The 70798-nt window shown below is 45.9% G+C and overlaps 2 protein-coding genes across 13 annotated transcripts; both read left to right on the top strand.

Annotated features, from left to right (window-relative positions):
- Window positions 1-7426: 7426 nt before the first annotated feature.
- A4GNT (alpha-1,4-N-acetylglucosaminyltransferase) lies at window positions 7427-13866 on the top strand. Its single transcript, XM_036851568.1, has 3 exons — window positions 7427-7555; window positions 9305-9742; window positions 12919-13866. Exons 2-3 carry the CDS (start codon window positions 9332-9334, stop codon window positions 13531-13533), a joined length of 1026 nt encoding a protein of 341 aa, XP_036707463.1. The 5' UTR covers window positions 7427-7555; window positions 9305-9331; the 3' UTR covers window positions 13534-13866.
- A 7317-nt stretch (window positions 13867-21183) lies between these two features.
- On the top strand, window positions 21184-67325 carry DZIP1L (DAZ interacting zinc finger protein 1 like). 12 transcript variants are annotated; one of them, XM_036851304.1, is made up of 17 exons: window positions 21184-21506; window positions 24060-24138; window positions 33678-34259; window positions 36931-37015; window positions 39621-39754; window positions 40432-40593; window positions 43435-43563; window positions 49841-49903; window positions 51163-51303; window positions 53600-53630; window positions 54761-54814; window positions 57880-58013; window positions 59937-60132; window positions 62849-63065; window positions 63490-63662; window positions 64731-64870; window positions 66460-67325. In XM_036851304.1, the coding sequence occupies exons 2-17, from the start codon at window positions 24124-24126 to the stop codon at window positions 66619-66621; spliced, it is 2418 nt and encodes an 805-aa protein (XP_036707199.1). In that variant the 5' UTR covers window positions 21184-21506; window positions 24060-24123; the 3' UTR covers window positions 66622-67325. The 12 variants fall into 12 exon arrangements, with proteins under 12 accessions (XP_036707199.1, XP_036707202.1, XP_036707201.1 ...); XM_036851305.1 differs by lacking the exon at window positions 21184-21506 and adding an exon at window positions 21773-21791; XM_036851303.1 differs by lacking the exon at window positions 21184-21506 and adding an exon at window positions 22146-22208.
- The last annotated feature ends 3473 nt before the right edge of the window (window positions 67326-70798 follow it).

Here is a 70798-nt window from a genome sequence, read left to right as displayed (position 1 = left end):
TCTAGGAATAAACCTACCTAAGGAGACAAAAGACCTGTGTGCAGAAAATTATAGGACACTGATGAAAGAAATTAAAGATGATACAAATAGATGGAGAGATATACCATGTTCTTGGATTGGAAGAATCAACATTGTGAAAATGACTCTACTACCCAAAGCAATCTACAGATTCAATGCAATCCCTATCAAATTACCACTGGCATTTTTCACAGAACTAGAACAAAAAGTTCACAATTTGTATGGAGACACAAAAGACCCCGAATAGCCAAAGCAATCTTGAGAACGAAAAATGGAGCTGGAGGAATCAGGCTCCCTGACTTCAGACTATATTACAAAGCTACAGTAATCAAGACAGTTTGGTACTGGCACAAAAACAGAAATATAGATCAATGGAACAGGATAGAAAGCCCAGAGATAAACCCACGCACATATGGTCACCTTATCTTCAATAAAGGAGGCAAGCATATACAGTGGAGAAAAGACAGCCTCTTCAATAAGTGGTGCTGGGAAAATTGGACAGGTACATGTAAAAGTATGAAATTAGAACACTCCCTGACACCATACACAAAAATAAACTCAAAATGGATTCAAGACCTAAGTGTAAGGTCAGACATTATCAAACTCTTAGAGGAAAACATAGGCAGAACACTCTATGACATAAATCACAGCAAGATCCTTTTTGACCCAGCCCCTAGAGAAATGGAAATAAAAACACAAATAAACAAATGGGACCTAATGAAACTTAAAAGCTTTTGCACAGCAAAGGAAACCATAAACAAGACCAAAAGACAACCATCAGAATGGGAGAAAATATTTGCAAATGAAGCAACTGACAAAGGATTAATCTCCAAGATTTACAAGCAGCTCATGCAGCTCAATAACAAAAAAACAAACAACCCAATCCAAAAATGGGCAGAAGACCTAAATAGACATTTCTCCAAAGAAGATATACAGATGGCCAACAGACACATGAAAGAATGCTCAACATCATTAATCATTAGAGAAATGCAAATCAAAACTACAATGAGGTATCATCTCACACCAGTTAGAATGGCCATCATCAAAAAATCTAGAAACAATAAATGCTGGAGAGGGTGTGGAGAAAAGGGAACCCTCTTGCACTGTTGGTAGGAATGTAAATTGATACAGCCATTATGGAGAACAGTATGGAGGTTCCTTAAAAAACTAAAAATAGAACTACCATATGACTCAGCAATCCCACTACTGGGCATATACCCTGAGAAAACCATAATTCAAAAAGAGTCACGTACCAAAATGTTCATTGCAGCTCTATTTACAATAGCCAGGACATGGAAGCAACCTAAGTGTCCATCATCGGATGAATGGATAAAGAAGATGTGGCACATATATACAATGGAATATTACTCAGCCATAAAAAGAAACGAAATGGAGGTATTTGTAGTGAGGTGGATGGAGTTAGAGTCTGTCATACAGAGTGAAGTAAGTCAGAAAGAGAAAAACAAATACAGTATGCTAACACATATATATGGAATCTAACGAAAAAAAAAAAAAAGGTCATGAAGAACCTAGTGGCAAGATGGGAATAAAGACACAGGCCTACTAGAGAATGGACTTGAGGATATGGGGAAGGGGAGGGGTGAGATGTGACAGGGTGAGAGAGTGTCATGGACATATATACACTACCAAATGTAAAATAGATAGCTAGTGGGAAGCAGCCGCATAGCACAGGGAGATCAGCTCAGTGCTTTGTGACCACCTAGAGGGGTGGGATAGGGAGGGTGGGAGGGAGGGAGAGGCAAGAGGGAAGAGATATGGGAACATATGTATATGTATAGCTGATTCACTTTGTTATAAAGCAAAAACTAACACACCATTGTAAAGCAATTATACTCCAATAAAGATGTTAAAAAAAAAAAAAAACCACAATGGAACATCACCTCACACCTGTCAGAATGGCTAACATTAAAAAGTCTACAAATAACAAACGTTGGCGGGGATGTGGAAAAAAGGGAACCCCTGCACAGTGTTGGTGGGAATGTAAACTGGTGTAGCCACTGTGGAAAACAGTATGGAGGTTCCTCAAAAAAATAAAAATAGAACTACCATACGACCCAGAAATTTCACTCCTGGGTATATATATATGAAAAAAACTAAAACACTAACTCAAAAAGATACATGCATCCCAGTGCTCATAGCAGCATTATTTACAAGAGCTAACATATGGGAGTAACCCATGTCCATCAGCAGATTAACAGATAAAGAAGACGTGAGATACACACACACACACACACACACACACACACACAGACACAATGAAATATTACTCATCCATAAAAAGAATGAAATTCCACAGCATTTGCACCAGTGTGGATGGACCTACAGAATATTATGCCTAGTGAAATAAGTCAGAGAAAGACAAATACTGTATCATATTGTTTATATGTGGAATCTGAAAAATAAAACAAATGAATGTATATAACAAAACAGAAACAGACTCACAGATATAGAAAACAAAGAAGTGGTTACCAGTGAGGGTGAGAGAAGAGAGGAGGGGCAAGATAGGGGTAGGGGATTAAGAGGTACAAATTACTATGTATAACATTGATAAGGAGCAAGGATATATTGTACAGCAGAGGGAAATATAGCTATTATTTTATAATAACTTTAAATGGAATATAATCTATAAAAATATTGAATCGCTATGCTGTACACCTGAAACTAATGTAATATTGTAAATCAATTATACTTCAATTAAGAAGAGTATTAAAAAAAAAGAATGACTCCCTGATTTTTGACTTGGGTAGTGGGTGCATGGTGATTGTCAGGCACTGAGATAAGGGAGACCAAGGATCTCCATTTAAATAGAAAAGGTATGGGCTTCCCTAGTGGCGCAGTGGTTGAGAGTCTGCCTGCCAATGCAGGGGACACGGGTTCGAGCCCTGGTCTGGGAGGATCCCACATGCCGCGGAGCAACTAGGCCCATGAGCCACAACTACTGAGCCTGGGCGTCTGGAGCCTGTGCTCCGCAACAAGAGAGGCCACGATAGTGAGAGGCCCGCACACTGCGATGAAGAGTGGCCCCCACTTGCCGCAACTAGAGAAAGCCCTTGCACAGAAATGAAGACCCGACACAGCCATAAATAAATAAATAAATAAATAAATAAATAGAAAAGGTATAACAAGAGGACAGATTGTGGGGTGTGCGGAAGGACAAGAGGAAGGGAAGGCAGAGAGGTCTCAGGTAAGGAGGACACTTCCACCTGTTATGGGTTTCTGTTGCAGATGAATTTGCCTTTTCCCCACTGGAGGCCTGGTCTCAGTTCTCCAAACCTTAAAGAGCAGCTCCAACTGCAAAAACAGATTCTCAGGAAAGCATATGGATGGAGATCAGAGAGAAGAAGCTTACTGTGAGGTCTGTCTCAGTCAGCTTGGGCTGCTATACAAAATACTTCAGACTGGTGGCTTCATCAACAGACCCTTACTCCTCACAGTTCTGGAGGTTGGGAAGTCCAAGATAAAGGTACAGATTGGGTTCCTGGTGAGGACCCTCTTCCTGGATCGTAGACAGCTACCTTCTTGCTGTGTCTTCACATGGCCTTTCCTTGTGCGTGCTCATGGGGAGAGGGATCTCTGTCTTCCTCTTCTTATAAGGATCCCACCCTCATGATCTCATCTAAGGTTGATGGCTTCTGAAAGGCCCTACCTCCAAATACCATCACATTGGGGGTTAGGGCTTTAACATAGGAATTTTGGTGATGGTACGGGTTGGGGGGTAGGGCCACAAACATTCAGTCCATAACAGTTTCTTTCAGCCAGAATGGGAAGTGCTCATTCTCGTGGCCACTCAGTCTTTATAAAGGTACCCGTGTCATGTGGACACTTGGTGTAGGTGGCTCCAAGATGTTCCCAATTCCTTACAGGAAGAAGAAATTAAGCACTGACTTATAAAAGTTAATAGCAAAGCCCCTTTGAACAGCCCTCCATGATCAGACTGGTTGCACTGACTTCTGTGGGCTTCTTGCAGACCCTGTTCTTCAACCTGGAAGAGTGGCGTCTGAGGCACAACTGATTCATTGAGAACAATTATTTCCCCTCATCTCCCTGCCCTTCTCCCCCACCCCTTCTTTTATCTGCAAGTAAATTTAAAAAGGGGGAGAATTACATGTGTGAAGAGAGTAATATCCAGAATAAACCCAGAAGCACATTCTTGGTAGCTATATAAGGTTTTGTAAGCAGAAGCATGTTTGATTAGTATGGCTGTGTGGAGAACAAAAACCATTATCTCCAGAAACACAAGGCTAGAAGCATTTTTTTCTTGGAAATGAAGAATAGTTTAAAATATTGCCACGGGACAAGGAGATTTTACTCTGGCATGAACTCACTGATTTTTAGTAAAAAAATTTTTTTTTCTCCAGATTTGACGTTGATAATGTCACTCCTCAATGTGTCCCAAGGGTTAGGCTATGGATTCTTTCTCAGTCTGCAGTGAACTGCCTCTGTCCAGTGGTCTCCTCTCTTGTCATGGAAACCCAACACTCCAGTCTCTGTTTCAGCATCAGAAGAGTGGTGAAAGGAATTGGTAACGTTGATAAGCTATTACTCTCTGTGTATTTGTTTTGCCCTGCGAATGGCTGAATGCTTTAACAATCTTATCAGTCCCACTTGTTTAACAAATGTTAAAAACCGGAACTGTGGTTCCAACAGCTCCAAAGAAAACAGGATAAGGGTTGTTGGCTTGAACATTTCCTCTTGCAGTAAATTGTAGTTCAAAGAAGCTGCAGAATTGAGAGGTAGCATTTCACGTGTAATTGTAGGCAACAAACATTTATTGTTAAAAATTCCTTTAACGTTTCCTTCTTGACACAGTGGGTCCTTTATAGCAGAGGGAGTCTAGATCCAAACACTGAACTATTTCCAACCGAGGTTATCAGAGGTTATCTGCAGGGCCAGCGAGTGCCGAGATCTCTGTTGGTTCCTTGATTTTCTTCCCGGTACTGCCTTTTCTTTGTATTAGCTTCAAACATCCAAAGAAGAGCATTATAAAATACAATAGAAAGAACAACGGATTCAGAATTTTTTCCCATCCTGTTCATTTCTTTGGGGCTAAACCAATCCACGTTTCCTAAGGTCTCATCACTCAGCAACAATTACCAAGGCTCCATAATCCATTGGATTGACCAAGTCCGGCTTATGTTGCAATGTAGGAAGTAAGAGCTCTCTCACAGGAGACCTAAACTCTAGGAAAGTAGATAATACCTGGATGCATGTGTGACTGTCACCAGTGTATTCAGACCCATCCATTGCTTAAAGGTAAATAGCTCTGGGTACATCTCTACTCAGATATCTGTACTGAGGTTCCTAGGGGTTGCTTGGCTGGTTGAAGAAGGCCTGAGATTGTATGGTGAAGATATCTGTGGGAATTTTAAACAGAATTAATGTCACGGAGGGTCAAAGAGCAGGGACATTCCTCAGGTGATATGTAGGAGACGCTGTGGATAAATGGCATCCAGGGTAAAGGTACTAATGAAAGCTATGGCTTCAGGGTCCAGGGTCTCCTGAAACCTATCCTTGAGCCTCTAGGGATCTGTGGAGTCCAGGTTAGGAGCTGCTGCTGTGGCATCTGTCTGCACAGACAGAAAGCTAGTGTGGTACAGGCCAGAGAAGGCAGAAGAGGGAGCAGACCGAAGGGAAGGCAGTTCTGCTCTGAACACGAGAGGGAAGGCTGAAAGGATCCAGGGTCCCTGGGACGTTCCTGGTAGAGTGCCTCAGATGACAGGAGGCCTCCTTGGAAAGACTCAGCAAGGACATCAGGCTGTGATCCTAAAAAGATCCCAGGCACCAGAGGCTGACTGCTGACTTCTGCACACATCTCAACAATTCTCACACGGGGCTGAGGATTTCCTTCTCAGCTGTTCACTGGGAAGCAGATTTTATTCATCTGAAAACAACAACGACTTAATGTTTGTCATCAGGGAGTCCAGGCCATCTACAGTAATAGTATTCCATTTTTTCTCCTCTTATCCTTGGTGGAAAGTGGGAGTTGCTTCTTTGGCTTATAGAGCCCTTTCATCCTCACAATGAGCCTGAGGTCAGCACTGTGCAGAGGAGCCGAGGCTCTGGGCAGGTTCAGGACTTGCTCTGGTATTCTTGGCTACAGTGGGTAGAGGCATGACTCCAAGCTCATTGCTCTTTTCATCACACCCTCTACTTGGTTCTTGGTCAGACAGGTCCTACTTTTTGTGCTTAGTATTTCACTGCATCGCTAATGCTCACTTTCATCCCTGTGACAAAGATCACCAACCACTTCCCTGCTCTCTGCCTCGACCACTTGTTTGATGGTGTTGGCTATCTTGCAAGCAGCTAGAAGGCACCAGGATCTGTGACCCACCTGAAATGTGGGCACTAGGAACGTACCACTCCCACAAATGGAGTCCTTTGGTTACCCCAGAGTGCGGTCCAGGAGCTCTGCTTCCTCTGCCCCTCCATAAGGAAAGAACGACCAATCTATCCAGTGCCAGGGAACTTTTGCAAAGATGCCAAGGTACCCTGACCCTAGAATTGACAAGGTCCAGAGAAGAAATTCAGCTCCAAAAGGAAGAGGAGTGTGTGGAGACCCAAAGCGCTGTTCCTGGAGAACCTCGGGCACATAGAAAACGAGAAGCCACCGACAAGTGGGACAGCTTTACTTCCCTTGATGTAGGAGCTGCTATATCAGGATCCAAAGTCTGCTTAGGGGGGAACCTCCCTGTTCACACCAGAGCATTCTGTGGATACCTGTTCATGGCTGAGAGAAGGCTCTGGGTGAAGACAGAGCAGAGGATGGCTCGAAAGAGGATTACTAAGCGTGCCTGTCAGGGGTGATAGGGACCAGACCACAGGAGAGTCACACTATCTTGGGAGATGTGGGGATTACCACATCAGTGGAGGGTGGTGACGCTGACCTCATGAGATGGGGAGGAAGCTCACATCCCACAGCGGGGACTTCTGGGCAAAGGGAAGCCACCATAACTGAAATCGGGGAATCAATTCTCGTTCCAGATCACCAGGCCCTTGGACTGCTGGTGTTTCTACATTACTTACTTATTTGTGGAGATGGATTTTCTTTTCTTTCAACAAAATCTTTTGTTTGCAAAGCTTGGACCAAGTTACAGGGTTGTCTGGTGAAGGAACTTCCCCAAGTCTCTGACCATGATTTTGACTGAGGCCAAACTGCTTAGGTGCACACTTTGTTGGCGCCAGGATTGTGCTACTATACAGTTTTCTTCAGGTGAAATTGTTGCCTTGTAACCCTCCTGATAGGCCCACAAACCAGCAGGATTATTGTGTAGGTCACCTGAAAAATCATGTGAACCCCTTACGATCTGCAAGTCTCTGTGCTTAGGGCAACTTAGCAAAGGGAGGAGTTTCCTGGGAACTTCTTGTGTTTGGCATAATCTTCTGCCAATGATTTACTTCCTTCAGCACTGTTGAATTGAAGGTTAGGTAGTGATTCATCAGAAAGCGTAGCAGGAAAAATCTTGTCATCATTGCTAAGACGGCAGGTATTGGCTAACTACAAGTTTCTGGCTAGAAGGTAAGCTCTGATTTACTGGATTTGTATTTTCTGAAAGAGTTACATGTAAAGCAAAAAATAGACTACTGATGAATGGAGATCTCTGCTGTCCTGGAGTTGGCTGGAGTTAGAGATTATGGTGAAGGAGAGAGTGATACTGCAGGTAACTGCTCAGAGCCTGAGCTTTGGGGACAGGTAGACCCTAGTTTAAAGTCATGGCTCCGCTAACTGTGTAATCTTGGCAGGTTATTTAATCTTCAGTTTGCTTCTTCTTAGTTCTATTAGTTTTTTGGTAAGTCATCTTGGGTTTTCTAGGTAGGCAATCATATTTTCTACAACTAGTGATATTTTTGTCTCTTCCTAATATTCATAGTAGAAATTATGTTCTCGTGTTTCACTGCATTGGTTAGACTTAGCAGAATGGCAGTGAAAGTAACAGTGATAATGGACATCCATGTCATATTCCTGGTCTTAATGGGGATATTTCAAATGCTTCACATTAAGGATGATCATTGTTATATGTTCTGGTAGACATTGTCAGCTTAAGAAAGTTTCCTTGTGCTTTTTAAAAAGCGTGAATGGATGTCAAATCTTAGCATGCTGTTGTTAGCATCTACTGAGCCAAAATGATCATACAGCTTTTCTTCTTTAATCTGTGGAAATAATGCATTTCATTAATAGTTTTCCTATTAATTCATTATTTTCCTATTGCAAATCATCCTTACATTCCTCAAATAAAACCTAATCAATGCATCTTTCCTTTTAACATTGCTGGATTTGATTTGATCATATTTTATTTAGAATTTAAAAAATCAAAACTTATAATTATTAGAGAAATGCAAATCAAAACCACAATGACATATCACCTTTCATCTGTCAGAATGGCTAGCATCAAAAAGTCTACAAACAACAAATGTTGGCGAGGAGGTAGAGAATAGGGAACCCTCATACACTGTTGGTGGGAATGTAAATTGGGGCAGCCACTGTGGAAAACAGTATGCAGGTTCCTGAAAAAACTAAAAATATAACAGAAGTACCATATGATCCAGCAATTCCACTCCTTGGTATATAACCAAAGAAAACAAAAACACTAATTTGAAAAGATAAATGTACCCCAATGTACATAGCAGCACTATTTACAACAGGCAAGATATGGAAGCAACCCAAGTGTCCATCAAAAGATGAATGGATAAAGAAGATGTGATATATACATATGTATATACAATGGAATTATTACTCAGCCACAAAAATTATGAAATTCTGCCATTTGCAGCAACGTGGATGGACCTAGAGAATATTATACTTACTAAAATAAGTCAGACAGAGAAAGATAAACACTGTGTGATATCGCTTACATGGGGAATGTAAAAAATCATACAAATGAACACACATGCAACACCATAACAGACTCAAAGGTAGAGAAAACAAACTAGTGGTGACCAAAGGGGAGAGCGAAGGGGCCAGGGGGCAAACAGGGGTAGGGGATTAAGAAATATGAACTATACTAGGTATAAAATTGATAAGCAACAAGGATATATTGTTTAGCAAGGGAATTATAGCCATTATTTTGTAATAACTTTTAATGAAATATGATCTGTAAAAATACTGAATCACTATGCTATACACCTGAAAGTAATCTGATATTATAAATCAACTATACTTCAATTAAAAAAATCTAAGCTTGAAAGTGATATTCAGGTATCATCTTCTTGTGTGCTATCTTTATCAGGTTTTGTGACTATAATTTTTAATTAATAGTGTTGATTTTAGGGAGCAGGACGGGAGAGAGGGGTGGACATGCTGATGAAGCTTCAGCTCGCCCTGCTGGTCATCCTGCTGCTTGCCTGTGGCTTCCTCTACCAGTTCACCCTGAAGTCCAGCTGCCTCTTCCCCCACCTGCCTCCCTACAAGTCCCAGCAGGGGCTGGAAGCCCTCCTGGGCCACGGGCGCAGCATCGTGTTCCTAGAGACCTCAGAGAGAACGGAGCTATCCCCGCTGGTCTCCTGTGCTGTGGAGTCCGCGGCCAAGGTCTACACTGAGCAGCCTGTGCTGTTACTTATGAAAGGGCTCAACAGTTCCGTGCAGCTGCCCCCAAACTCCACTTCCCCAGCCCTTTCCCTCCTCTCAGCAATAGACAATGTTTTCCTCTTCCCTTTGGATATGAAAAGCCTGTTTGAAGACACACCGTTGTTTTCGTGGTACACTCAAGTAAGTGTTCAGAGAATCTCAGAATGTCGGTGTCGAGAAGGACCATAGAAAATGGGTCCAATCTAGCCATTTTACAGATGGGTACACTGAGGGTAAGGCTAGATTGTCAGAGATAGGCTAGAACCCAGATCTTTCGACTCTTGCCTGGTCTTCATTCTACGGTGTTGAGTCCTGATTCAAGGAAACAGAAGAGATTTGATTTAGGCTTATCTTTACCCTGCTGCCTTTTGCTTTCACCTTATTTCTTAGGATTTCTTGAGACTATTCTTAACTGAATGAGTTTCTACATCTTTTCTAGGTGTATAGACCATTCATTTTTCACTGACAGTTTTAAACCCATCTATGTTAAACTTTTTTGCACCTAAGGGGGGAAATTAGGCAATATTTAACTTGAAAATGATGTAAATAGAAAATTCATGAAAGATCAGGTGGGTGCTGCTGTATGAGATTGGGTTACATTGAGATATGATCAAGAAACTCCTGGGGCTCTTAGGAATTTTGTAATTTTGTGTGAAGCTCCCTCTACCTTTCCCTTTAAAGGACACTTGTGGTGGCATTTAGGGCCCATGATAATCCAGGATAATCTCCTCAGCTCAAGATCCTTAATTTTTTTTTTTTTGGCCGCACTGTGTGGCATGTGGGATCTTAGTTCCCCGACCAGGGATCGAACCCACGCCCCCTGCAGTGGAAGCGCGGACCTCCAGGGAAGTCCCAAGATCCTTAATTTAATCACATTGGCAAAGACCCTTTTCCTATAGGAGGTAATATTTACAGGTTTCAGGAATTAGGACCACTGAGTGGCTGTTATTCAGCCTACTACAATATTTGTATAAAAAGAGAGAAAACTCCTGTTCCACCCTCTCTCATTCACCTGGGGACTGAGTGGGCTGTCCTGGGTGGGGGACACACTTGCACCTTGGAGGAGTCGGGCTGTGGCATCTTCTGCCCCAGTTAGGCTACAATAGGATAGCTGGTGGCCAGCTGTTAGGATGACCTAGCGTGCCATCACCTGCTGGTGACCGCTGGATTTGCTGCACTGATTTGGGCAACTGTAGCCCTTGAAGATGCCCAGGGATGAGTACTGAGGGGGTGGGGAGGGAATGAGCAAACAGAATCCTAATCCCCTTTCTGGTGCTAACCTCCGGGCGAGCCTTGTGTTTTACGTTGATGTTAGTCCAATGCCCACGTCAAGGTAGGCTTCCTTCCTTCTCTGCGGCTTTTGATACCTGGGTCTGTTCACTAATAATCACCAATTTACCAAATAATCAACTTTACTTATTTTTACTGAAAGTAAGTGGGTCTCTGGAGTCAGACTGCCTGGGTTAAAATCTAACCTCTGCCTCTCTTACCTTGCATGAATGACTGAACTTCTTGGTCTTTCCTTTTAATTTTTCACTTGAAAAATAGGACTAATAATAGTACCTATTTTTGAGGATTTGTGTAGATTATAAGAGATCAGAACAGTTATTGATAAATTTTTTTTTGAATTTTTGAATTATATTTATTTTTTTACACAGCAGGTTCTTATCAGTTATCCATTTTAGTGTATACATGTCAATCCCAATCTCCCAATTCATCACACCACCACAGTTATTGATAAATTTTAGCTATTATTATTCATGAGGTTTTCAGCAATTGTATACAATATAATGATGTTAATAGCTCAGGTGAAGAGTTCTGCAAAGTCTTAGCAGACTTGCTTTCGTTTGGCTTTATAGTAGAATTTAAAAAAATGTTTCTTTTGTCAAAAGCCAAGGGTCATTGTTTGATCTTTTAATCAACATATTTAAATTCAGAAAAATCTACTGTGTTTTCTGTATTCAAAATTTTAGCATTCCATTTGGGAACACTGGCATTTATAATGGGTTATTTTTATTCGTTTCAAAGTCAATTTCTGTTTTGTTCACATTTCAGCGTTTTCAGTTATCCTTGACTCCTCTGTCTCCGGCTCCATATCCAATCCATCAGCACATCCTGACCGGCTTTATCTTTACCGTGTGCCCGGAATCTGACCACTTCTCTCATCTCCTTTATCGTCACCCTGGTCTAAACCACCATCATCTCCTGCCTGGATTATTTCAACAGCTTCCTAACTTGCCTCTTTGCTTCTGCCCTTGCCCCCTGCCCCCATCTATTTTCCACACTGCACCCAGTGTGACCCCTTTTAGACTAATTCAGATCACATCACTCCTTTCTTTCAAACCTTCCAAATCATTTCAGTCTTTACCCCAGCCTACGGGATCCTCCCTCACTCCCGCCCCTGCCCCCGCTCTGATCTGGTTTCCTACCCTTCTCCCTTCACTACTCTGCACTGCTGTTTTCCTGTTCCTGTACATAGCGAGCGTGCTCCTGCCCCAGGGCCCTTGCACTTGCTGTTTCCTCTACCTAGAACCCTCTTCTCGGAGATACCAGCATGGTTCATCCACCCACTTCATCCAACGTTCTGCTCGAACCCAAGATAAGATAATGCTCCATCCTGTGCCCTTCGTAGCCCCCTCGCCTGACTTTTTTTCCTTCATAGTCCTTATGAACACCCAACATATGATATATTTGTTTGTTTGTTGTCTATCTCCTGCCAGTAAAGATTTTTATCTGTTTGTTCACTGCTGTATCCTTAGCAGCTTAGAGCTTGGTGAATAGCAAGTAGGCCTTCAATGAATATTATTAAAGGAATTAATTAGTGAATGAAGGCGTGGATGCATTTTAAGATTCTTTTACCAATTTCTCAAAGAGCATAGATATTAATGTATCTTATATTTTCATATTTGTTTATTTTTCTTTATCAGTTCTCAGCACTTTTAGGACTTACAAAAAATTCTTTCTTCACAGTTTCATATTTGTGGTTAATTTCCATCCTGCTGAAAGTGCCTCATACAGTTCATTGTGAAATCCCTTCTGGGTTTCAGCTTTCTACTGCTTTTTTCAAAAAACAATTTCATGATATCTTTAAAAGCTGCTCAAACCTTCCCATTGATACTGATTGCTGTACACTTTTCACTTAAAGGCAACTTTTTTGGGTGGAGGTAATTTTGGTAAATTTGCAATATTGGGCTTTTGGCAAATAGATTTTTGGGAAGTTGGCTTGCTTCCTCGTCAGCTACCCTGTGCCTGGCTTCCTGCTGTGACACCCCTCCCTCTTCCCCTGCCTGGGGGCTAATTTGCACCTGCTCCTGCAGATCAACAGCAGCGCAGAGAGATACTGGCTCCATGTCAGTTCAGATGCATCCCGCCTGGCCTTCATCTGGAAGTACGGCGGTGTCTACATGGACACTGATGTCATCTCCATCAGACCCATCCCCGAGGACAACTTTCTGGCTGCACAGACATCTCAGTTCTCCAGTAATGGGGTGTTTGGATTCCTCCCCCACCACCCTCTCCTGTGGCAGTGCATGGAAAACTTTGTGGAAAATTACAATCCAAATATTTGGGGCCACCAGGGTCCCGAATTGATGACGAGGATTTTGAGAGTGTGGTGCAAACTCAGAGACTTCCAGGAGGTGAGCGACCTCAAGTGTTTAAACTTCTCCTTCTTACACCCCCAAAGATTTTACCCCATCTCCTTTCTAGAGTGGAGGCGCTACTATGAAGCCTGGGACACAGAGCCGAGCTTCAACGACTCCTACGCTCTGCATCTGTGGAACCATATGAACCAGGAAGGGAGGGCTGTGGTCAGAGGAAGCAACACACTGGTGGAAAATCTCTACCATAAGCACTGTCCCAAGACTTACAGGGACCTGCTTCAAGGTCCAGAGAGCTCGGTGACTGGGGAGCAGGGCCCAGGTAACAAATAGAGCCAATGCTGGGTCTTTGGTGCTACACTGTGGAACTGGCCACTTCCTGGAGTGCCAGGCTTTCACCTGATCTCCACTTCCCCTAGGTGTGTGGAGGCTCACCCACATATCAGTTACAGTTACAATTTTCCACATCATTCCACCAAAAAACTATTAGAACTAATAAAGGAATTCAGTAAAGTGACAGTCAATACACAAAAAACAGCTGCATTTCTAACCACTAATAATGAACCATCAGAAAGAAAAAGAAAACAATCCTATTGACATCTGCATCAAAAAGAACAAAACACCTAGGAATAAGTTTAACCAAGGATGTGAAAGGCCTGCACATTGAAAACTTTAGGACATTGATGAAGAAATTGAAGAAGATACAAGGAAATAGAAAGATATCACACACTCATGGGTTGGAAGGATGAATATTGTTAAAATGTCCATTCTACCCAGAGCAATGTACACACTGAAAGCAATCCCTATCAAAATTCCAATGGCATATTTCTCAGAAATACAGCAAAGGATCCTAATATTTGTGTGGAACAACAAAGGACCAGGAATAGCCAAAGTGATTCTCAGAAAGGAGAACAGGCTGGTGGCATCTCGCTCCCTGACCTCAAACAATATTACAAAGCTACAGTAACCAAAACAGTTGTGTGGTCCTGGCACAAAAACAGACACACGGACCAGAGGAACAGAACAGAGAGCCCAGAAATAAATCTACATGGGTGTGATCAGTTTATTTATGACAAAAGGGCCACGAACATACAACAGGGAAAGGGCAGTCCCCTCAATAAACAGCACCAGGAAAACTGGACACCACACACCAAAGAACCACACTGGACACAGTCTACACTGCACACAACAGGGACTAAAACCCCACAGTTTTCCACATCAAGACCTTTCTCTCCTGGGTCCTCTGAAGAGTGATCCCCCCAGCCCCCAGCAGTCAGTCGCACACAGGAAGTCTCTCCCCACTTTTCCTCACTTCTCTTCACTTTTTCCTCACCTTTTTCTCCCAGTGGGACCTCCCTGGGAGGGTCCTGATAAAACTGTGCTCCTGTCCGCATGGATGCAGCCTGGTGTTGTCCTCAAGCTGAAACCCCAGCGGGTTCTAAGGAGACTGAGCACTGACAGCAACGTTGCTGCCCCTGTCCGGAAGCCAAAGTCCTAGAGGTGCCCGAGGAGGTGGAGCTCCCGGTAGCTGAGCGAGGATGACACTCTCCCGGGTCATAGAGGCGGGCTCAGCGCCCCCTGCTGGCAGGGGGGAAAGTGCAGGTTGCGCATGTCAGTAAGAGTGGGCTTTCTGTGTCTATAATAGAAAAATCCCAAAGACCATTGACGTAGAAGTATAGAAGTTCATTTCTCTCTCACGTAAAAGTAGTCTGAAGGCAGGCAGATCAGGGTGGGTATGGTCACTGCAGTCATCAGGGACCTTAGGCTTCTTCCATCTTTCTGTTTGCCATCCTGCCCATAGTCCATATGGCAGCTTGATCTCCAGCCCATCATTTCTGCATTTCAGGCAGCAGGATGAAGGAAAGAGGAAAGGTGCACTTCCCTTATCTTATGAAGACTTCCTGCGAGTACCATATAACACTTCCCCTTACATCTCATTGATCAGAATGTAGCTGCAGGAGAGGCTGGGACATTCAAGGAGGAAGAGAAAATGGGTGTTAGGATAGGCAGCTAACGGTTTTGCTACATGTTATATTTACTTCTGTAAGATTAATTACAGGATCTGTTAGAGAATTGGCTGGGGAAAAAAGAGACTTGATTTCTAGTCCTGAATTTGATATTCATTAAAACATTCATTCAGTCAGTAATATTAATTGAGTCCTTTCTGTGTGCCAAGCACTGATTTAGATGCTGAAGATGCTGCTGGATCAAGCAGACAAGGTCCTGTCTAAATCAGCTTGGGCTGCAATAACAAAGTACTATAGACCGGGTGGCTTATAAACAACAACAATTTATTTGTCACAGCTCTGGAGGCTGGAAGTCCCAGATCAGGTTGCCAGCATGGTTGGGTTCTAGTGAGGATCCACTTCTGAGTGGCAGATGGCACACTTCTTGTTGAATCTTCATATGGTGGAAAGGGGCAAGGGAGCTCTCTGGGGTCCCTTTTATAGGGGAACTAATCCCATTCATGAGGATTCCACCCTCATGTCCTAAACCTCCCAAAGGCCCCACTTCCTAATATCATCACTTTGGGGGTAGGATTTCAACATATGAATTTGGGGGGACACAAACATTCAGTCCATTGCAGGTCCCTAGTACTTACATCTTAATGACTGCCCACATCCCCCCCGGGATAGTGTTCTCTGCTCCCCAGGGTGTCTGCTATTCCCTACTCTACCCCAGTTGGCTTATAAAAGCAAATTACAAATTCACATTTTAAAAACTGCTGGCCCTTCTACAGTCACATAAAAGTTTACCTCCTCTTTCTAGGAGGTATGAGAATTAATATTTCTTCTACAAATACTCAACAACCAAGATTTTCTAGAACTTTCTTTTTGGTAGTTGCTTTAACAGAAACATAAGTTTATATTTTTCTCCATGTATAAAATTAGGATGCTTTTTCAAATGACATCCACCCATCCCCTTTCATTCTGATATTTCCCCCTTTGAGAATCACTGTTCTGACTGTCTTATTAAAAAATACCCGCAAGTCATGTCTCCTGCCCCAGCTTTATTTATTCCCAGCTACTTGCTCTGGATTCTTAGGTCCAGACACCAGAGTGAGACTTTCAGGCCTGCTGCTACTCCCCATGGCTGCCCTCTGACCTGTGTCCCCAGAACCCCTGCTGGGTTTCAGCTCACCTGAGTGTCTCCACAGGTGAGGCTTCCTAGGGCTAGCCCTCTGAAGGAGGAGCAGGGTCACACACGCTGGATCTAATTTCCACATCTGGAGAATGCATGACAAATGGTCCTCCAACTAACATTCCCAGTCCCTAGGGTTTGGAAGGGTTTAATTAGAAATATTTTCAATATTTCAAAAATATATGAACTGTTTTATGATGGGACCAAATAGGTCAACCTGAATGTCACATTTCTTTATGCTGGGCTGTGATTGTATGAATTCACTGTGGCAATATTGATAATTTGACATTTGTAGGGAGTTTTACCTGGCAGCAAAATGTTTTTGTTTAATAAAATGTGGGGAATAAATTAATAATGTATTACTTAATAAATGCAGTTTGTTAAGTAGAAAAGAATATTTCAAAACTTGGTGGTGATGGGAAAAAATGCATAGGTTAAAACGTATATGATTAAAAAAAGTAAGCACTAGAGATGTAATGTACAACATGATGACTATAGCTAACACTACTGTGTGATATATAGGACAGTTGTTAAGAGAATAAATCCTAGGAGTTCTCATCACAAGGAGAAATATTTTTTCCTTTTTCTCTTTCTTTTTACTGTATCCGTATGAGAATATGGATGTTAGCTGAATCTACTCTGGTTGTCATTTCACAATATATGTAAATCATGCTGTATACCTTAAACTTATACAGTGATGTATGACAATCATTTCTCAATAAAGCTGGAAAGAAAACATGGTGGTGAGGGGGGTATTGGGCAAAGTAAAATGAGTAGTGAATGGTAAGAAGGTTGGGATTCCAGATGATCCTGGATTCCTTCTGGGCTTCGGTGAGTATAAGCCACACGTTTACATCATGATACATTTTGAAAATAGGCCATGCTGGTGTTTTCCCCTATGTTAATTTTCTTCCAAATCCGACACTTGTTCTTAGAATTTCAAACAGTAAGATTGTACGGAGGAAAAGGTGAAAGTCTCTCCTGTACCACTGTCAAGTTTGGTATGTCTCTCACTTTTCTCTGCATATATATCCATGCTATTTGTAAAAAGTCTTGGCCATAGGCTTCCAAGTAGCCCCCCACTATCGCCTCATCTGCCCTAGTTCTTCTCCGCCAGGACCCCCATAATGCAGCAACTAAAGGGTGAAGATGGGGACTTCCCTGGCAGTCCAGTGGTTACAACTCCACACTCCCAATGCAGGGGGCAAGGGTTTGATCCCTGGCTGGGGAAGATCCTGCATGCCGCACAGCCAAAAAAGAAGAATATGTTAAAGCGTGAAGACCGGCCCCAGTGTGCTAGTGCTTATGTCAGCTTAGTGGTTAAATATTTTGAATATCACCCCTGAATTTCTCATTTGTATAGTTTAAAAAAACATAAATGGATTAATATAATACATATTATTATGTCAGTTTGTAATTTAACAATACATTTGTCTTGGACACCTTTTTTTCATTAACATACCAAGATATATTCTTCGTAAGGGCTGCAGAGTGTTTCATTGTAGGATATATCATTATCTATTTACTTAAACCCCAGTTGGTGAACATTTAAATTGATTCTAATTTTAATCGTACAAGAAATACTGTAGTCCTGATTACCACATTTTGGGGACTTTAAATTGTGATATGTGCTGCAAAATTGTTTTTAAAAAGCCTGTTTGAAATCGCTCATTTTCCCATCCTTCACCAGTGCCAAAAGGCTACTTAATTTTAGCCAATATTATTGTTTAAAAATGTCTCTAATTGTTATGTTACTTTTGGTGAGGTTGAGTGTTTCACATGTTGAATTGGTATAATTTTGTGTTCTGTGACTTGCCTAATCTTTTGTTCAATTTTCTATGGGATTGTTTTTCTATTTCTTAGTGACTTAACTAGTCTTTGTATATCAAGGGCACAAACATTTTACTATTTTGTCGCAATTTGTGCAGTCTGTCTCAGCCCTCCCCACCTAGTTTTGTTTCAAGACTCAGAGCGTGGGTCCTGGTTAAAATGACCCTGCATTCTCATTTTGCAAAAGAGGAGGAAAGAGGTCTTTTTATAAGTGCACAGACGTCCTTCAAAGTGATCTTTTTCAGGGAATGGGTTAGAGTGTAAGCTCTGCCTAGGGAAGAGGTTCCCCCTCAGTTCCAGTTGATTCTTGACATGTGAGAATGTGGGCCTTTTGTTGCTAGATTCTCAGATTTTTCAAGAAGAAACCAGCAAACCAGGTTTTTATGTAAAATGCCCTTCTAACTATACGCCTGTCTGCCTATCTATACATCAATACTGTGAAAACTCAACAATACACCTTTGACCTAAAATCACCTCCAGGACCATTAGTGGCCAGCATCCCAGCACTGAGAGACCTGTTCCCTACACCTCATATGCCCTTTAGGAAAGTGGGATCTGGAACAGGAGCTGACTTCCAAGGTGTGATGCCAGCAGTTGAGAGCAGAGGGCACTACTACTACGGGCTCCCTAGAGTGTAAAGTAGACCCTCAATTAGCAGACACGTCCCACTGTTTCCTGACACATCCCTAAGTGTAAGAAGGAGATCAGTTGTGACGGTGTCTGTGCTGGTCAGAGAGCTGGTATCTGGCACTGGCCTGAGAAAGAGGTGAGGGGCTACAGGGCAAAATGGAAACCACAGATATGGAGAACCCACCATTCTGTCCATCCAATAGTTACGGCTCAGCTGCTCAGGGTGACAGGAATGTCCCTGGGAGTAGCCCACTAGGGCCAGCCTCCTTTGGCTTGTTCCTGTGTCTTGGATGATACACCTGTTCCCACTCGTGCCACCAAATCTTGTGTGTTGTGGCACAGGTGGCACAGCAGAAGGTGACAGCTTCCTAGTGCTAAGTGATCTAGTCCTCTATAAACTCTTGGTTTCCTCGGGTCTTAGAACAGAGCCTGGCACGTAGTAGGCACTCAGTAACTCTTGGCTGTATTAAATGTCAAACTGTGGCCCAGTAAAGGGAGGGTGTGCGGGGTCCACGCATGCGAGGTCTGGGTCAGCTGAAGAAGGAGTCTAAAGACTTTTGCTTTTGGCATTACCGAGAAGGTGGATCTGGGTGAATGTCAAGTTCACTTGCTCACAACAGCCCTGCAAAAGATGGCACCCATTTCCACATGGGGAAATTGAGGCTGGTGGGAATGACACATGCACGCACGCGCACACACACACACACACACACACGTTCACAGAGCTACTTTTTGTATACTTCAGGGAAGCGAGTTGAGAAGCAAATGCTCCCAACCCTGACACTTGACTGAACTTGGGAGGACACACCCATGACTGCCAGGCCCTGGGCTGAGATGTTTTTAACTAAGTTGGTTCTCATAATGACCTGCTAGGTAGAGTTTATTTTCCCCATTTTACAGAGAGGGTAAGTGACTTCCCAGGGTTACACCGCCTGGGAAGGTGGAATTTAAATGCGTCTTTGACTCCACAGCCTGGATTCTTCTCTGCCCTCTTGCAGGAAGTCCTGGAGGGAAAGGGGTGCCCCGACCAGGAGAGCAGAGGAGGAACAAGACTCCCCATCAGAGCTGTTGGCTGACAGTCATCCCTACTTGGGCCTGGCCCCTGTCCACCCACTTTTTTTTTTTTTTTTTACATTTAAAAAATTGTGGTAAAATATACATTCTATAAACTTTACAATTTTAACCATTTTCAAGTGTACCATTCAATGGCATTGAGTACATTCACATTGTTGTGCAACAAGCACCACCATCCACCTCTAGAACTTCTTCATTATCCCTGACTGAAAATCTGTACCCATTAGACAATAATTTCCATTCCCTCCTCCCCCCCAGCCTTGTCAACCACCATTCTACTTTCTGTCTCTATGAACCTGACTATACTAGGTACGCTGCATAAGTGGAATCATATATGTCCTTTTGTGTCTGGCTTATTTCATTTAGCATAACATTTTCAAGGTTGATTCATATTGTAGCATGTGTCAGAATTTCATTCCTTTTTAAGGGCTGAAATATATACGTATGTATATAATATATATATAATATTTTGTTTACCCATTCATCTGTCAATGGACACTTGGGTTGTTTCCAACTTTTGGCTATCGTGAATAATGCTGTTATGAACGTGTGTGTACAAATATCTGTCTGAGTCTCTGCTTTTAATTCTTTTGTGTATATACCCAGAAGTGGAATTGCTGGATCATATGGTAATTCCATGTTTAATTTTTTGAGGAGCCACTATTCTCTTTTCCACAGTGGCTGTACCGTTTTACATTCTCACAGCAGTGCATAAGGGTTCCAATTTCTTCACATTCTTGCCAACGCTTGTTCCCATGCAATTTTGTTTTGAATACCCCATGACACAGCTTGGCAGATTAAGGCTGCGGTGGGAGGAAGGCTTAAGGAAAAAAAGAATTCCCAGAAATCTGAGTCTCAGTGAAGCAATAGATGGTTATAGGAAGGGGTCAGAGACTGTTATCCAGAAAGAAAGAGTTCTTTGGCTCTGGGTTTCCCAGCTGGATCCACAAGGCTGGCCAGAAGGTTGGGAGTTCGGAGGGAAAGTGGTTGCCGTCTGAACAGACCTGGGATTTACTCAAAGGACCAGCATGGGTTCGGATCAGAAACCAAGACGGTCCCTTTAGTTTAGGACGGGTGGGGCAGGGCTGTCTGCCCAGGAGGCTACAACTGCCCCCAGCTTTCAGCAGGCCGGTCTGTGTAGACGGGAAGACGTACGGGAAGACGTCCCCGCCTCTCAGCAAGGCCTGGGAGCCACTCACTAGGATCCCGGATTTTCCTGACGGATTAAACATGGCATTCCCTCCTTCCCGCTTCAGTAACAGGCCTAAAAATAGCTCGTCCCAGAGGGGCTAGGGAGAGGCTCCGCCCCTCTTTGGGGTGGGGTGGGGCGGCTGTCGCGGGAGCGGGAGGCATCAGAGACCCCGGGCCTCCAGCTGCTGGCGCCAAAGGTTCTCTGTGTCCCCGGTCCCGCAGGTTGGCAGCACTGGGTGGCCGGGAGGCTCTGTCACGCGCCCTCGAGAGCCCGCGCTACTCGGGGCCGAGGAAGCAGCCCAGGCCGGCGCTGCGGCGAGGATTCCGGGAACGGCCTCTGTCCGGGGCGGTGGAGCGAGTCGGGAGGCTGGGCCGGGGCGGCGGAGCGGAGCCGCCAGCTCGCGACCTCTGCCCGCCCCCCAGGCTCCGGGGACCCCCAGGTGAGCCGCGCCGCGTGGGAGAGCTATGCCAGGAATGCAGCCCGGGAGGGGCGCGGCTGGGGAGCGTCGTGCAGTCCGAGTGACCGGAGCCACTGGCCGCAGGGGGTTCAACAGCAGCGGCTCGGGCGCCCTGCGGGGTCCAGGCGGGGAGCTGCGCCTCGGGACCCGCGGCCTCCCGCCTGGCCGGCTCCGGACCGAGGTACCCGGAGGGGAGCAAGAATGACTGAACCCGCAGGACTGGCCTTCGCTGGGAGGACGGCCTCGGATTTTCAGTTTTTGAAAAAAGTAAAATGATTGGGGGCGGGGGTGGGGTTGCTGCTTTGCGTTCTGTAGGAAAAGGGGGATCTTTTAGCAATGAGATGAGCTATTGAGAAAAACAAACAGATTAGCATCTCTGGTTCCTCCGCCTTGCGCTGCGAGGCTGGAGCGTAGCAGGAGGCAGCCACCGCATTTTCCTTTCGAGGTGGCTGCGGATAAAAGGCCGGGGGAACTTGCTGGGTACGGGACAAGGGTCCGGAAGGCGGGTCAGAGGACGGGTCTGGGGGGCCTGGGCAGGGATTACCCAGGCCTGTTCCTTAAGGCCCAGGGCCTGCCTGCCCCTGCACGGTCTCTTGAAATGTGGTATCTAACAGGACTTTGAAGAGAGGCCTGATGAGTGTGAGGTGCTGACTGTGGCCTCCTACACTTCTGTCCACAGACAAGGTGGGTGGTCTCTCTCCTTTGTCACAGCCCCTCACACCTGCCCCTAGAGCTGAGGACTGGCCAGTGAGAACAGCCCCACCTAGAGAAGGCCGGTTCTCCAGTCAAGCGGCTGATAAGCGGTCTTCTGTCTGTCTCTGTCAGCACCAACGCTCTGGAGACCTCTCCCTCACGTGGGAATCTTTTTGGATACCATCCAACTTGATAAAATGGTCGCATGAAGTTACATGCTTCAGGTTGGGCACAGAAACCTGAACTCACTTGTGCGGCATACCTGGGTTCTGCCAGGGAGCTGGAATTTGGTCCAAAGGCTTGTTGCTCAACTGACACTGACAGGAGGAGGGAAGGGGACAACTTGGTGGGCTGTTCTGAACATCCCTGTGGGCCCCTTGCAGGGAGGGCCAGTCCTGGTCAACAGGGTTAACCGCTTGCCGTGCCATCTGTCACTAGGCCTCCTACCTCTAGGGAGGATTTTGTGGGGTCTGATGTCCCAGGCTCCGAAGCTGGAGAAACTCTACCAAGAAGCAATGCCCTCTCCATGGGAAAGAAAACACCAGTATGTTCTAAACTGCTATTCTTTTAGGTGTGAAAACTAGTGTTGGTTTTTCACAATTTTGCACCTGGGAAGATAGGTCTTATCAGTATGTAGTCGTCTCTAAAATACTTTGAAGAGACGTCAGTCAAATCCCTACCTCTCATTTTTATTTTTAAGAAAATCCTTTTGTGGCAAAAACTTAAAATGGGCTTTTGACCAAACCAAGGACATCATCTCTTAAAAATATCTCCAAAGTTTCTAGGGAGGAAATGGGAGACCTGGTGTAAGGGAGAGCTGTGAGCCTGGTGGAGTGGATCTCTCTCTTGCTACTTTATGGGTAAGAAAGAGTGGAAAGGGGGACTCCTTTCTTTTGAAAACAGCTGAAACAGAACAAAGCAGAACAAGGTCTGTAACGGTAGTGCTTCAGGAGAACTCCTGGGTCACTCTTGTCTCTGTTGGGGTCTCTAGTGCTCCCTTGCCTACGGTGTGTGCACGGCCTGTTTGCAAACTGTGCGAGGGTTTCCTTGGCAGCCAGAACAATTAGCACTAATGACACGCCTGAGCTCCTGGGACGGCACCGCTGAAGTTAGCTGGGAGTCAGGGCAGGCTTGTAAATGATTGCCTGGCAGCTGCCTTGGAAGCTTGACTCCTCCAAGTGCTCCTCGTGGCTTGGCAGCATTCTTGAGGAAGCAGAACAGACAGCAAGGTGGCAGCGGTGGTGGTGCAGTGTATCTGTTAATTTATGTTAAAAAAATCAGCCAGAATTTTGTTTAAAAATATCAGCTCTTTGGTCATTTTTGTGGATGTTCTCTTTGACAGATTATAGGTGGGCAGGTTTCAGAAGAATTGTAACATTTCCAGGAGTTGTTTCACTGTGGAATGGCTGCCTGTGAGGTAGTGAGCATCCCATCACTGGGAGTGTGCAAAGCTAGGTGGTAGACAGGCTTGCTTTCTTGGCTGTGGGATTGCCCCAGGTAGAAACTGTCTCTTCAATAATGAAGTGAGTTTGGAATGCTAGCGTAAATATTCTTTTGGGTCCCACTAATTCGTGACAATGGTCTAGGATTGGGAAGTTCCTGGGACCCATCAAAACATCTAGAGATGGTTACTAGTTCTAGATTTCCTAATGACGGCGAGTCATTTTATTTATTTATTTTTAATTTTTTTTGTTTTAACTGCACCATGCGGCTTGTGGGATCTTAGTTCCCCAGTCAGGGATTGAACCCGCGCCCCCTGCAGTGGAAGCACAGAGTCTTAACCACTGGTCTGCCAGGGAAATCCCACAGTGAGTCATTTTTGCCTTGTGTTTCTATTCCCAGATGTGGGAAAAGAAGTCTGCTGATAATTCAGTCTGCAGAAAGTACGGCGTGCCTGCCCTCTGGGATGTGTGGTTTCCAGGTAACCAGCAGCATTCTCATTTGGCTTTGTCTTCTGCGCATCCCAACCAGGACCCAAGCTGTGGAGCTGAGTTGTGTTTGGCTAAGTTCTGCCAGGATACAGGGAGACTTTAGGGTCTCCAGCACAGACCCTGTTGTGATTTGCTGTAAACTCTTTCAGTCCTTGCAGTTTGGTCAAGAAATCTCAGGTATTGTAATTTACAAAATGGGAAAGGATTTTTGTATTATCATCATCATCATTGGGAGGTAGTTTGGCATAATTCAGAAGTTTTGGAGTCAGAACTTGATTTGGATCTTGGCTTCCTTACTTAGTAACTGAAGGACTTGGGGCAGGTCCCTTAGCTTCTCTGAGCCTCAGTTTCTACATCTATCAGATGAGGCAAATCATAGCTGCATACAAGGTTGTATGATGGCTAGAAATAGAAATATTAAAGGCTGGCACAGTACCTGGTGCACGGATACTTAATAAATGATAGCTGCTATCATCCTCATCATCTTCAGATTCCCACAGTTCAGGGTATATGCCCAGCAGTGGGATTGCTGGGTCATATGGTAGCTCTATTTTTAGTTTTTTAAGGAACCTCATACTGTTCTCCATAGTGGCTGTATCAATTTACATTCCCACGAACAGTGCAAAAGGGTTCCAAAAGGGAACCCTCCACACCCTTTCTAGCATTTATTGTTTGTAGATTTTTTGATGATGGCCATTCTGACTGGTGTGAGGTGATACCTCATTGTAGTTTTGATTTGCATTTCTCTAATAATTAGTGATGTTGAGCATCTTTTCATGTGCCTCTTGGCCATCTGTATGTCTTCTTTGGTGAAATGTCTATTTGGGTCTTCCACCTATTTTTTAATTGGGTTGTTTGTTTTTTTGATATTGAGCTCCATGAGCTGTTTGTATATTTTGGAGATTAATCCTTTGTCCCTTGCTTCATTTGCAAATATTTTCTACTATTCTGAGGGTTGTCTTTTCATCTTGTTTATGGTTTCCTTTGCTGTTTTAAGTTTAATTAGGTCCCATTATTTTTTAAGTTTTAAGTTTAATTAGGTCCCATTATTTTCATTACTCTAGGAGATGGGTCAAAAAAGATCTTACTGTGTTTTTTGTCAGAGAGTGTATCCCATTGTTCATTGCAGCACTATTTACAATAGCCAGGACATAGAAACAACCTAAATGTCCAACGATGGATGAATGGATAAAGAAGATGTGGTACATATGTACGATTACAATGGAATATTACTCAGCCATAAAAAGGAATGAAATTGGGTCATTTGTAGAGATGTGGATGGACCTAGAGTCTGTCATACAGAGTGAAGTGAGCCAGAAAGAGAAAAACAAATATCGTATATTAACGCATATATATATGGAATCTAGAAAGATGGTACAGATGAACCTATTTGTAGGGCAGGAATAGAGATGTAGACGTAGAGAATGGACACGTGGACATGGTGGGGGGGAAAGAGGAGGGTGGGACGAATTGGGAGATTAGGTTTGACATAAATGCACTAACATGTGTAAAATAGATAGCTAGTGGGAACTTGCTGTATAGCACAGGGAACTCAACTCGGTGCTCTGTGACGACCTAGATGAGTGGAATGGGGGGTGGGAGGGAGGGAGGTCCAAGAGGGAGGGGATATAGGTATACATATAGCTGATTCACTTCATTGTACAGCAGAAACTATCACAACATTGTAAAGCAATTTTACTCCAATTAAAAAAAAAATTCCCACAGTTCTGCTCACCATTTGATGTCAGAACCCTAGGACTTCTGAGAATTGAACTCTTGGGGTCCTAGTGACAAAAATGGGTGATACTTTTGGGATTTAGTAAAAACTCAGGAACTCAGATCCCTGAGTCAGAATTCTGTATAACTGGGAGTGGGGCTGCCACCTTGGGTATTTACAGACTGTGCTCAGAGTGTAAACATGAGGGTTTATGGGCTGCTCTGGAAGCCAGCTAGCACACTGCTGCCACCTCTTGACAGTCAGTGTGGGATACTCGCTGATGAACCTGCGCCCACCACAAGGGCTCCTGCCCTCTAAGCTTTCATTAGCGGCCTGGAGGATTCGACTGTGGACACAGATGGTCAACAAATCAAGCATTTTACTAAGTCTAAACGGCGTTTCTCTCCAAGGAGTACAACTTAAGTGCCCCTAAGTCCATTCTTACTCTTTATCCTAATTCTTGTTGGTCCATAGCCTCAGTTCCCCAAGACCCCGAGAATATAGAATCTTGAAGCAGATATTCTAAGATTTTGACAATTCCATTCAGGTCAATAGCAATCTGGGCTGCGGGTAATATGCTAAGGGCTGGAATCCAACAGATGTGAATAAGCCATGGTCTCAGCCCCTGTGGAGCTCACAGCTGGGGATGTGGTGGGACAGGGGTGGGGGCAGAAGGGAGACAGAAATGTCCTGTATGGCCCCTCCTTGGGGCTCCCTGTCCTAGCTCCTTCCCTGGCACTTAATGCTCTGGGGGGTAATTCGGTGTATTTTTCTGACTTTTTGGAGAACAAAATCTGGAGCCAGACCCCGACACTTAACTAGTCGTGTGATTGTGGGAAAGTCATTTGCCCTCTTTGTTCACCTTGAAATTTCTTCATCTGTCCGCTGGGTTGTTGTGGGAATCAAATGGGATAATTCATGCAAAGTCTTATAACTGTGTGTGAAGCACACAGTTCCAGAAGTGTTCACTATTTTTATTAACAATGGCAGGGGTAACGTCCCTGGTGGCGCAGTGCATAAACATCTGCCTGCCAATGCAGGGGACATGGGTTTGAGCCCTGGTCTGGGAGGATCCCACATGCCGCGGAGCATCTAAGCCCGTGTGCCACAACTACTGAGCCTGCGCTCTAGAGCCTGCAAGCCACAACTACTGAGCCCATGCGCCACAACTACTGAAGCCCACGCATCTAGAGCCCGTGCTCCACAACAAGAGAAGCCACCGCAAGGAGAAGCCTGTGCACCGCAACGAAGAGTAGCCCCCGCTTGCCACAGCTAGAGAAAGCCTGCATGCAGCAACGAAGACCCAACGCACCCAAAAACAAACAAACAAACAAAAACAATGGCAGGGATTGCTGCCTGGGTCACCATCCGTCCCAAGGGCCAGTCACGGTGCCTGGCACTTAGTAGGGGCTCAGGAGCCATTTGTTGGTGGGATGTGCACAGCCACCCAGCACAGACCAGAGTGTGGTGAGGGCGACCAAAGGAGTGTACGGTCTGTGCTCTGGGAGCCCAGGGGAGAGGCCAGGGATTCTGCCTATGGGCCTGGGAGGTATTTATGGTGGCATTCATGTCTGAGCAAGGCCTTGAGCATAAGTTCACCTGCAAGAGAAGCAGAAGGAAGTGGCGGAGGGCTGTCTATCCCAAGAGGCAGCATGGCATAGTGGCTCAGAGCGCAACTCTGTAACCAGGCTGTGTAGGTTGGATCCTGCTTCCTGCACCTGGGGCAAGCTTCTTCACTTCTTTGTGGCTTAGATAATAATAGTACCTCCTTGAAGGGTTGTTGTGAGGATTACATGAGTTATTCTTTATAAAGCATTACAGTGCCTATGAATAAATAGCCCATAGATATGAAAGTATGGACAGCAAGTAAATGGTAGGTGGGAGATGCAGCTAGAAAGGTAGTTTGGAAACAGTTCATAGAGGTCTTTGACTATCTTATTTTTTATTGAATTATATTTGACTTACAATATTATATTAGTTTCAGGTATATAACATAGTGCTTCAATATTTTTATGCATTACAGAATGATCACCACAATAAGTCTAGTTACTGTCTGTCACCATACAAAGTTATTACAATATTATTGACTATATTCCTTATGCTGTACATGACATCCCAGTGACTTATTTGATAACTAAAAGTCTGTACCTCTTAATCTCCCTCACCTATTGCACTCATCCCTCTGCCCTCTCCCCTTTGGCACTCACCAGTTTGTTCTCTGTATCTATGAGTCTGTTTCTGTTTTGTTATGTTTGTTCATTTGTTTTGTCTCTTAAATTCCACATGTAAGTGAAATCATACTGTATTTGTCTTTCTCTGATTTATTTCACCTAGCATAATACCCTCCATGTCCATCGATGTTGTCACAAATGGCAAGATTTCATTCTTTTTTATGGCTGAGTAATTATCTATCTATCTATCTATCTATATCTTCTTTATCCATTCATCTGTTGATGGACACTTAGGTTGCTTCCATATGTTGGCTATTGTAAGTAATGCTGCAACGAACATAGGGCTGCATTTATGTTTTTGAATTAGTGCTTTTGTTTTCTTCAGAAAAATACCCAGAAGTGGAATTTCTGGATTGTATGGTAGTTCTATGTTTAATTTTTTGAGGACCCTCCATACTGTTTTCCATAAAGCTGTACTAATTTACAATCCCACCAACAGTGCATGAGGGCTCACTTTTCTCCACATCCTCCAACACTTGTTATTTCTTGTCTTTTTGATAATAGCCATTCTGACAGGCGTGAGGTGATATCTCCCTGTGGTTTTGATTTGCATTTCCCTGATGATGAGTGATGTTGAGCATCTTTTCATGTTGTGCCACTCTCTTCTGGCCTGCAAAGTTCTGCTGAAAAGTCAGGCCATAGTTTTAGGGGAGTTCCCTGTACACAACTAGTTGCTTTTCTCTTGCTGCACTTAAGATTCTCTCGTTATCTTGAGTTTTTGCCGTTTTTAATTATAATGTGTCTTGGTATGGAACTCTTTGGGTTCATCTTGTTTGGGACTCTCTGTGCTTCCTGGACCTGGATGTCTGTTTTCTTTTCCAGGTTAGGGAAATTTTCAGCTATTATTTCTCCAGTTAAGTTCTCTTCCCCTTTGTCTCTCTTCTCCTTCTGGGACTCCTATATTGTGAATGTTAGTACACTTGATCTTGTCCAAGAGGTCTCTTAAACGGTCCTCGTTTTTTAAAATTATTTTTTAGTTTTCACCTTGGGTGATTTCCACTACTCTGTCTTCCAGTTCATGGATCCATTCCTCTGTATCATCTAATCTACTGTTGATTCCCTTCTAGTGTGTTTTTTATTTCAGTTATTGTATTCTTCAGATCTGTTTGGTTCTTCTCTATATTTTCTAACTCTTTGTTAAACCTCTTACTGGGTTCATCCATTCTTCTCCTGAGTTTGTGGAGCATCTTTATGATCATGACCTTGAACTCTTTATTGGGTAGATTGCTTATCTCCACTCGTTTCTTTTGGAGTTTCATCTTGTTCCTTCATTTGAAACATAGTTCTCTGTCTCCTCATTTTGTCTAATTCCCTGTGTTTATTTCTATGTATTAGGTAGGTCAGTTTTGTTTCTAGATCTTGGAGAAGTGGCCTTAGGTAGGAAACGTCCTATGGAGCCGAGTACCACACTCCCCTCTGGTCCCCAGAGCTATATGCTCCATGGGTGCCAGCCATGTGGGCTGAGTGGGCCCTTCCGTGTGGCTGGGCTGGCTGCTGTGAGTGTGCTGGTAGGCGTGGCTGGCCCTGCCTCGTGTGGTGGCTGCCAGCGCCCCGGTGATCAGGGTTGAGTCCTGGGGCAGCTGGCTGTGGGGGCCAGAGGGGCCCAGGGCTGGTGCCAGCTCTCCCATATGCAAGCCTTGCTGGCCTTCAAAGCCAGGTGTTCTGGGAACTCATCTTCACAGTGCAGGACCCCCTGGGCTGGGGGGCCCTGAGGTGGGGCTCAGACCCCTCCCTCCTTGGGGAGAACCTCCGCAGTTGTAATTATCCTCTTGTTTGTGGGTCGCTCACCGAGGGGTGTGGGTCTTGACTAATTTGCGTCCCCACTCCCTTTACCCATCTTGTGGTTCCTTCTTTATATCTTTAGTTGGGGAAAACCTTTTCTGCTAGTCTCCAGGTCATTCTTATAGATAGCCAGTCTGTAAATAGTTGTAATTTTAGCGTGTCTGTGGGAGGAGGTGAGCTGGGGTCTTCCTACTTCACCACGTTGGCCATACTTGCTTGAATATCTACTTAGTGAATTTGGAATTAGCCCACGAGGAACACAGAACATCACTTCCCATATGGCTGAAGCTCAGTGGTGCTGCCCCTTGTAAACAGGGCACACACTTCCCATTTTGCCACAGTCCTTAATGCTCCCTATCCCAACACTCCTGCTGCAGTGGTTCTGAAGCAGTTAGTCTGCAGATCTGCATTTCTAACGAGTGTCCAGTTGACGCTGATGCTGCTGGTCAGTGACTACACTTTGAGAACCACTGTGCACGTGTATCTCGGACACTCAGATCGGGAATCAGCTGCCACTTATCATCAAGCTTGTATTTGGTTTCTCTTACACCTGGCATGTTTCCTACATTTAATAATACCTTCCTGGTCCTGGTGGAATTTAGATTTGCAATTTCTGGTATAATCAGTATTGGAAGGCTAAGTCTGAAGGTCCCAAGAGACAGGCCTGTGAGAAGGAGATTTGGGAGTGGCTGAGGCTCAGCCTGTAGCAGGCCTGTGGTAGCTGAAGCTGTGGGTATGTGTGAGCTCATCCCCAGGGAGAGTGTGCAGGGAGAGATGGGTGATGGGTGAACAGCAGACTGTCACAGGGGCACTGGCACACCCTGCCTTAAAGGAAGGGTGCAAGGATAGTAGGCTCTTCCTTGTTCAAGGAAGAGGCTGGAAGGGACATTCGAAGAGGTGGGAGGAGAGCTGAGAGAGTGGCTGGTGGAACATTCTTGGCCCTATTATGAGAGAGGGGACTGTGGGCAAACATCTGAGGCCAAAGCTTAAATGTTAAATAGTTAAACAGCGAGTTCTCAGGTGAGCTCCTGGTCTGTGGGAGATCAGGAAGCAGGTGTCCTGTTACCCTGGCCCACAGCACACCTGGTAACATGCTGGTGCTCCAAAGCACAGCTTGTTGTGGCAATTGTCTCTGAGGCTCCGGTGACACAGAGCTTGCAGCTGAGCATGGTGAGTGTCATGTCACCTGCCTCCTTTTTTAAAAATAATGTGACATATTAAGAGGAATGAGCTGGTCTTCTCCTCATGGCCGTGGTGGGGATGCTCGTGCTGGATGGTTTTGTTTCTGGAGTATGTGTTGGGGAGGAGTATCTGGGAAAGGGAAACATTGGAGCTGAAACGGAAAAGGTGGGTCCGTGGCATCCTGTGGCAGCTTCAAGACCAGGCTAAGGGGTTTGCACTTGGTACTGGGGCAGCAAGGAGCCATGCTAAGCTGCCGAGGAGGGGGCTGGGGGGCAGGTGTGTGATTAATGCATCTCGGTGGCCCCAGTGCCTGGCACCGGGCCTGGCCAAGCTAGGCATGTTCTAAAGGAGCGGGGGAGGGGGTGAGTGAATGAATGAATGAGTTCGATGGGTAAGGTTTGATGATCTGATCCAAGCAAAGTTTTAGGACGAATAGCCTGAAGAATCGATGTTGGATGGTTCAAAGTCCACAAGCTTTGGAGCCAGATGCACCTCCAGCTGTACTTCAACTCTGGCCTCCCTACCTGGGGAAGACACTTAACCTTTCCGGACATCACTTTCCTTGTTTGTAAAGTGAGGATAGTTCTACCTGTTGGTAGGTTTGCATTTAGAGTGTGTGTCTGGCTTGGAGGCTGGCACTCCCCGCACTGCGGCCGGTTTTCTTACCGAGCGCCCTCCCCTTGCCTCTCCTCCAGTCCCCAGAGCACCCCAGGGCAGGTGGGGGCAGGCTTGTCACCTCCCACTGCTGCCTTTCCCAGATGAAGACAGGCTCAGGGCGCTCAGGGGCCTTTCCTGGAGGCCTTCCCCTCTTTGCAAACCGAGCCTGACTGTTTCTTCAAGGCCTTTCAGCTTCCTGAGGTCAATGACCTTTTTCTTCTCTGACTTTCTACTGTACTTGAAAGTGTAAATCACATGATCTAGAAAGAACTTGATTGAATATGGTCACATGTATTTCCTGTTCAGTCAGATTCTAAGTTCTTTAAGGGCAGAAATTGTATATTTTTCTTTAAGAAATTATAAAAGTAATAGGTGATGACGCAAAGAACTGAATAGTATAGAGAGGTGGTGAGTGGAAAATAAAAGTCCTCTAATCTCCGTTCCTACTTCCCAGATATAACCATTGCTAACAGCTTGTTTATTATTCTAGAAATTGTCTATGCTTATTAAAAAATATAGATAATGAACCATATTTAGGGATAATAAATCAGTATACTTAATTATGATTATATATGAATAACAAATATGAATCATTCATATATGTGTATGTGTTATATATATATCATTATCATCATTGGTCTATGTAAGACCTATCTGTCTGTCTATCTATCCATCTCCTACCCATGCACCATCTGTCTATTTTATTTATTTATCCCCATTTCACATTCCCATTTCCCTCCTGCCTCATAGGCAACATTCTAATGTGAGATATATATATTTATGCATATGTGTATATATAATACATATACACATACATATGTGAGATATACATATCTCCTTTATTTTTGCTAATTATTATTAAATGTCATATTAATATATTATTTAAACAGAAATGGATATATATGTATATGTATATATATAGTCATTATTCCATATCAATCAGTACATAAAAAACTGCCTTATTCTTATCAATAGCTGCATAGTATTTCATCGTATACAGATACCATTCATATCCCCACTGTACTTTGTACTTTGCTTTCTTGTACTTTTCTTGTAACTTGCTATTACAAATAATACTACAATGACAATTTTTGCACAAGCACCTTTGCACACTTGTATGAGTTTATCTGTAGAACAGATTGTAATTCTTAGTACTGGAATGTTAATTTTAAATTCCGGTTGCTATTGTCAAGTTACTCCCCAAAGAGAACAATTTCTTTGTCTAACAAGAGAGTGGTGAGTAGAATCTGAGTCATTTAACAACAAACTGGAGCTGTTTTCTAAACCATGAGGTTTGAAACAGACCATCGTGGACTGAGCACAATCTCTGTGCAGAGACACGGCTGCTCTCTTGAGCGCCACCCCGTGGCAGGGGCGAACATCATTTCGCTCACATCCCACTAGAGAGAACATAGTCATACTGATGACACCTTACAGCTGGGGAAACTGGGAACTGTAGCGCACCCTTCCATTAAGTGTTGCAATTACAGAAGGAGAGCCACTTAATGTACACCATTAAGTGACTCTGCCTCCCGTGGCAAGTTATTAGATTTCATCCTGAGGTCAATGTAGGGTTGCAGAAAGACCTGCTTGTACATTGGACAGCTCCCTCCTGACCAAGCCCTCTGGCAGGCACTCTTACAGTGGACTTGGGCGTGGCGGGGGGTTCACTGAGGACCTGCTATGTGCCAGGCACTGGCCTGGGTGTTTCGCCTGCCTCACTCGTAACCGCAAGCCTGAAGAGGAGGCCCCGTGATCCCCAGTACACACGGAGGCTTAAAGATGTAAAGGATCTTGCTCAAGGCTGAGGATCTGAATCCACGTTTGTGTGTTATAAAGCCCACACCCTTGCTCTGGCTGTGTCAGTGCACACCATGCACACTACAGGCTCCTGCTGGCCAGCGCGGTACATGGAGCCACACGCACCAGGCCTAACTTCAACCCTCTTCTCATTTTCCAGGCCCTCTCTCAGCTCCTGTGCCTGCTGCCGTGGTCTTGGTGGCACCCTTCCCCGGTGGTCAGCCCAGGGCTCCCCCCGTCCATGCAGTCCCACGCTACCAGCGCCCAGGGCCTCAGCGACCCCCTCTTCGCGGCCTACACTCTCCCCGCCTTCAAGTTCCAGCCTCGCCGTGAGAGGATGGACTGGAGGCGCATTAGCGCCCTGGACGTGGACCGCGTGGCACGGGAGCTGGACGTGGCCACCCTGCAGGAGACCATCGTCAGCGTCACCTTCTGCAACCTGGACCGGGAGGTGTGCGGCCGCTGCGGGCAGCCCGTGGACCCGGCGCTGCTCAAGGTGCTGCGGCTGGCGCAGCTCAGCATCGAGTACCTGCTGCACTGCCAGGACTGCCTGAGCGCCAGCGTGGCCCAGCTGGAGGCGCGGCTGCAGGCCAGCCTGGGCCAGCAGGAGCGCGGCCAGCAGGAGCTGGGCCGCCAGGCCGACGAGCTCAGGGGCGTGCGGGAGGAGAGCCGCCGGCGGCGCAAGATGATCGGCGCCCTGCAGCAGCTGCTCCTGCAGACGGGCGCCCACAGCTACCGTGCGGTGAGCATCTCTGCGGGCGGGGCCGCCGGGAGGGCTGTGGGCCCGGCCACCGGCCCCCCCGGTGGCACCACTGCCTGGCCCCTGAGGCTGCTGTGGCCATTCTCCCTGGGGCTGGGAGCAGATTTCAGAGATGCCGCTGGTGGCCAGAGAGCCCCAGGGTGTCTCATCGAGTCTATGGGGTGTGTGTGTGTGTGTGTGTGTGTATGGAGATTGTACATGTGTCGCAGGTGTGTGTATGAGTTCATGTCTCGTGTGCATGTGTGAATGTATGTAGGGTGTGTGTGTGTGTTTACGGATGGTGTCTAAGATGTGTTTGTGATTGTTTGGAGGGTACATCTGTGAGTGGTATGTGTAGGTATGTATGTAGAGTGTGTGGTGTGTAACGTGCTCACATGTGAAGTGTGCATGTAAAGATATATTTATGGTGTGTGTGTGTGAATGAAGGGTTGTGTGTGTATAAGGGTGTGTGTATTCATGGAGAGCGTGTGTATATATGAAGGCTGTGTGTGTGTGTGTGTGTGTGTGTAGAGAGTGTGATGTGTAAAGGTGTGTGTAAGAGGTGTGTGACAGGGGACTGGTAGAGCCAGGCCCATTCTGGAAAAGTGACTCTATCAGTCAGCCAAGTGACAGTTCATTCCCCAGAGTGGCATTTGAGCATTTGAGTTTCTTTCTATGGAAAGAGTGGATCGGGGACAGTTGCCCTTTAGTAGCTTGTCAGGTGGCCTGGCCCTCTGCCAGGCTCTGAGGATGAAGACGCAAATCATGCTGGTTCAGGTTTAACAGAAATTCATAGTTTGGGGGTGAGGGGACAGAAGGAGTCATTAGGACATGATGTTAGTGGATTGAATGGTAATTGACATAATTAATACAATGTTAATTATGATAAAAGGGTCAGAACCTTTCCAGTAGTAAATGGCAAAACAGCAGTCTAACCTGGCTTAGGCCAATAAGGAATTTATTGGTTAATTTAACTGAAAAATCCAGGGTTATGGTGGGACTTAGGTGATGGCACCAGAATCTAGTTTCTCTCTCTGCAGCTCTTGGCAGTTCTTTGTCAGTGTGGATTCCATTCTCAGAGAGACTCTGTCCGTGTGGCAGCAAGTTGGGCCGCTGCAATGCCAGCATCTCATTTTCCCAGGTTCAAAGCTGGCATGGCAGAGGGACTAGTCTGGTGCCTGGTTTGTGAGTGTGCTGCTTGGGGTGGAAAAGGGGAAGCAGGGAAGGGTGGGATGAGGGGATGGGCTTATAATTTGTAATAAGATGCCTTGTAACATATTCCCTGCCCCCCCAGCTGATATTCCTTCAAACAACTAGAAATTCATGTGTCACTTTAGAACTCAGGAGTGGGCAAAGTCCGTCAACCCAGACTGTATCCATCTGGATTAGGTTTGGCTGTGGGTGACAGGAAACCTCAAATTATAATTGTTTAAACCAGATAGAAGTTTATTTCTCTCTCTCATGAACAAAGTTTAGAGGTAAACAATCCAGGGGTGGCATGTAATCGCGGACCCAGTTCTGGATGTGTTTCTCTCCAGCCTCATTGTGTGACTTCTGCCTCCTGGTCCAAGATGGCTGCCAGAATTCCACCTCTCAGGTGCACATTCCATTCAGCAGGAGGAGGGAGGGTGAGGAATAGCATGGCTCTTTCTTTAATGACAACTCCCAGAAGTGGTTGCATATACCACTTCTGTTTACATGCCATTGGCCAGAATTTAGTCACATGGCCACACCTGGTTGTAAGGGAGGAGGTGACATACATTCTCATTAGCCTCACGGTCAGCTAAAAATCAAGGTTTCTATTGCTAAGGTAAAAGGGAAAACTGGTACTGGGGGACGATTGGCAATTTATGTCACATTTGCATTTGTGTAAAGACAGCAAATAATCTGCCCTCTTACTCTGATTGACTAGCAATGGCAGCCTGCAAAGCTGTGTTGGAAGAATTTTGAAGTTTTAGAGTGAAAAAATGATCTGCTAGATTGGCATTGTCTGAAACGCTTGAGGAGAGTGAAGTGGAATTTCAGATGCTATGTTTACTACCCTTTGCTCCAGTGGTTCTCAACTCTGGGTGAGACTTGGACATAGGTGTTTTTTGAAAAAAAACTTTTTATTGTGGAAAATTTCAAACATATATGAAAGTAGAGAGAATAATAAAATGAACCTTCATCTGCACACTCTCCAGCCCAATAGTTATCAACTCATGGCCAATGTTGTCGCATTTGTTCCTCTACCCAATTTCCCCACCCTTGTGTTATTTTGAAGTGTATCAGTCATATGAGTTTATCTGTAAATATTTCACTATGTAGCTCTAAAAGGCAAGGACTCCCATCCCACTTTTAAACATAAACGTAATACCATCATCATGCCCTGAAAAACCAACAAAAATTCCTTAGTATCATCTAAGGATGATACTAATCATTGTTCCTAGCTCCCCACGGCACTGGGAGTGTTTTAAAATTCAGAAAAAGAAAAAATATATATATATATATTGGGGGGGGATAAAATATATAGTATATATATTTTGGGTTCAGTCACTGCCTTACTCAGTAAATCAAACTCTTCATTTGTGAAACAGCCCAGGAGTCCCAAGGAATGAGAGTTTTGATAGAGGGAGAATCCCTGACTGACTCAGGTGAGCTAATCCTGCACTTCCCACTACTTCCCTCTGTGTAGTGCCACCTGTGTGACAAGACCTTCATGAATGCCACCTTTCTCCGGGGCCACATCCAGCGCAGACATACGGGCGTGGTGGAAGGTGGTAAGTCCAGGTGGCCCTCCTGGGACTGTGCAAGGGCCTGGGCTTGTGTTCAGCGGGTGAGGGGCATGTGCACCACCAAAGCTGCCCTCAGAACCTCACCATCCAGTTGAGGATGGGGGGATCCCACGTGGGGCGGGGAGGGTTTCTGACCACGTGTTTAGAGAAAAAGGGCTGGGAGTCAGACAGGTAGGTTCTAGTCTTAGCTTTGTCCCCTTCTGTTATGTGACCATGGTCAGTGTTTCCTCCTCTGTGTCCTTCACTGTGAATGGGGCAGTCAGACAGAGTGACTTTGAAGGGCCCTTACCTCCCAGCCTTCTGGAATTTGCTGTTCTCTGGTGCTGACTATGAATAAGCTTAACTGGGCTTAATGAGCAGTCAGACCAATTCTTTGACTCTTTTAATGTCATGAGCTTATTATGACTTAATCACTGTAATTTTACTGTTTCAAATTCTAAAACGAGTAGCAAGGCTGTATGTTTTTCCCATTAAGAGGTTTGCATACTTTATATCTGTTTTTTGAGGTTCAATAAGAAATAGCTGTTAAAACGTAAAATAAATATAGATATGAAAATATAATGTGATAAAATGTAATATAAATTAAATATAAAAATCCCATTGAATAAAATATTTTTCCCTTTATTTTAATTTCTTTTTCAAAGAACAGAGTTTTAAAACAGCACAATTCACCTAGTTACTATGCATTTATTATATATCTAATTCTTCTTGGTTCTGCATTGGAGGCTGCTAAAGAAAAACAGATTTTCCACTTGTTAAATATTTTTTTCTGATAAAGATATATATCTTTGAAGAGATATTTGTACACATATTCATAGCAGCATTATTCATAGTAGCTAAGATGTAGAAGAACCCAAATGTCCATTGACAGATGAATGGATAAGCAAAGTGTGGTATATAGATACAAAGAAATACTATTCAGCCTTAAAAAGAAAAGTAATTCTGCAATATGCTACAACAGGGTATTATGCTAAGTGAACTAAGCCAGTCACAGAAGGACAAATACTATATAATTTTACTTAAATGAGGTACCTAGAATAGTCAAATTCATAGAAACAGAAAGTAGAATGGTGGTTGCCAGGGGCTAGAGGAAGGGGAATGGGGAGTTAGTGTTTAGTGAGTATAGAGTTTCTGTTTTACAAGATGAAAAGCATTCTGAAGATGGATGGTGGTGATGGTTGCACAACATTATGAATGTTTGTAATACCACCGAACTATACATTTAAGAATGGCTAAGGCGGTAAATTTTGTGTTATGTATATTTTATCACAGTAAAGAAATTGGAAAAAATATGCCTTTGATATAGAAAATTTAAATACAGAAAGGTAGAAAAGAGAAAATAAAAACTGTGGACAATATCACCTGCAGTTAATATGTTGGTATGTTCACAGTCATTATTTTTCTTTATACAAATACAGTCATATAGGATGCAGTTTTGACACTGCTTATTTTCAATTAAGAATATATCACATTTTCCAAAGTCAGTAAATCATCTTTGAAAACATGATTTTTAATGGCTGGATAGTACTTCATCATGTGGTGATCATAGTATATCTCACAATTGAATTATTTCTCAATTTATGTGGGCTACTAAAAAATTTTCCTATTATAAATCACATGATGATAACATTCTTGTACATAAATCTTTGTGCATATTCCTTGTTATTTCCTTAATGTAAAGTGCTGTAGGGAGAGGAAAAATATGTTCTTAAGGCAACTTTTGCTACATTAATGTTCATTAATTTATTGTCAGGCAGGCTGGCTTCTCAGATAACCCAGCCCTCCCATTCCAGACTCACCTCAGATCACTTAATTAACCCAAATTAATTTACACTGCATCTAAAAGTTGCTTGTTTCTAAAAAGTCCCATCTGAGAAAAGCCATATATTTCTTTTCAAAGAAAAGCTTAAAGTTTCAATAACAGTACCATCTAATAGTCTCTAAATGTACTTTAAAAAGTAACAAATGTTCAAGTACAATTGGTGTCTTTTTCATTAACCCTTAATTCTTAGTTTATCAGTATGTGATTTAGTTAGAATATTCTTCTGTAATTCAAGATTTCTTCATAATGCATGCTGCCTTTTTTTCATTGGAAATTTAAAACCACACATTTAAACTACACTATATTCCTGAAAAGAGTGAACTTAAAACTACAATTATTATCACTATTTTAAATTCCCCTCTGATTGCTGTCAGGATATGTAGATACGTTCTTTGTATTAATAATCAGTGTGTACACACTATTTGGTACTCTGCTTCTGTTACTCTGCTGATTTTGCATTCACATTGCCATGTGTTAGTACTGTCAAAATAGTTATTTTAAATGACAACAATAGTTCACATGGATTGAGCTGTCCTGCCAGGCACTACGCTAAGCCCTTTGCATTATCACATTTCATCCTCACAATAACTCTCTGGGTTAGGTGCTATTACTATGTCCATTTTCCAGTTTGGAGAAACAGAGGGTCAGGGAGGTTCTGTCATTTGCCCAAAGTCAGTGTACAATGTAAGTGGCAAAGCTGAACTGAGACTGAGGTGTGACGGTATACATTCCACTGACTTTGACTTACGCCGTCACCCTCTCTTTGAGTGGACCCCACAGGAAAGCAGAAGAAGCAGGAGCAGCCAGTGGAGGAGGTGTTGGAAGAGCTGTGGGCCAAGCTGAAGTGGACCCAAAGGGAGCTGGAAGCGCAGAGGGCGGCGGAGAGGCAGCGGCAGCTTCAGGTGGGCGTGGAGAGGAAACGGCAGGGGGCTTGGTCACGGACTAGCCGAGAGACCCATGATGCACTCGCATCCCACAGGGCCAAAATTCTGGCTCTTTCATAGAGCGGGAGTCAGAGCTAGGATGGCGTCTTCCTGGATGTGCTAAATGATTTTAGGTAGTTTGGCAAGGAAAATTCAATTACTTGGTCAGACCTGTATGGCCAAAAGAGAGCTGCAGCTTCTTGCATTAGCACCCTCTGAGAGCATTTGAACCTGAATTTTAACTTCTTACAATAAACTGTTAGCTTTTTGAGGACAAAGACTGGATAAGCTCCCAAAGGCAGCCCAGAGGAGGTACTCAGTAAATATTTGTAGAACGAAAATGCATAAACTTGCCTCACTCCTTCTGGCATTTATTCATTCATCACTCCTTCCCTCAGCATGCATTTACTGAGCACCAACTATGCCAGGCATTGTGAGGAATATAAAGAGAGAAAAGACGTGATCCCCATCCTCAAGGGCCTTTACGGTTCAGATAAGACTAATCCCACTCCCGGTCCCAACAGTGGGGACTGGGGGATGAATGGTCTTTGGGTCTCCATAGTGGCTTGCACGGACAAGGAGCCCTAGCAGTTTGTCGGTAAATATTTGTCATAATGTGGAATTAATGATTCTCTTGTTCTTGCTTTTCTTTGTAGGAAGCAGAGATCACTCGCCAGAGGGAAGCAGAAGCTAAGAAAGAATTTGATGAATGGAAAGAAAAAGAGCAGGCCAAGCTCTACGGGGAAATAGACAAGCTCAAAAAATTATTTTGGGATGAATTTAAAAGTGTTGCCAACCAGAACTCTACGCTAGAAGAGGTACCCAACCTAAAAGGCTTCTCAGAGTTCTTTAGTTGTAAACCTGCTTATTTGTTCTCAAAATTCATTTCTTTGTGTGTACTAGTTCTCTGTCATCTGCCATTGGGGGTGGGTAATACACTGTGAGGCCAGATACTAGAGGCCAGTGCCCAGGATTGAATCCCTGCTCCATCACATACCGGCTGTGTGATCTTAGGCGAGTTACCTAACTTTCCTGTGCCTCAGTTTCTTTTCTGTAGGATAGGTTTCTGAAAGGATTAAATTAACACATAGACAGCACTTAACATTATCTGGCATATAGCAAGAGCTCCTGAGATATTATCCTTATTTTTGCAAAGGGCTTTCATCACTGCACAAGAAATGAGGCAAAATGTAAATGAATGCATTTTTCTTCTAACAAGTACTTGCTGAGCCCTGGCTACAGGCCAGGCTCTCTGTTGGGGTCTGTGGAGGTCACACATAATAGCTAACATTTACTGAAACTTTTCTAGCCCCTGTGCAGAGTACTTTATATACACTAACTTTTAATCCTCATAACAACCAAACAACTATAACATTCTAAAGGTAGGTGTGTCATTAGTTTATTAATTTCTTTATGAAAGTTCTTTTTTTAGGGAATTCCCTGGCAGTCCAGTGGTTAGGGCTCCACGCTTTCACCGCAGGGATCCCTGGTCAGGGAATGAAGATCCCACGTGCTGCACAGTGTGGCCAAAAAGTAAAAAAAAATAATAATAAAGTTTTTTTTTATTTTTTAAAAAAAAGCTATTATCATTCCTCCTTTACAGACAAAGACACTGAGGTCACATAACTTGCCTAAGGTCACACAGCTGTTAAGAGGTAGAGCTGGGATTTGAACCCAGCTCCTTAAACTTCAAAGCCCCTGCTCTTCTACTGGATATATTATTAAGTTTATTCAAGAAAACCTTATTGAAGTTATCCATGGACTGTATCTTCCCATATAAACCTGTATAACTAAAACTGTATCAGGGACAATGTTTGAGGAGAAGTATTTTCAGGATGTATTTAGCTCTTGTTGGTCCTCTGCACATCAAGGAGACTCTTTTCTTGATTTGAAAATGAATTGTGTAATAGTGTTTCTCATGATCATTGCGTGTTTTGCCTAAAGAAACACCTAGACAACTTTTCTGGAAGGGGATTGTTGTAGGATATGTGTGGAGCCTTGGTGGTCTCAATCTGAGACGGAAAGCCGAGGATGGAGGCCGGTGGGAGTGCAGTGAGAGCTCTGCGTGTGTGTGTGTGTGTGTGTGTGTGTATCGATAGCGACCCAGGTCCTCCCATTCCTAAATGTTCCCCCAGGGTGGACAGGGATGATCTGTGGAGGACGAGATGCTGCTCCGCCATGTGGACGCCACACTCCTAACCCCCAGCTCCACACCCATCCTCTCTGAGCTCATCTGAACCTCCCTGACTCCCATGCTTCCACTGACATGGTGCTCGCTGACTAGACACGTTAGATACCTAGGTATTGATTTGAATTTGGAGTTGTTGTTCATAAACTGTGTCTTCAAAAATCAAAAGGTTACTTTTGGTTAGGAAATTCTGGGTTGTGGTAAATGAGGACATAATTCTTACTACCATCCATGGTTTCCTTTTAACTTGGATCACACTGTCCTAAACTGGAACATCCTTTTTTTTTTTTTTTTTTGCCTTTCCCCTATAGGACGGCTTCTGTTGTATTTTTGTGTTTGTGTGTCTCCCCCCCCCATCTCCTCTCACCTGACATTTTATTATTTCACTTTTATTAAAGTATAGGAACCAAACTGGATACAAAATTCTCAGTGTAGTTGGATAATTATCTTGATTTATTTTTTAAAAATTCTGGGGGATGGGGAAACAGACAAGATTCCATTTAGAGTGATTGTGAAAAACACTGTAAGTCCACTTTACCCCAGTTGAAAGGAAAACACCATGAAGGTTTGTGATGCCAAGAAAGCCAGCTCTCTGGTGTGTCATAAGCAGCAGTGTGAAGACAGAAGTGACACATTAGGGGCCGAAAATTGTGCATACATCTGATAAAGCATTTGACTCTACAAAAATATTCAAGGGGTTTAGAAATGGTTAACACTTGGACCCAATATTGCTTTAGCAGGAATTGAGAAGAGTTAAAGATTAGCAAGAGTGAGAAGTTAAACTCAGGGACTTAACTGTTCTCTAAAGCTTTAATAGGGCTTATGTGTTTGATATAGTAATAGAGATGGAGATAATTGCTTTTGTCACTGCAATAGTGATATATTTAAAAATATAACCATAGGGGGGTGGAAGGGCACCTTGTCTTTGATCCACTTTTCCATGCCTTTTCCTTCACACCATACACTATTAGCTTGGGAAGCACTAGGCATTGGTGACATGACTGCAAGCTGTGAAAAGCCAGGCCTTCTTGGTGACAGCCAGGATTTTTCTTTGTGGGAAGAGGGGCAGGAGTCCTCAGGGAGTGGTCTGGAGTGCCTGAGACCCTCCTCCAGGCTCAGATAGTCTGATTCTCTTCAGCCCATTCGAGACTGAGGAAGAAATGGGAAAGCTGTCAGGCAAGTTCCGGGTTTGAAGCACAGCAGAATTTCAGCGCAATGGAAATGACAGTCTTAAATTCTGTTCTTCCATGGGAATTTGCTTCTCCTGCGCAAGGGCTGAGCTCTCAGGAGAACACTAGTGAAGGGGAGTGTGCACTTGTGTGAATGTTTGCAGGCATGCAGATACCTAGTGAGTTCAGGTTGGGGCTTTGTGGTTGGGGTTAGGTGTGCCCTTCTGACACCGCTCCGGGTATAAAAGACAACATCATGATTAAATCTTCATCTGAATGAAACTGCACCCTGGTCTTTTCAGAAACTGCAGGCACTGCAGTCCCACAAGGTGTTGAAGTCCAACCTCGGGTCCCTGCAGGATGAGGAGCCCGAGGAACGACTCAGGCAGGCTCAGGAGCTCCGGGACCTGAAGGAGAAGATGGAGATTCAGGTGAGCCGATGCCCCGTGCCTTTCTTCCCAGAGCCAGGCGAGAACCGTGCTGTCTTCCAACAGAGTTTGTCGGTTTTGCTCTATGGTTTTAGGGAAGTTGAAAGACATCAAAGTTCTATATTTTCAGACCTTCTGCCAATTCATGAAAGCATAGAGTAGGGTTCTTAGGGTTCTCAGGTGCAGCTGGTGACATACCTGTGTGCAATGTCAGATTTGCCTGGGATTTTTTTTCAAAATGCATTCAGCCGTGTATCTTACTGGATGCCCTTGCCCTCATTTTGATTCCAACCCAGTTGAAAACAATTCTTAGAAAGTGTGACAGTCTTCTGGCTTTGAAGATATTTGGCATGGGTCTAATGGTGTGATGTTAAATACTTAACAACCGGTTGTCTGGAACTAAAAAAGCTTTGATTTGTAGCATTTGCCATTTTCTGTGGTGTAAATATTCCCACCATGGCTGATTTCATGCTGCTAATGTGAGGTCACTGGATATGGAACTGGGAAGACTTATGCACAATCTGCTCTCATGGGCTGGGAGGGGGTGGCCTGGCCTCCACTGGATGAACCTTACATCAGTCCAGTTACATATGGTCTGTATCACTGATAGTTCCATGGTAAGGAAGGGCAGTTGGCACAGTCGTTCAATCATGTTGTCCTGCTTCTGCTCTCCAAGGCTGTTAAGAAGAGCTTAACATTTAACTAGCAGAGGTAAAGCGTTTCCACTGCTTGATGTTTCAAGTTTCACATTTAAAAAAGCCATTCTTTTTCTATGAACTCTTTCACATCCTTTGCCTATTTTTTCTGTTGATTTCCTTACCAGTTTGTGAGTTTGTATAACGTATGGAAATTAACCAACCCTTTGTTGCTCTTGTTGTGGCTATTTTCCCCTGTTTCCTAGTCATCCTTAAACTTTGTTTATCATGGTCTTGACCATACAAAATTAATAATGTTTATGTGGTCAAAATGATCAGATTATCAGTCTTTTGTTTATGGCTACTCTGAGATTTAAAAAGAAAATAATCATGGGAATTCCCTGGCTGTACAGTGATTAGGATTCCATGCTTCCACTGGCAGGGTCCGGGGTTCGATCCCTAGTCAGGCAACTAATATCCCGCAAGCTGTGCAGTGTGGCCAAAAAGAGAAAAAGAAAATATTCCTGTGTTTTCTTTTTGTTAGTTTATTTGCTCATTCATTCATCCGTTCACTCATTCATACATGTCACTTTATTGAGGTACGATTCACATGTAAAAAGCTGTGCATATTTAATGTATATAACTCATTGAATTTGGGGGTAAGTGTAGCCATATTTTGGCTATTGTGAATAATGCTGCAATGAACATGGGAGTGTGAGTATTTCTTTGAGATCCTGATTTCAATTCCTTTGAATCAAAATCAAGAAGTGGGATTGCTGGATTATATGGTAGTTCTGTTTTTAATTTTTTTAATAAGAGGAAAACAAACAAGTTTATTAACATGTATACCTCATGGACACATGGGAGATTCCCCTGGGAAAATGAGTAACTCTCTCGTTTTTTAATTTTTTTGAGAAGCCTCCATACTGTTTATCCATAATGACTGTACCAATTTACATTCCCACCAACAGTGTAAAATGTTTCCTTCTCTCCACATCCTTGCCAACACTTGTTATCTTTTGTTACTTTTAAAAATAATAGCCATTCTGACAGGTATGAGGTGATAATCTCATTGTGGTTTGATTTGCATTTTTCTGCTGAATAATGATGTTGAGCACATTTTCATATGCCTGTTGACTATTTGTAGGTCTCCTTTGGAGAAATGTCTATTCAAGTCCTTTGTCCATTTTTAATTGGATTGGTTTTTGCTATTGAGTTATATGAGTTCCTTGTATTTTGGATATTAACTCCTTATGAGATACATGGTTTGCAATTATTTTCTCCCATTTCATAGGTCATCTTTTCATCAGTTGATGGTTTCCTTTGCTGTAAAGAAACTTTAGTTTGATGTAGTCCCATTTGTTTATTTTTGCTTTTGTTGCCTGTGCTTTTGGTATCACATCCAAAAATCGTTGACAAGATCAATGTCCCTGTTTTCTTCTCGGAGTTTTAGGGTTTCAGGTCTTATATTTAAGTCTTTAATCCATTTTGAGTTGGCTTTTGTGTATGGTGTAAGATATCGGTCCAATTTCATTCTTTTGCAGGTGGATATCCATTTTCCCCATCACCATTTACTGAAGAGACTATTCTTTTCCTATTTTGTATTCTGGGTGCCCTTGTTGAAGATTTGTTGACCATACATATGTGGGTTTAATTTTGGATTTCGTATTCTGTTCCATTGGTCTGTGTGTCTGTTTTTATGCCAGTACCATACTGTTTTAATTACTGTAGCTTTGTAATATAATTTGAAATCAGGAAGTGATGCCTCTAGTTTGTCTTCTTGCTCAAGATTGGTTTGGCTATTTGGGGTCTTTTGTGGTTCCACATGAATTTTAGGATTTTTTTTCTATTTCTGTGAAAAATGACATTAAAATTTTGATACGGATTGCTTTGAATATGTAAATTGTTTTGGGTAGTATGGGTATTTTAACAATATTCTTCCAATCCATGAGCATGGGATATCTTTTCATTTATTTGTCTTCTACAGTTTATTTCATTGACGTTTTATAGTTTTCACTGTATAGCTCTTTCACCTCCTTGAATAAATTTATTCCTATATTTAACTGATTTTGATGCTATTGTAAATGGGATAGTTTTCTTAATTTCTTTTTTGGGTAGTTTGTTTTTAGTGTAGAGAAATACAACTGATTTTTGCATGCTGATTTTGTATCCTGCAACTTTAATGAATTTCTTTATTCTAACAGTTTTGTTTTTTATTTTGTGGAGTCTTTAGGATTTTCCATTTGTAAGGTCATCGGTCATCTCATCTGCAAACAGATAATTTTACCTCTTCCTTTCCAATTTGGATGCCTTTTATTTCTTTTTCTTGTCTCAGTGCTCTGGCTAGGACTTCCAGTACCATGTTGAATAAGAATGGTGAGAGTGAACATTCTTGTCTTGTTCCTGATCTTGGAGGAAAAGTGTTCAGCTTTTCACTGTTGAGTATGATGCTACCTCTGGGCTTGTCATATATATGGCCTTTATTATGTTGAGGTATATTCCTTCTATATACACTTTGATGAGAGTTTTTTTTTTTATCATAAAAGGATATTGAATTTTGTCAAATGATTTTTCTATATCTATTGAAATGATCATATAATTTTATCCTTTATTTTGTTAATGTAGTGTATCACATGTATTGATTTGTGTATGTTGAACCATTCTTGTATCCTGGGGATGAATCCTACTTGATCATGTTGTATGATCCTTTTAATGTGCTTGTATTTTGTTGAGTATTTTTGCGTCTATGTTCATTAAGGATATTGGCCTATAATTTTTTTTCTTGTAGTGTCCTTCTCTGGCATTTGACAAGGGTAATACTGGCCTCATAAAATGTGTTTGGAAGTTTCTTCCTCTTCAATTTTTGGGAAGAATTTGAGAAGAATTTGCATTAATTCTTTAAACATTTGGTAGAATTCACCAGTGAAGCCATCCAGTTCTGGGATTTTCTTTGTTGGGAGATTTTTGACCACAGATTCAATCTCCCTAGTCATTATTGGTCTGTTCAGATTTTCTATTTTTTTATGATTCAGTCTTGGTTGGTTGTATGTTTCTAGGAACTTGTCTATTTTTTCTAGGTTATCCAATTTATTGGTGTGTAACTGTTTATAGACATCTCTTGTAATCCTTTGCATTTCTGTGATAACAGTTGTAGTGTCTCCTCTTCTATTTCTGATGCTATATGTTTGAGACCTCTCTTTTTTTCTTAATCTAGCCAAGGATTTGTCAATTTTGTTTATCTTTTCAAAAACTAACTCTTACTTTTGTTGATCGTGTCTATTGTTTTTCTATTCTCTATTTCATTTATGTCTGATCTACTCTTTATTACTTCCTGCCTTTTGCTAACTTTGGGTTTAGTTTATTCTTCTTTTTCTAGGTCCTTGGGGTATAAAGTTAGGTTATTTATTTGAGATCTTTCCTTTTTCTTAATGTAAAATTTTATGACAGTAAACTTCCCTTGTAGAACTGCTTTTGCTGCATCCCAGAAGTTTTGGTATGTTGTGTTTCCATTTTTGTTTGTCACAAGTTATTTTTTTGTTTCTCTTTTGATTTCTTCTTTGTTCAGGAATGTGTTGTTTGATATCTACACATTTGTAAGTTATCCTGTTTCTCTCCTATTATTGATTTCTAGTTTCATAGCATTGTGGTTGGAAAAGATTAACTTGATATGATTTCAAGCTTAAGTTGGCAAGACTTGTTTTGTGGGCTAATGTGTGATCTGTCCTGGGGAATGTTCTTTGGGCATTTGAGGAGAATGTGTACTCTGCTACTTGGACGGGATGTTCTATGTATGTCTGTTCAGTACACTTGGTCTATAGTGCTGTTCAAGTCCATTGTTTACTTATTGATTTTCTGTCTGGATGATATATCCATTGTTGAAAGTGGAGTATTGAAATCCCCTACTATTATTGTATTACTGTCTATTTCTCCCTTCAGTTCTGTTAATATTTGCTTTATATATTTAGGTGCTCCTATGTTGAGTGAGTATATAGTTGTCCCTCAGTATCCATTCATAGGAGATTGGTTCCAGACCTGCTATGGATACCAAAATTCTCAGATACTCAAGTCCCTTATGTTTTGCACATCCTCCCATATACTCTACATCATCTATAGATTACTTCTAATTACTTATAATACCTAATACAATGTAAATTCTATGTAACTAGTTGTAAATATTGTAATACAATGTAAATGCTATGTAAATAGTTGCCAGCAAGAGGCAAATTCAAGTTTTGCTTTTTGGAACTTTCTGGAACTTTTTTCCAAATATTTTCAATCCATGGTTGGTTAAATCCATGGATGTGGAATACACAGATGTGGAACCTATGGATATGGAAGGCTGACTGTATATTTACAGTCGTTATATCCTCTTGATGAATTGACCCCTTTATCAATATGTAGTGACCTTCTTTGTCTCTAGTAACAGTTTTTGACTTAAAGTTATTTTGTCTGATATAAGTATAGGTACCCTGCTTTCTTTTGTTTACCATTTGCATGAAATGTCTTCTCTCATCCCTTCAGTTTCAGCCTATGTGTGTCCTTAAAGCTAACCTGAGTCTCTTGTACGCAGCATATAGTTGGATCTTTTTTTAAAAATCCATTTAGCCACTTTTGATCTTTTGGTTGGAGAATTTAATCCATTTAAATTTAAAGTAATAACTGATAGGTAAGGATTTTCTATTGCCATTTTGTTAATGGTTTTCAGACTGTTCTGTAGTTACTTTGTCCCTTTCTTTTTCTCTTGCTGTCTTCATTTGTGAGTTGATGATTTTTTTGTCATGGTATGCTTTGATTCCTTTCTCTTTATCTTTTGTATATCTGCTACAGGTTTTTTCTTTGTGATTAGTATTAGATTATATAAAACATCTTATAATTACAGCACTCTGTTTTAAGCCAAAAACAACTTAACTTTGATTGCATACAAATAGTCTACACTTTTACTTTTCCTCCTCCACACCTTCCGCTGTCCACAAGCTAGCCAGTAGGGTCTAAAGCTGGTGTTGAGATCCGTATGCCAGGACCAAAAGCCGAGTCAGCTGTTCTGATTCCCTCAGTTCTGGGTGGGGTGAGGCAGAAGTGGGTGTCCTGGGCAGCATCCTTCAAGGCTGGGGCAGTTGGGTGCTCACTTGCTCTCACTGTCCCCATGGGAGAGATTGTGGGCTGAGGGGGTCTCTCTTGGCACTGAGCTGTGCCGCCTTGGGTGAGGGGTGACACGGGTGAGGTGAAAACTGTTCTTCTTCCCCTCTTCAGTGTGTCTATTCTTGGGTTTTTTTTGCTTCACCGAGGTGCTGGGACCTCTCAGCTGGATTCCCAGGCTCCCATAAAAAGGTCTCATCTGTGGGTGTTTTGAGAGCTGGGACCTCCTGGTCCATCATCTTGCTGATGTCACTTACATGTTTTAAGTTGAAATCTTTGACCACCTAGAATTTATTTTTGTTTAAGATATGAAATAAGGATCCAAGTTCATGTTTTTTTTCAGGCAGTTAACTACTTGCTTGAACACCATTTGTCAATAATCCATCTTCCCCCAGACTAAGATTCTATTTTTTCCCCATCTTTGTCTGGTTTTTCTACTACTCGTGTAGCTTTATAGTATATTTTAATATCTAGAGGGGCCCACTTGATAAGCATTTAATCTTTTTCAGAAAACAGAATGGAAGAGAAAAATGAAGGCATTGCAGGAAGAGCATGCAGCTCAGAAGAGAGAGGTAGGTCTCACTGGACCGTTTTGGGGAGCCTGGTTTCCCACGACCTCCTCTCATCCTTCAGCTCCCCATCCTTCAGCCCCCCCCCCCTTGAACTGGTTGGCAGATAATAATTTTTTGCTGATACTGTTCCTGGCTGCTGACCCCCATCAATACACAGAGGGGTCGGCCGCCCATCTGGGCAGCTTCCCTGGCAGGGAGCAGGGGCCTCCAGGCCTTCTCTTCTGAATCCAACACATCCTTTCTCTGTGGTTTCCTCTGCAGTGACCCCGTAAGGTGCTCCAAGGAGGGTTGTGCTGTAAAACTCAGAGAGCTGCCTGGTCATTCTGTGTTTGGGCCCTCCTTTGAAACTCCAACCAGGAGAGACCCTGGTGGCTGTGGACCTCAGTGATAGTTCACGGGCAGCTCAAATGGAAGGGTTCAGACACTGAGACCAGTGGGCAGAGAGCAACAGGCCTCAGGGCAGAGAAAACAGCTTCTCTAAAAATGTCCCTGACAAGGAGGCAAGTTGAGGAAGCCGGTTAACAGGAGCCCCAGGTTCTGCTGCAGAAAGCTCAGAAGGTGAAGGTGCTTAGATCTGAGTCTGGCGCAGGATGGATTCCCCCCGTTCCAGTAATTCCCATCTGATGGGTTTATCTTATTTGAAACATTTAAAAATGGGAAATGCATTCAAGTTTGTTCCAAAAGCAGAAGAACTCTATTAAGGTACATGGAGTAAAGTCTTACTTCCGCTCCATTTCCATCTACCTGTCCCCGACACCCACCCCACAGGTGACCACTTTTATTGCTTTCTTGTATTCTTCTAGAGGTTCTTTATGCAAAGATAAACAAATAGTGTCATTTTCTCTCTGCTCTTACATCAGAGGTTTTACTTAAAAATAAATAGTGTCATTTTCTCTCTGCTCTTAGACCGCATTTCCTTCACCTTTTGTCTTCACCTAAAAACATCCATTTGATGATTTTCGAATGACCTCAACTTACCTGACTGTCCTTCAGTGGGTGGCACACCTGACAGGGAGCCTTTGGCCCTGACCTTAGGGACCTGCATTCAATTCTCACTTCTCCTCAGGCACCACTTGAAATGTTCTCAAATGGGAAGGAAGTCAGTCTTGTTAGAAAGCCACCTGCCCAGGTCTGGAGACACTCCACCTGCTTCAGGTGAAACCCCGACCAGCGTTTGCCTACAGGTGCAGGCCCTGCAGGCACTGGGCACTCAGAGGTCCCTGCAGACATGTGACTGACCGACCTTCCTGTGCCACCAGCTGCAGGAGCAGAACGAGAGGCTCCAGGCCTCCCTGTCTCAGGATCAGAGGAAAGCAGCGATCCAGGCCCAGCGCCAGATCACTGCCCTTCGTGCCCAGCTCCAGGAACAAACCAGGCTCATCGCCTCCCAGGAGGAGATGGTAGGTGTGTCCCTCCTCCCAGCCAGGACCTGGAGCCCTAGGCCTCTTCCCTGCGAGGATTTCCTTAGATTCTTCTGGACTTACTGGCACTAGTCTCATTAGTCAGACTCTTTGAGGAGAGAGAAGAGTCCTCAGATTTGAGGGGCAGACACTGATGAGGATGCTGAAGACGTGCCTGCTGTCCGGGGTTAGTGGGTTCACGGTACCACCAGAGACCGTGTGAGGACCAGCACCTGGTTGATACTTTGCTTATTCCTCCGTGTAAGCCTCACTGCTGCCCTTCAAGGTAGACATTACCTTCTCCCCATCTTCATTTGACAGATGATGAAACAGGCAGGAGAAGTTAAGCGCCTCACTCGAGTCCACACGGGGCACGTTATAAATGACAGGGGTGAGATTCAACCCTCGCCAGGCAGGTGGAATGCAAAGCGTGTGCCCCTTTCACTGTGTTCTCAGGCATCATTTCTTAACTAATTCCTTTTTCATAAATTGACTGCCTCTGATGAAGTTGTCAGATAAACTAGTGTGATGAAAAGGCGTCACTCACTAAGCACCCTCTCCTAGAACTGGCCCCTGTGACTCTTCATCTAATGCGGATCACTCTCTGCCCAGCCTGGGCTCAGCTCCCCATTCTGAGCCCCAGGTCGGTGGAGACGTGTATCTATTCCCAGCTGGGCCCTCCTGTGGCCTCAGGTCCTTTGTCATGGGTCTGATACCACCCTCCACACAGCTTCCCTGGGCTGAGCACCCACTGTCACTGTCTAATCCACTGTTCTGTACCTCTTGCTATTTGTGCCTTTCTGTTCTCCCAGCTATACTTCACCATCAACATATCTTATTAACCCATGGCCCTGCTGCTTTTCTTTTTACTGTTTCTCCCCCAGCACACTTAACTCTTCACAGCTGTGGCTGCCTCAGGTCCAGTCTGGAGGTTTCCTCCTTATGTTACCCAGAACTCTTGTTTGCAGATGTTTCAGTTAGGAACCCACTGGCTAAACATAGCAGAATAGGTTAACAGGGGTTTATTTTTATTGTAACACCAAAAGAGGTGACAGTTGATGGCCTTGGTTTAGCTGCAAGATTATGCCATTGGAAACCCAGACTCTGCTTTTTTTTTCTTTTTTTCTTTTTTTAATTACCATCTTCAGCATATTGACTTTTGTTCTCATGCTTGACTCTCATAGTTGCAAGATGGCTGCCATAGCCCCAACCATCACAGTCATATCCAATGGAAGCAGTTGATGAAAAGGCTCTTTCCCACGACTTCTACTTATATTTTACTGTTCAAAGCTGTGTTATATGGGCAACTATAGTTGCAAGGAAGGTTAGAAAGAGAATAATTAGTTTTATACTTTCTAGGGTAGAGGTAAGCAAAGGAGGAATAGTTAGAAATGGACGTTGTATGAGTCATTCATCAGTAGGTAATGAAAAACAACCCAAGCCTAAGCAGAAGAGGGGATTTGTCATAAGGGTAGACAAGGTGTCTCAGAGAGCTCGAGGCAGGGGTGCAGCCAAGTCTAGGAGTAAACTGGGACCAGAGACATGAGTGTAGTCAGGAGTTTTCCTCTGCTGTGTGTCTCTGTTCCTTTCTCTGTATCTGCTTCGATTTTTTCTTTTACTCTGAAGGTCAGCTTCCACTCCATGTCTGCCCTACATGGCAAGCAAACAAACAAGCAAACAAATAAACAGTGACAACCAAAACTCAAACCAGTTGGCTGGCAAGAGCTCTTGAATTCCCATGTTACCAGTCCAGAATTCTCTGCCCAAACCTGGCTGTGGTGTGGGGGACTCGTTGCCACAAGGGGCTGTCCTGTCTGCAGCTATGTGGAGGAGGAAGAAGAAGCGCTTCCTGGAAAAGAGGGGTTGAGCAGAGAGTCGGTGACTGTCCACATCATGCCTCCTCCCTCCCAGGGGGCACTCAGCTCAGATGCCCACATCGCAGGAGGGGAGCCTCCCTTGCCCTGGCTGATTTCCACCAATTATACCGACAGTACTGCCTGTGTGTCTGCCCCCCTCTGCTTGCATGGGGCTCCTGCCCTTCAAACCACAGTCCCTCTCTGAAGAGGGGCATTTTTGTCTCCTCACCAAGGGAAAGTGGAGCATGGTGCCATCTTGGGTGCTGCTGTTCACCCTTGGTGCCATTGCGGGGCTGGGGCAGAGTACTCTGAGCTCCCTCCAGTTCCCAGTGGTTGGCATGGGAACACTGGCCGTCCCTTCTTCACAGAACTAGGCAGAGCCACCGCTCACAGCAGAGTCCCCTGCTGGCTGTAACCTGCTCTGTTCCACATCTTTGCAGATCCAGACCATGTCTCTCAGGAAGGTGGAGGGTAAGTCTGTAGGGGGCGGTTTGTAACAATCGTGGCTATCGTCTTGGCCTCTCCTGTCTCTTGTCCCCCACCAGTCAATGTATAGGACGAGGCTGGTGGCAGCAGCTCAGAGACCTGTAGCGTCAGGCTCTCTGGCTGGGTGGGGGAGGGTGAGAAGACGTTTGTTTCTGGGACAGACAGGGCTCCAGCCCAGGTTTGTGCTGAAGGCGTTCCATGCAGCTGGCAGGGTTTCTTGCCTGGCCTGCTCTTCTCTGTAGGACGGTGGAGACATGAGGTGGGAGCGGGGAGGGAGGATCTTGGGGGCAGTGAAGGATGGAGCAGGCAGGGCTCCCGAACAGGCTCTTTCTAATTCACCATGCCTGTGATTCAGTTCCATCCAACTTTACCTTGTTTCCAGCGTGCAGCGAGTTGACCCCAAATCTCTGCGAATCTGTGTGAATGTGGCCTGTCTGGAGTGTACGCCCTCCGGCTCTTGGGTACTCCGGCGTGCTGGTGTGCGTGCTTGTGTGTGTCTGACGGACACAGGCGCTGGCGTCTAAAGGGCGACAGTAACCTACAGGGGACCGCTCCTGCTTATGAAACCTGGCCCTTCCTACTCCACCCCGCCTCCCCTGCCCTATGCCTGTAGCTTCCCTTCTGCCTCTCCTTGCAGACCCACACATCTCCCCCATCCCCTGCCTCGAGGCTAGACATTTCTTCCCCAGCCTCGCAACCAGTTCAGAGAGGCACTATTCCTATGGCCTTGATCTCCTGGGTGCTGGGGCTGGGGTGTGTGCCGTTAATAGGAGCTGTGTGCCATGGACTTCAAATCCATTGTCCCCGTGATTTAACGTGGGGCGGGTATTATTGTCCTCACTTTCTGGATGAGGAGCCCGAGGCTTAGAGAAGTTCAAGGACTTACCGTGTCGCGTGCAGCTAGTTGGGGGGGCAGAGCTGGAACGAGGACTCTGATCTTTCTGCCTCCAGGGTCCATGGTTGTGGCCGCTGCTCCCTCCTGCCTCTCTCTGCTAGAGAACTGACTCGAGGGCTTGCTGTGTCTGGCCAGCACTCACACGCTGCCCCGTGCTTTCCTCTAAGGCGGGGAGGGGGTCCCGGGCATTGGAGACACTAACTGCTCCTCCTCTCCTCAGGGATCCGCAAGGGCCCGAAGCCTGTGGACACGGAGAAGGACTCTTCCGAGGAAGGTGAGGCTCCATCTTCTTCCCTGGGGGCCTCCCTCTTCATTGTTTAGTTTGTCCCTACTTAACTGGATCTGGCTACCTGAGGCTGGGGCAAGGGAACTAGGGACATGAAATAAATATTTCTTAAGCACTCTGTGCTTGCCAGGCACATTACACGCAGGTACTAACGTGCAGCCTGCTGGTTCACCCAGGCTCAGAGAGGGTCAGTGACTTTCCCAGAGTCACAGAGCCAGCAGGTGGTGGAGTCAGGATTCGGTGCGGTGTCTGCTGCATAGCCTGTCCCTGGTGCCTGCCCCACCGCTTGCCTGGTACTACCCAGAGCAGTGGAGGCAGCCTCCCTGCGTTGGCTTAAAATGACCTCTGCGGTTCTATTCTGCGTGGCGAGCGTGCTGCAGACAGATCACACAGGACCTAACTGATGTGCAGGAATCCTCCTTGGCGCCCTCTGCAGAGCCCGGGGTCCCTGCTGCTTTTATTCACTCCGTTGGCCGAGCTCTCAACCAGATGTTTCCGGGGAATGCAAAGGAGAAGTGAAAAAAATAGACTCTCCTGAGAGGGTCAGGGAGAAGGAGCTCCCAGGAAAGATCAGAGAGCTCACAGCCAACCTGCTGACCAGGCCTGCCTGCCCAGCCAGGCTGTGATGTGACAATCCCAGAGCGACCCAACAGATGCACCCAGGAAAGGGTTTTATTGGTGTCACCAAAGAGTTCATCGGGGGGTGTTTTATTTTGTTTTTTAAAGTAATAGTTTACTTTTGAGACAGTAATCTATGCTTTTGACCAAAAAAAAAAAAAAAAAAAAAAAAGAAAGGAAGGAAGGGAGAAGGAAAGAAAAGCAAAAGGGCCATCTTTTTGCTTTTTTTTGCTTTTTTTTTTGCTTCTTACTTTGTAAGAAGTAGGTCTCCCTCCTGCCGGGCCATCCAGTCCCCGCCCAGAGATTCCATCGTTAATGGTTTGTCACGCATCTTTCCAGAGATACTTGGTGCAAACACAGGCACATAGATGTATGCATTCTTTTGCTTTTTCCTAAACGGGAGCACAGTATACATATTTTTCTGTGGTTATTGCTTAACAACGTATTTGGGAAGTCATTTCCAATCCCTTTATATAGAGCTGCTGCATTAATTTTTCAGGACTTCGCAGTATTCCATTGGATGGATGAACCAAAATTTACCTAATCAGTCCTGTGCTACCTCCCTCCCCACCCAGTGCGTTTAACCTTGGGTTATAGTAGCAAAAATTAGAATTCCATGTAACCTTGAGTAACACAAGGTCCAGAGTGGGGATGAACCAAATCCTCCAGCGGGGGCGTAGAGTTCGAGGAGGAGGAGGCTGAGAAGGGCGAGTTAGGGAGACCTCTCCCCGCCCCCTCCATGCCCCGTCCTGCTGCAGGCAGGACCCAGACCTTTGTCAGGCTGTGCTGTGCCTCTTCACTTGCTCGTCTGCTTCTCCTAGTCCCAGACCAGCAGAGCAGCATCCCTTGGGAACTTGTTAGAAATGCAAAAGTTTCAAATTCTCGGCCCCGTGCCACACAGACCGAATCAGAACTTCTGGGGCAGGGCCCAGCCATCGCTGTCTGCACCCTCCCTCCAGGGCATTCTGGGGCTTGCTCTAGTTTGAGGACCGCTGCGGGGCCCGCGGCTCTCTGCAACTGGCTGCACACTAAGAATCTCCCAGGCTGCTTGCAGCTCTCTGGAGGACCATGCCAGTCCCCTGCTACCTAAATCACAGCACACGGTGAGGGGCGTCCCAGGCATCAGGAGTACTTAAAGCTCCACAGGTGATTTCAACATGCAGCCAAAATTGGGGCTCATGCCCTGTGCAAACTTTATGGAAGAGCGTCAACCCTGAGGGGCAGTGGGGGGCTTGTTAAAACACAGATTGCTGGGATCTACCTCCAGAAATTTTGATTCAGTAGGTTGGACTGGGATCTGAGAATCTGCGTTTCTAATAAGTGACAGGTGGTGCCGATGCCGTGGCTCACACTTTGAGAACCGCTGCTCTAGAACAGCTGGTTCTCAGGCGTGGCTCTTGTTAGGTCTGGGGAGTTTCACAAACAGATCTTAAGGCCTGGGGCCCACCCTCTGAGATTCTGATATAATTAGCTTGGGATGGAGCCCAGGTGATTCAGATAAGCAGCCAGGGTTAAGGTCATCGCCTTGACTGTGAGCTCCTTGAGGGTTTTCTTTAGTCCTCAGCACTGGCCTGTTCAAGCTCCATATTACTTGTCAGTAAAAGTCTACTGAGTGAATCAAAAGGCTGGTCCTTCTGTAACCACAGTGGCCCCCGGCATTGGACCTGAAGAGCACTTCTGGGAGGCCTTCCCTGACTCACCCGGGATGGCCCCTTTGTAGCAGTTATCACATTTTATTGTAATTGCTTATTTTGTTACCCTCTGGGTCGGTATTTCTCAAGGTGCAGTCTGTGGCTCATCTCTATCAGAATCATCTGGGGAAGTTAAAATGCAGATTCCAGGGCCCTTCCCCAGACCTATGGCATCAGACTCTCTGGAGGATGGGGCCAGGGAATGTGCACTTTAAACCCAGGCAATTCTGATGTATACAATTGGAGGGAGAACCCCTGATTTAGGCAGTAAGCCCAAGGGGAGCAGGGAGCTATCGGTCCACCATATGTATATGTATACATACATCATGCATGTAAGCCAAATCACTATGTTGTACATCTTAAACTTACACAGTGCTGTATGTCAATTATATCTCAGTAAAACTGGGGTGGGGGGGTGGGGCGCGAATACCAGAGCCCAGGGAACAAACTGCTGTCAGGACTCAAGTGTGAGTCAAAAGCCTGAGATCTCTCAGTTAACCTGGGACAGGACTGAGCCAGATCTTGGAGGTCCAGACCGGCAGGGGATGAGGATCCTGAAGGTGGGTAGGGGGTCTGCAGCAGTGGTTCCCAGGAGGAGAAGGACCCGGGGATGGACACTCAGAGGGGATTGGTGGCCCTGGGTGCACAGGCTGGAGACCAGGATCCCTGGCTGGGTGCCGTGTGGCTTTGGGAGTAGAGGTTTCGGGCACCCAGGCTGACCTCGGTGGTTGTCTTGTGCTGCAGAGCTGGAGGACTCCCGCAGTGGACAGCAGAAGCTGCTGGCAGCTCTCAGTCGAAACCCCACCTTGCTGAAGCAGTTCAGGCCAGTCCTGGAGGACACCCTGGAGGAGAAGCTGGAAAGCATGGGGATAAAGCGAGTGAGTTCCAGGGCCACTGTGGCAGGGCCGGTACCTACCGTTTAGACACAGGGCATTCTTAAACCGACAAAGGGTCGATTGTTCTTTACATTGTAAGCTTGTTCATCTTATTTGTTCCAGTGGGGCACCTTTGGTATCCAGGAATATAAACCTGCACAGCTGGCACTGTGGTCTCTTCTCTGTTTCCTCCAATGGCTTCCTGAGATGTCACCCTGTGTCCTGACTTCTCCGTGCTCTCCACTCATTGGCTACTTTCTTCTGCGTCTCTATTTTGTTGTTGTTGTTCACATATTCAACAAATATTTATTGAGCACCGTTGTGCTAAGTAGTGTACTATATGCTGAGAATACAGTGATGAATTAGACAGAACTGACAATTTTTTTCATGGAGTTTACAAATGGTAGGGAACTCAGGTATTAAACAGTGATTGTCCAGAAATTTAATAACTTACCATTGTGAGAAATACTCTGCAAGAGAGGTATTGGATGCTATAGGAATGAATAATAAGGGGATGTGCCTTAGCTTGAAGGTACAGGTGTGATGGTGGACAATATGTGGATATTACTTTGACAGATTACTCCTCTCCAATTGGATAGAGTCTCAGTGGAACTATCAAACAAGATGTTCCATCTTCTCCTGGACAAAGGGACTATATGTGCCCCAAAGGACTGTGTCTCTGTTTCTGACAGAGGGAATTTAATTGGCTCAGTGTGGCCTTTGGAGGGGCCCCTTGGGTGAAGTGTCCATCATCGGTGGCACACGTGGCCATGCCCACTGAGCAGGTGGCAGTGAGTGGAGCAGGCTCTGAACACGCTGGTACAAATTAGCATTTGAACACCGTTGTCCCTACCTGCCCGTGTTCAACCAGAGTATGCATATTATCATGAAAGGCATTATTTTTGGCTGCGTTGGGTCTTCATTGCTGTATGCGGGCTTTCTCTAGCTGCAGTGCGCGGGCTTCTCATTGCGGTGGCTTCTCTTGTTGCGGAGCACGGGCTCTAGGTGCGCGGGATTCAGTAGTTGTGGCACGTGGGCTCAGTAGTTGTGGCTCGCGGGCTCAGCAGTTGTGGCTCACGGGCTCTAGAGCGCAGGCTCAGTAGCTGCGGCGGTGCATGAGCTTATTAGTTGCTCCGCGGCATGTGGGACCTTCCCAGACCAGGGCTCAAACCCGTGTCCCCTGCATTGGCAGGTGGATTCTCAACCACTGTGCCACCGGGGAAGCCCAGTGACATCTATTATTAAAAAACACACCTTGTTATCAAAGCAGCTGAGCATCACATCATTGAGAATACTATGTGTATAGAATAAAATAAGAAAAAAACCCCCAGACCCCTAGGTTTAATTTAGCAAGGAGGCCCCCTAGTCACTGACTGTTTTCAACTACTGCTCAATCTAACTCTGGCCTTACGTTCAGACTTGATTAAACCATTTCTTTCTAATCTTAAATGATTTCTCATGGGCTCCAGGTGGATGTCAAAAGCCCAAGCAAGTTCCAGTAGGTTTTGGAAGGGTGCCTGGCTTTGTTTTTTTGCAGTTGATGTTTTCAAACCTTGTTAGCCATGGAGAACAATGTGTCCAGCATAAGGATAGTGCCTGGGGGTACAAAAAGCAGCAAGCCATGGTCTCCCCACTGTAGGATTCGGTCGAGTGGTGGAGAGGCATGTCCCACCTGAGCCTGTATGCTTGATGTCGATGGACTGGTGCGCAGCCCCTTGGCACCATCCTGCTGTGTGTGCTTTGCTGGGGCCCCCGCGTCCTAGCCCACCTTGCTTTCAGCAGCCTGCTCGCCCTGCTGTAATGCTCAGCTCCTCTCCCAGAAGCACCGGCACTGATCCCAGTCACTCCCAGGCCAGCAGCAGCTTTGAGAGGCTTAGGGAAGGAGAAGGGGAGCCCACCTCCAGAGGGAACCTCTGTGTCTTCTAGGATGCAAAGGGAATCCCTGCTCACACCCTCCGACACCTGGAGTCCCTCCTGCGAGCCCAGCGGGAGCAAAAGGCGGGGAGGTTTTCTGAATTTCTGAGTCTGAGGGAGAAGCTCATCAAGGAAGCCAGCAGCAGAGTGAAGGAGGAGAGACAGTGGAACAGGGCCCCGGTGTCCCAGCCAGACGGCGAGGCTCCAGGTGAGCTGACGAGTGGGCTTGCTCGGGGCTGTGACCTGCGAGGGTGCAGGCTTGTTTGCGTATAAGGGGGTGCGTAATCCCCCCGTCCACATCCAGGGCTTTGCTCTGAAGGGCCAGACGATAGGGTCCTCCCAGGTGGCTGAGTCCAAAAGTCTTCTGTTGGAAAAACAGAGTCTGTGGATGGGGTGGGGTGGGCACCAGAGTCCCTCAGGGAAGCAGAGGAGAACGAGGACCAGAGCTGTGCTTCAGCCCTGAGCTGGCCCTGCTCCGACGCGCTGCCCCCTTCAGCAGCTTCGCTCTGCACTGTTTTACTTGCTTGGACCACAAGTTGAGCTTTGCCGCGACAGAGAGCAGCCCATTCTGTTTGTGGCTCTATAAACCAGGCCTGTCAGCACAGCGGCTGCAGGTGGAGGCAAGGATCCATCAAGTGAATACTCGGCTCTGGGGCAGCGGTTGGGCCAGTTTGGCAGGCGGACAAGTCCTCAGAACTCAGACGTCCCCTGGGCCGGGTCCAGCCGCTGCTTTGTCCCTGGAATTTGTGACAAGGAAAGGCCCTGTGGGTCTTGTGGAGGGCTGAAGTATGTGGGCGAGGACCCTCCGCGCTCTGTCCTCAGGGCGCGCAGGGAGCGAGGCAACTGTGTTCTTTGGCTCAGGAGTCCCCACCTCTAGATCCAGATCCACAGGCCGGGTGATGCCCCAGCTCCTTTCGGTCATGGACGTGTGCAGCCAGAGGAACGTCACTTCTGCTGTCTCCTTGTGTCCAGGCAGGCCCCAACCTGAGCTCTGTATGCAAAGGAAGTTTCCAGAGTGTGGTCCACACACCTCTGGGGGCTATGAGGGTTGATTTTAGTTGGTACGTGCATCAATAATTTTAAGATTTAATCTTTATTTTTCTTCATGTACATTGGAAAAATATTACTAGCATGGCAATCCTGAGAGCTCATGGAAATTATTACTTGCATAAGTATGAAGTGGGTACTTTATGTTTAAAAGTGTCATTTTATATAAAAATGTTAAATAGAGAACAGGACAGTTGCTTTGAGAATATGGTAAAAATTGTGTCGATGATCTGGGTAACTCTGTCATATTTGGTTTAAACTTCTGGCCTTAAAAGCTCTAAGGAAAGGATAGTTTTTAGTCTTGTACAGAAATCTCAGGGTGAAGGGTATCTGTCCTGGTTGCTAACCTGCCTTTCACATAACCCTCTGCCTCAAATGCTCATTCATTCCTAATTTGTTTAATTGAGTGCAGTATTTGCTGAGGTTGACCTGGGCCGGGGCCTGCTCCCTCAGCTGGAAACCAGCCAGGACTAGGTGATGTGACAGGGCCAAGCACGGGCTGGGGCCGCTCGGAGGAGAGGGGACGGGCCCCGAGGGAGGGTGAATGGAAGCCCCCTCTGGGTCCTGGTTTCCAAAAGAAGAGAAAGTTTTCTTGCTCTTCGAGGTGCTCCCCTCCCCTCCAGTGCTTGGTCCCAAAGCCTGGAGTGGGAGCCTCCCCTGGCCCCCACCTTCTGTCTCCACTTCCCTGGCCTTGGGTCCTCCCTTCCCCAGGGCCCGTCACTGACCGGTGAGGTGAGCGCTGTCCTCTCGGCATTTCGTAGGCCTCCTTCCAGCTCTGCACCCACGTGTTCTCTTTCTAGGCCCCGTGAGTGCTGTACGAAAGCTCACCTCCCGTCTCTGCTCAGAGTATGCCTCTTTTGTTTTGGGGCAAAGCTGCGGGATGCAGCCAAGGCAGTGGCAAGAGCCCTAGATTTGGGGTGACTGACGACCTGGGTTTGCATCTGCTGCTGACTTCCGTGGAATCGTGGGTCTTGAGCAAGTTCCTGAATCCCTGGAAGCCTGTCTGGGGCTAAATGGATGTTGGATGTAAAGTGCTTAGCTTGGTCTGTGCATAGTAACTGTAGCTGTTGTTATTTTCCCTCAGCAAGTTCACCCTCCTTTCAGTTTACGCTTTCCTAGAAACCCCACTTCTGTGTAAATGCATTTTCCGAGAGCTGTGCATTTTGAACGTCTTTTCGAACTTCGAACTACAGTAAGAAATGCATTTTATGCTGTGGCTCAGTCCACACGTGTAAGAGTTTGATGAAACAGTACTTACTCGGACTCCCTGTGATGCACTTTCTCTTCTCTTCTCTTCCCATAAAAAACTGCCAATCCTGCATTACTGCCCACCCCTTGTGATTCGCGAGCTGGAGGGGCTGTATCTAATTGCCTGCCTTAAGCACTCCTGCACAAGCTGAGTTCTGGGAGGTGGGTGTGTGGATCTCGCTGGCCCAGGTGGTCCACCCACGCCCTCTGGTGGCAGCAGGGCCTTCCTGCAGGGCTGCCTGCACTCCAGCAGCAGCCGCTTGGGTTGGGTGGAGAGGGGAGTAGGTGGCCTTGGCGAGGCCAGCTTCTAGGATTGTGTCGGGGGAGCTGCAGACATGTTGGACCCTCTTCAGACCTGCTGCCTCCCGCGGGTCTCCCGAAACGATGCCATGACCCTGGAACACCAGCTGCTGTCTTGGTCACTGATGAAACCGCGGGTCCCGGCCCCAGGTCTGGCCAGCAGCAGGACGCTTGTGGTGGGGGAAGTTATTAAATCTGCTGTGATTATTACGGTACTCTGCACAGAGTGACTTGCCCATTTCCCGTGTGTGGAGGCTCTTTCTGCATCCTCTCGGGCTCGAGGGCCCAGATGGGTATGCTCCGAAACTCACTCTTACCTGTGTTTCTAGTCAAAAGCCAGCAGAGCACACTGGTCACCAAAGAGGCCCAGCCAAAGGCCAGGACCCTGCACGTGGCACAGTCATCCAAGCCGGCAGAGTCCCCCGTGTCACCTCTTCAGAGCCGCGACAGCCACGGCCCGGGCCTGGCTCAGGGGTCCACCCCTACTCCTGGCTCCAGAGCGCCTGGGCCCTCCAGCACCCCGGCTTCCCTGGGGCCCGGGCTGAGGTGAGCCGGGCTCTGCGCTCTCCCCGGGGTCTGTGGTGTGGCTCCCGCCCTGTCCTGGGCCCCCCACAGGCTTCTGCAGACAGGGGAGGGGCAGAGGCAGAAGTGAACAGGAAGGGCCTCGGGTGCGGTCCAGCCCTAGCTCCCATGAAGAGACCGGGGTCCTTTGCTCCCAGCCAGGACACACCTCCCCTCCCCTTACTCACCTGTCCCCAAGCCTCGGTGGCCACGCTGGAGGGGCTGGGTCTTCATCTGCTGACGGAGCTGGTGTGGTCTGCCACTCTCCAGATGACTCCTGGCTGGCGTCTGGGCCCAGGCAGGGAGCAGGGCTGGCTCTGGGCAAGCCAGACAAGCTTGCAAGTGGTGAAGTGTGGCGTTGCACGTCTTCCTCCCGGCCCACACACCGCCCGTCTCTTCTCTTCCTCAGCAGTACGCCCCCGTTCAGTTCTGAAGAGGACTCGCAGGCAGATGCTGGCTCTCATGCGTCCCTCCAGCCCCCGAGAGTTCCCTTGAGGCTGGGGCCCCGGCCGCAGGATGACTGGGGCTGGTCTGACACCGAGACCTCGGAGGGGAGCGCCCGGATGCCTGGCAAGGGCTCAGGTGGGCTGGCTTCCTCAGGAGAGGAAGGTTTTCTTATAAAAATGTTAAGAGGCTTGTAGCTTCTGGCTTCACTTGCATTTGCTAGCCAAAGATGAAAGAATATGGAACTTTTGTCTTTCCAAAGTCAGTAAGTGGAAGCGCTGGGGTGTAAGCCCAGCTCTATCTGCCACGTCCACAGTGTCCGTGGATTCTGCGGTACTTCATCTTGTCTACAGTGTGTTCCAAGCCTGCCAGTCTATCGACCACCAGAACCAGATCTCTGGAGAAGTACCGACGACCTGCCAGGCGAGATGATAGGGTGTAAACATCTAGGAACCGGGAGTCTGGAGTCCTCCGACACGCTTCAGCCTCTGTCACTTGCTCCCTGCGTGTGCTTGTGTGAAGGGTTTCGGTTCCTTTGATGTAAAATGAGGTTTCCGGACAAGATGGGTAATGAGGGACGAGGTACACATTAGGTCCTTAATAAACAGTTTTTGAATGAATCAATGAGCTGAGGGCTGTCGTAGCTCCAGACCTCTGTTCAGGCCCCAGATGTTTGAATCCTGGAAGTCCGTGGCCAGCTCCCTGCTTCTTGGCCAGTCCTGAGGTCTGGACATCCACCTTGCTCTCCCACGTCACCAGAGTCCATTGATAACGTAGTCACTGCTTAGCCCCCTTCTTGCATGGAGTTCACAGAAAGCGTGTCTGGCCCGCAGCCCTCCTGTGCGAATTTATATTGATGATATTTCTTCGTTTCTCTGTGAAGGTGTTGGAGGAGGAACTGCACGTTAGTCTTGCAGTTCAGGTACCAACTGAGCAGGGATTCCTCCCGGCCTCCCGTTGAGAGGGAAGGGCAGCTTCCTAAGCCTGGGTACCCGGCCGTGTCCTTAAGTGCACAGTACACTTACAGGATGTTCCAAGCACACGCCGGCCTGGGCCTCTCTCTCTTTGCCCCTCTTTTACTGTTTTTGCCCTTCCTTCTTCCTCCTGACCCTTTTCCATGCTCCCTTTATCCACACCAGAGCCTGGATGTGACCCATAAGGATGATGCATTCAGACTCTGGGCTTTTCCCCCTGGTTGCCTTCCAGGAACACTGGTGCGGTCGATGGTCAGAAATCATGAGAAGCAGCTGGAGCCTTCGGCCAAGAAGCCTGCTGGAGAGGTCAGTCTGTTCTCTAAGCCCAATGCCGGGCCACAGAGGGCTGCTGTGCCAGGAGGGAAGCCCCAGGTAGGCTGTAGGACCTTGGAGGCTGCCCTGCAATTCCCTACAGAGCCAGCTCTGAGTTTGGGGGCCTGGGGTGGGGGCTGAGGGAGAGTCCAGCGAGCGTCAGCCTGGGCCCTAGTGTGACCCTGCGGGTGACCTCACTGTCCCCTCTGCCCTTGCACGGGTAGAGGGCTGGCCACTTTCCAATGCTTGTTGTTTCATTATATGAACAACCGCTCAGTGGGTTGTGTCTCCGGGCCACTCACGCTCCCACTTCCTGCCTCTGATAGAGCCCGGACCCAGCTCTGTGTCTGGCTTCCTGCAGTAGCTGCTGTCTTCCGGCTCCGCCTCATCCCACAGCCAACCCCTCCCCCTTCCGTCGTGCCCCGAGGACCCCAGCGCAAGGCTGTGTGCAGAGCAGATAGCTTCACAGGGTGGGGTGTTGGAGTAGCAACACACAGCACATCCGAGTAGGCCACAACGCACAATGGGGATATTTAGACTAAATATTCAAGGCCATTCCTCATCACTAAGAATGTCTTGACGGCCTTGCCTCTCTCAGGCTCCAGCTGCCAGCAGATCTAGAACTCAGATGCTCAGCCTCCCAGACCATTCCCGTCAGGCCGTCCTCCTTGCTGCCCGCCCCCCATCAGGGAACAACTTCCATACTCCTGTTGCTGTCTTAGGCAGAAACATTTCGAGCTCTTGTTACTTTACACTCCTTTCTCAATCAAAAAGGTGCATCCTGGGGTGCTATTGCCCTAAAATTCAGAAGGAGTGGGCCATCACTTTTTGGTTCTCCCTAGCATACTCCCCCAACCCCAAATACCTACCTTGTACTACATAATATGTTTTGGTTTATTATGCAGCCCATGTGTGTTTGCGAGTAATGAGTCTACATGATTTTAAAAGTATTCATCCCTTTTTTTCCCATGTTGTGAAAGAACACCGACAGCCCTAAGCAGGTTGAGGTGCTGCTCGCCGCCCGGGCCCTGGTGGTTTCTGATTGGTTGGCCTTACGTTCCAGGCAAATGGCCTGGGCACTGAGAGCTCTGCGGGGGGGGTGGGGTGGTGGTGACAGTGGCTCTGGTTCCAGGACAGCCTGGGACCTTGGCCCACTCTGGGCTCCTCAGTTGGCCCCAGCCCAGACCCTTTCCAGGCCGAAAGATTCCTGGCACTTTGAGTTCCCCTCATTCTCCTATGGTCAGAGTGTTTCCCAGCCCCTAGACAAGAAGTCTGTGGCAGGTGGGGTGGACGTGTTAGCCCCTGGTGCATCAGCTCAGGAATTTGGAGAAGTTGAGGCTCTAGGCTTCCAGATCCATCACTGTGGGCAGTTAAAAATTCTGGACAAAGTTTAAATTACAACAAGAGCGACCTGGTCTGCTACAGGCCTCTCCAAGGAGCTTGCCTTGGTGTGGCCAGTGGAATTTCAGGGGTGTTTGCATTGCTGTGACCCCAGGTCTCTGAAGCAGGTTCTCAGGGAAATGAGAAGGCAGGAGGAGAAGCATCCCCCTCCTGCTTTCTTCCAAATCTGCATTTTGTCCCCATGTCTGTCCTGCACGTCCATCCTCCCTTGTCAGATGCATTTTCTTCTCCCCCTCCCCTCCCTGCAGCTTTCTGAAGATGAGAGTGACTTGGAGATCTCTTCCTTGGAAGATCTCCCCCAGGACTTGAACCAGAGAGAGAAACCAAAGCCCTTGCCTCGCTCGAAGCTCCCAGAGAAGATTGGTGCCAGCTCTTGGAGCCCTGGTCAGCCCCGGGTCCCTGGCTGGTGATCCCGCCCCAGAGCCTGGCGGCCAGAGGACCAGCCTTGTCGCCCAGCTGGGTGGGGCTGGCTCACGGTCCATCCCAACAGATGGGGCTGCCGGGCCTCTTGTCTTCACCAGTAACCGAGAGGTCTTCTCCCCTGGAGAGAAGCAGAGCAGAAGATGGATGTGATCTCTCCCGCCCGCTGTGAGGGGCCCTGGCAGTGCCCCTGGGTCCCAGGGCTTGAGAAGGGGTTGTAACAGGACCTCAGAGCAGCACCCTTCCTCCACCTCCACGTTCACTCCAGACTGAAAGGAAACACCTGGTCTCTAGTCCGGAGCGTTTTGTAAACCTGCAGGAACACTGTAGAGATGGGTCTTTTATGGGGTCCTTTTGGGGACTTATGCCTGAGTCAGTCATCCACTGACTGACCCAAAGCCATTTACTGAGGTCTCCAGCCTCTCACTGCTGAGTTGGGGTAGAGGCAGAGATGGGGGGTGAAAAGGACAGGGTCATAATCTGTTGACAGAGATTAGGATGCTATGGGAGCGCAGACAGAGCCCCCAGTGCAGCCTGGGGTGACCTTGGAGAGCTTCCCAGAGCTGATGTCTGGCAGGGCCTGCTCGTGGGTGGGAGGGAAGGAGGGCCTCATATCCCCAAAGGACCACAGATTAAATTTTTGATATTTCTAAAATTAAGTTATGTATATAACTACTGTATTTTTTTTAATTTGAAAAGCATTAATTTATTATTTGTAAACCTTTAAATACAGCACAATGTTTCTCACTCTCTGGTATTTCTTCCTTTTTTTGGCGCTTTAGCAGGGGCTGGGTGGGGGCTGGAGCCATGTGTACCCCAACTGTGTCAATTTAGGGCCTTTGGGGTGCAGTTGCCAAGATGGAGATAGGATTGCAGTCGGTTTGCTGGGGAGTCACACCGGCGGAGGAAGCCGGATTGGGCAGGGAAAGCGCTCACGTGCAATGCAGGTCTGACCCCTGTGGGAGAAGGGAGAGCGGGAAGCAGGAGTGGGCAGGGGGAGCCCCAGACCGCCTTGCGGCTGACACCACCAACCCTGTGGGAGCTCCAGAGCAGGCACTGCCCACCAGGGAGTCCCCACTGGGCAGGAATGGCCAGGACCTCGTGCCCCCAGCCTGCTTGGCCATTGGCTGGGGTGCCCAGGAGAGTGAGACCTAGTTGAACAGCCATTGTTTTCCCTAAAGGGAAACCCAGCCATGCACCTCCAGGCCTCACGAGTAGAGGGAATAGCGTGATGAACCCACGTTCCCAACACCCAACTTCAACCGTTATCAACTCAGCTCGAGGCCAATCTTGCCTCACCTATCCCTCCCCACTACCTCGGGTCTGTCCCTCTCCCCAGCCCTCCATCCAGGCTTCTTTTGACCTCTGGATGGTCCTGATACCTGGGCTAAGCCCTGAAGTTCTAGCAGGAGGAACCAGGGGAAGTGAGGAGGAAAGGCACTGCAGGGGGCAAAGGGGATCTGGGGCAAAGGAGGCTTGGGGGTATCATGGTACCAGGCTGTTCAGTGAGGCCAGAGCCCAGCTTATGAAGGGCCTTGCGTGGGACTCGGGCCAGCCCACCCCTTAGCTCCTGGGGAGTAAGTTCCCTTTGTGGATCTCATACCTTTGAACAGCTGAGAAGGTGTACAACCAGGATCTCAGTGGCATGTGAGGAGGGGAAGGGACAGTGAGTGGGGAGTGGTGGGGGCAGTTCATCCCTCTCTCAGGGTTCTGCCGACAAAGTTATGCTTTCTTATTCACAGGCTTTGGGCAAGGAAGGTGTAAAAAGGTGCTTGGGGGGTCCCTTGCCACATGCTGGTTTCCCGTAGCTCTGAGTGCACTACCGATGCCGGTCCCCCACATCACAATGCGCTCTGGGACCTCTGCTTTTCGGCCTCAGGCTTGTCTCTGGTGGGAGGTTGCACAGGCTACTTGCAGGTACAGCCTGCAAATGCTGGAGAGCTGTCTACCAGGGAAGCCCACACCCAAGCTGGAGTGGGAGTTGGTGAGTAATTGCTCCAGCCTTCCCATGCTTTGGTGGGACAGTTCTGAGGTTAATTCTGCAGTTTCTCAAAGTCCCCAGGGGGAGTGAATCCCAGTCTCCTGCAACAGTTACAATTTATTAACACACCCTTTATTGGCCTTTCTCCCTCTGGTTTCATTTTTCTCATCCTCTCGCTTCTGCTTCTTGGGAACACCTCTGAAATAAATAAAACCTGTACCCAAGTCCTTGCCTCAGGCTCTGCTTTCAGGGGGACCCAAGTGAAATAGATGTGAGTGCCCATGTGTTTTGCATGTGCTTACACATGCTGGTGATAATCACCTGTAAAGAATGACTCTGTTCCTGAATGCGCATTATTAAGTTCTATGTCTCCAAATGTGTTTATCTACTCTGGAGACTCACATATTAGCTTTGCATTTCTATGCTGTTTACCCCTCCCTAGTTTCAAATACATTAAAATTTTGGGGAGGCAAGATTTATAAGAACTTTGGAACATACGTGTATTAGTCAGGGTTCTCCAGAGAAACAGACGCAATAGGATATAGATATAGGTTCAGATATAGATATAGATATATGAAGAGGAAATTTATTATAGGAATTGGTTCATGCAGTTATAGAGGCCGAGAAGTCCCGTGATCTGGTGTCTGCAGGTTGGAGAACCAGGAAAGCTTCTCAGTCCTGGAGTGTGAAGGCCTGAGAACCAGGAGTGGCAAGTCTCAAGGGCAGGAGAAGATGGACGTCCCAGCTCAAGAAGAGAGAGCTAAATCGTCCTTTATCCTTCCTCTGCCTTTTCATTCTATTTGGGCTCTCAGTGGATTGGATGATGCCCAGCCAGGCTGGTGAGTGTGGATTTTCTTCGCTCAGTCTACTGATTCAAATGCTAATCTCTTCCGGAAGCACCGTGAGGGACACACCCAAAAATAAAGTTTTCCCAGCTAACTGGGCATCCATTAGCCTAGTCAAGTTGACCCTGACATAAAATTAACCATCACAATATGTAACATAGTAAATTATTTGAAAATTATCCAAGCAGTAAGATTGATGTAGAAAAATTAGAAAACACAGATAATCAAAAAGAAAAATAAATTTGAATAACCCCCAAATCCAGAGTCAACTACTAGGTATGCACACTGATTAAAAACATACGTATGTCTCCTTCCTAGAGTTCAACTATATTTATTCTTCTCTAACTTGATTTTCCTTCTTGAAAATAGATTATAAATGTCCTTACATCAATATGCATGTATCAACATAATTATATTTAATGGCCACATAGTATCACAAGGTAAAGATTACAAAAATTTATTTAGCCAGGCGTTTCTACTTTGGGCCTTTGATAAATCATGGAATGATAAACAAATGTGTATATACATCTTTGTGAGCTTAATAAAGATTTCCTTAGGATAAGAACTTAGAAGCGAGGTTGCTGGACCAACATCGTAATGAAAGCCAGCACTATATGCCAGGCACTGGTCCAAGTTTCTTACGAATATTCACTGACTGAGGACTTGCCTGGCGGTCCAGTGGTTAAGACTCTGAGCTTCCACTGCACGGGGCACAGGTTCCATCCCCGGTCGGGGAACTAACATCCTGCATGCCGTGTGGTGCGGCCACAAAAAAAAAAAAAAAAAAAAATTCACTGATTGAACCTGACAGTAACTCTTTGAGGAGGTGCTACTATTACGGTCATTTTAGGACTAGGAGGTGAGACACAGAGCAGTTAAACCCAGTAAATGGTATGACTGGGATCTGACCTGGCCAGCTGGCTTGGGAGCCCTGGCTCCTCACCATGAATTCTTTTTTCATATATATTTTTTCTTTTCTATTTCTCTTCTCCTCTTTTAATCTTTTTAAGTTTTTTGTTTTAAATTAATTAATTAATTAACTTTTGGCTGTGTTGGGTCTTCGTTGCTGCGCTCAGGCTTTCTCTAGTTGCGGTGAGCGGGGGCTACTCTTCGTTGCGGAGCGCGGGCTTCCCATTGCGGTGGCTTCTGTTGTTGCAGAGCACGGGCTGTAGGCGCGAGGGCTTCAGTAGTGGTGGTGCATGGGCTCAGTAGTTGTGGCTCGTGGGCTCTAGAGCACAGGCTCAGTAGTTGTGGCACACAGGCTTAGTTGCTCCACGGCATGTGGGATCTTCCCGGACCAGGGATGGAACCCGTGTCCCCTGCATTGGCAGGCGTATTCTT

Source organism: Balaenoptera musculus, chromosome 4 (genome assembly GCF_009873245.2).
Source record: "Balaenoptera musculus isolate JJ_BM4_2016_0621 chromosome 4, mBalMus1.pri.v3, whole genome shotgun sequence".
In the NCBI taxonomy this organism is placed as follows: Eukaryota; Metazoa; Chordata; class Mammalia; order Artiodactyla; family Balaenopteridae; genus Balaenoptera; species Balaenoptera musculus.
This window is presented reverse-complemented; position numbering and strand designations above follow the sequence as displayed.

What these genes read in the sequence shown, in the direction of transcription:
- DZIP1L (XM_036851299.1), top strand. Translation starts at nt 21,726, where the DNA reads ATGACTGAACCCGCAGGACTGGCCTTCGCTGGGAGGACGGCCTCGGAT. An exon ending in ATGCAGCTCAGAAGAGAGAG is followed by an intron (nt 49,904 to 51,162) that starts GTAGGTCTCACT and finishes CTGTGCCACCAG; the next exon opens with CTGCAGGAGCAGAACGAGAG. An exon ending in AAAGCATGGGGATAAAGCGA is followed by an intron (nt 58,014 to 59,936) that starts GTGAGTTCCAGG and finishes TGTGTCTTCTAG; the next exon opens with GATGCAAAGGGAATCCCTGC.
- A4GNT (XM_036851568.1), top strand. Translation starts at nt 9,332, where the DNA reads ATGCTGATGAAGCTTCAGCTCGCCCTGCTGGTCATCCTGCTGCTTGCC. An exon ending in TGTTTTCGTGGTACACTCAA is followed by an intron (nt 9,743 to 12,918) that starts GTAAGTGTTCAG and finishes CTGCTCCTGCAG; the next exon opens with ATCAACAGCAGCGCAGAGAG.